Below are 72089 nucleotides of genomic sequence, written 5' to 3'. Positions count from 1 at the left end.
TACATGTAGCCATAATCCTGGCCAACAACTTAGCTTCAAAGTTCAGAAGGGATATGGGGCGATATGATTCCGGTTTTGAAAGATCCTTACCTGGCTTAGGTAACACAATTATGTGTGCTTGTGTCAGACTACTGGGAAGTGACTCTTTGTCTACAATGTTATTCAAAAATTTGGTAAGTGTTGGTATGATTGTCCCCCCAGAAGCTTATAAAACTCAGGCCGAAATCCATCAGGACCTGGGGTTTGAGTAATGAGCTACTTGCTATGGCTATTTCTACTTCTTCTTCTCGGATAGGAGAATTCAAGAGTTCTATCTTTTTGTTTAAGCGTAGGCAGAGAAACATTCTCCAGATACAACTGACTCGACAGCCCTTGACTGCTGGGAATATCATAGAGTTGTTTATAGTAATTATGAAAAATATCACATATTTCTTTATCTGATTTCACTGTCTTCCCCGTGTCATCTTTGACTGTGATTGTTTTCCTAGGCCCACCTTTTGGTCTAATCAGTCTCGCCAGTAAACGCCCCGCCTTTCTACCCTGTTTATATAACTGGTACTTATAATAGACTTGAGATTTCAGGGCCCTTCCATGTAGACATTCATTAAGTGCTGTCTGTAGGCCCAAGAGCTGTTATCTATGTCCCTCATCTTGAGTTCGTCCATACTGCTTCCGGGCCCTACACAATTGTGTGCTCAGACACAATCTCTCTCTTTCTCTTGCTTTCCTCACAAAATGTGAATAGCTGATGATTTCCCCTCTCAACACCGCTTTCGCAGTTTCCCAGAATAATAGCGGTTCCTCCTGATGACTTTCATTACAATGCACAAACTGCTCCCAACACTTTAAGAGTTTCTCATGGAAAGCCAGATTAGTTTGTAGTTGTAGGGGATATACCCAATGATACCTACCCCCCGCTGCCGGTCCCACCTTCCGCTCCATATACACCCAGGCATGGTCTGATATAGCGTAAGGGCCAATCTCCCCAAACTGTTGACGTGATAGTAATAGATAATCTATTTGGGCCTGCGTGGAGTGTGCCCTCGAGAGATGAGTGTAATCTATCCATCGGGTGCAGCATTCGCCAGACATCCACCAAGTCAAACAGATGGCCAATACGATGTAACCCTTTATTAGCATTATAGTGTGCTATTCACCCCATCTCCAATTTGTCCATATAAGGGTCCCACACTGTATTAAAATCTCCCCCTATTACCAAGGCTTTATGCTGGTAGGGCAGTAACTTCATAACCACCTCTTGGTAGAAAACCCTGTCATACTGGTTAGGTGCATATAAGTTACAAAAAAATAATTTCTGTTGATTAACCATCACTTCCACCAGCAGGCCTCTAACCACTCCATCCATATAGGTTTCACAGACTCTGCCACCCCTTTTCTAATTAACAAAGCAACTCCCCCTTTCTTCCCCAAAGCTGCAGCTGCCACACACTCTCCCACCCACTGTTGAGACCCGATCTTCCAGGGCGCTTGTGTGCGATTGAAAGGCCACGCATTCTCTATCCAATTCTTCCAATTGAGTATGCATCCTCTCCAACTTAGTGTCAATTGGAGTCAGGCGTCTTTCTAATAAGTCCTCTAGCACTGTAATCATTTCCAATGTTATTTCAGCAATCCAGGTGGAAAACACCGAGGGGCCCACCAGGCTCACGGAGCCACCATGTTGTCCTCCATTTGCCTTCCCCTGCTCTTCTCTTTACTCATATATCTCGCTGTCATTCTGTCCTCCAATACCTCAACTCGGGTGCAACTATGTCCCACTGAGTTTGTGATCAAAACTTAGTGCGATTGGGGGAGCCGATCCGCTGTACAGACTCGGAGGATTCAGGGGTCAGAGCTCTCTCCAATGTTTGTAAATCAAAGCTATCACCTTAAATATTCCTACCAATTAAGGAAACACTGCCACAATCTTTTGAATAGATCTCTCATTACAATATTGTAAGGCTTCGCGTTGAGCATATTTTGCTCTAAGGTACGCTTTTTAATGACTGTCTTAGGATAAGTTCTCTAAAAAAAAAAAAAACTCACAAAGATCTTGTGCATAATATTCAAATTGTTCAATAGTTGAGCAAATGCAACACATGTGCAAAAACTGGCTTATAGGTAGGCTAATTCGTAATTGGTAAGGATGATAATTCTGAAAATGGAGGAAGGGGTTTCTCTCCCAACTTTTTCTTATACAGTGTGGTCTGAAGAACTCCATCTTTATGTACTTTCACATCTAAAAAATCCAATTGTTGTGTGCTACTTGTTATAGTAAATTGGAGATTGACAATCAATGAATTTAAGCAAAGTAAGAATTGCTTCAAACTGTCTTGATCACCTTCCCACAGGAAGAAAATATTATCAAGGATTCTTTTTCACAGCTTTACATACTGGAACCATTGCAATCCATACAGATATTTTTCTTCAAAGTCCCCTACCACCAATGGGGCAACTGTAGGTGCCTATGATGCCCCATGGCTATTCCTACTACTAGTAATCACTTCTATAGTGCCACAAGGCATACACAGCGCTGTACATTAAACACGAAAAGACAGTCCCTGCTCAATACTACTACTACTACTACTACTACAACTACTTGACATTTCTAAAGCGCTACTAGGGTTACGCAGCGCTGTACAATTTAACATAGATTGTACATTTGTCCTTTAGATTGTACAGCGCTGCGTACAGTCAGTCAAATAGGGGCAGTCTAGATTTCCTGAAAGGTATAAATGAGCTCACAATCTAAATAAGACAGGTTATTCCCTCAATTTTCTGGTAAAAATCTACTTGGAACCAAAAATAATTTCTCTCTGGTACCAGAGTAGACAAATCCATCAAAAGAGGGGTTGAAACACACTGTTCTGCCATTTGCTTAGACAAAATTTGTTGCATCGTAGACAAAGCTTCCTTTTGTGAAATATGAGTATTTATATATTTAGATTTTGCTCACACCTTTTTCAGTAATAGCTCAAGGTGAGTCACACTCAGGTACACTGAGTATTTCCCTGTCCCTGGAGGGCTCACAATTTAATTTTGTACCTGAGGCAATGGAGGGTTAAGTGACTTGCCCAAGATCACAAGGAGTAGCAGTGGGATATAAACATGCTATCATCCAATGGTACTAATATAGTATCTGTAGTTACCTTTTTTTTAAAAATAATTTTCACCACATATTAATCAAGAATACTCTTGATAAAGAAAAGATACAGAAAAGAAAAATAAGCATATTGTCATCATATTACTCAATTATACAGAAAATAAGTAATCTTTCCGATCTCTAGTCCACTAATAGGAGAGAGCACAAGGCACAATTTCATGAAATCAGTTTTACTTAAATAAGTAAAGGAAATAGAAGAGAAACTAGACCAGTCATACTATACTACAGAGTAGATGACGATATTGTTACTGGTTGCGCGGGTGGAGACACCACAGTCCTTGAATCTAAAAAGACGGTTAAATGTGTTGGATTAAAAAATACATATTTAACCAAATTAACTTTCAGTACACATTTACAAGGAAAATTCAACCAAAAGAGACCACCCATTTGTAAAACCATAGGGCGAAGCTTGAGAAAGAGTTGACGCTACTTTTGGGTTATTCTAGCAACATCTGGGAACATTCTAATCTTATAGTTCCGAAATAGGGAAGAACTTTTTATGAAGAATTGCTTTAATACCCAATCTCGGTCAGGTTGTAGAACAAATGTTACTATTAAAGTTGCTGGTTTAATACCCAATTCATCCTTTCAATCACTTGTATGAGATTTAAAATATCAAAGGAAACATCAGCTCCATCCACAATGGGTTGATTTGTATCTTTCTTTTTATATGGTAACAAGTAATATATCTTGGAGACTGGCGGATATGCTTGTTCAGGAATCTTCAATATCGCCTGTAAATATTTTTTTAAGGTAATGAGAGGAGCTATTGATGGTATTTTGGGAAAGTTTATCAAATGTAGAGTGTTAGTTCTCTATTTGTTTTCCAAATTTTCAATTTTGTATTGCAACAGTTTATTTTCTTTTATAAGACTCATATGAGCTTGTTGAAGATTCTCTATTTTACCCATATTAGATTCAATATTTTTTTCCACAGTTATAACTTTTGTTTCCAACTCAGTTATTTTTTCTAAAGGAGCCTTAGAACATTGGAGCTCTGAAATAAGTTTTTGTGAGAAAGAAGTTTCCAGTCCCAAAAGCGCTTCCCATATAGTTTCAAGAGTGATCTTTTCAGGTTTTTCAGGCAAATAGGACTTACTGAGAGCTGCAATTTCGGTCTCCTTCCCTTCCAAGGGCTGTCCCTCTTCTGCTGCTTTGGAGTCCAACAAAACGCTGGCTCCTACGGTACCTCCGCCTCCTGGCTGGAAGAAGCTGGCGCTTCTACACCGCGACCTGCCCTTACAGAAGGAGGCCCTCCTTGAGTGTCATCACACGGGGTCCAACACACGTCGCGGGTCCAACACCGGCATAGGTGGTGGACTTTGAAGATCGGGGCTTAACGAGGTGTCAATCTCAGGCTGGAGTAGCAGGTCACCTCCCACCGCTGCCTCCAGCAGCGAGGAATCCTGCTCCTGAGAGCGTCCAGCGGCAGCAAAGTGGTCCATCGGTCCGACCCTCGGTACAGCAGGTGTTGTGGGGGCAACACGCTGCTTACCCCTCCTTTTGGACATTGAAATAAGAAAACGCTTTCAGAAACAATGGAGGTAGGAGAGAGACGCTTCCTGCTTCTCTTCAAGACGCCATCTTGTTTCCTACCATCTGTAGTTACCTTAATGTCCTCTAAACCCGAAGGAAATGAGTGGTGTCTTGCAAATAGGACTTTACCAATTTAACTTTATTTTGTTTGAAAATGATCAATAAATGTTCCCAATGGTTCTAAAATAGAGTTCCTCATGGTGGTTGCTGTATACTTTTGTGCACTTTCAGGACAAAATAAATTATAGGGAGTTTTAGGAACTTGCCTCACACAAAAAAGCCATTTCCTTAGATGCTAATATATTTCTCAAAAAGGTATCACCTACTCGGTCTTTAATGATATCTTGTAATCCTTTAGTCAGATCCTCATCCAATTGTTTATATGCTCGTTGATCAGCCAATTGTCTTATTCCTTCAGCAAAATAAGTTTGTGTGGGTTGGACAATGGTAGCTCCTCCCTTATCAGCTCTCTACACCATTAAGTTCATGTTTTCTTTCAGCAATTTCAATACTCGCCACTCCTCTGATATCATATTATGCCATATCTTACTCCCCTTAATTGATTTTCCCACATTTTTCATATTTCTTAATACTAATTGTTGAAAGACTTGAATAGCAGGATCCAATGGCTCTGGGGAATCCCATGATGATTTCTTCTTAACTATCGAGCTATCATTATCCAGCGCAAAGTTCTCAAAATGTCTTTTTAACTGAAGCTTGCGAAACAAACGATACAAGGCTATTCTTGTTTTTTAAGGGTCATAATACTGAGTAGGTACAAAAGAGAGCCCAAAATTTAATCACTGCTGTTCTGATAACTTGACAACAGCTATAGCTATAAAACTGTAGACATAATTGCTGTTGACTCGTCCGGGCACATGTTCTTGGGCCTACATCTCTTTGCTGTCCTTGAAATGCTACTTGTTTGTCACCTCGTCCTCGATTGCTACCTTTTCTTCTGGATTAAAAAAACAACAACTTGTCTATCAGTGGAACGCCCTGGATTTTCATCATTACCATCAGAATCAACTGAAGAATTATTAAACACAGAATGCCTATCTTCTCTTCTTTTCTCTTTGTTCATCCAAAAATACACTGCATTTGTTTAATAATCCCTTTTATCCTGCTTGAAGTTTTTAATCTTTGCCGATGAATAGTATCTTTAAATGTCTGCATTCTTGCCAACAGGTCTTTTTGTTATCAAAATTCTCTAGATCTGTTGTTTGTTTCAACGATTCAGACACCCTTGTAATTTCTGCCCTCAATTCCTCTTCCACCATAGCTGTTGCCTCAGTTATTAACAACATTAGATCCTTACTACATTTATTCAATATAGCATTTCATTTGCTCAAAAAGGATGTATCATAAAGTTTTGGTTCTATGTTAATTCTTAATCTCTGAGGGATCATCTGATTGTGTATATATTGCGCTCAAGTGTTACCATGTAACTCTGCTCAAATTACCCTTTTGCTTAACTCTTTAAGCTCATACCATGATATTTTGCTGGACACCGTGGCTCCATCAACCATAAGAGAAGCTCATTGTAAAAGGTGAAATTAGGCCTTACCTGCTAATTTTCTTTCCTCTAGACCCTCCAGACCGGTCAAGACGCTTGGGTTATGCTCGCCTACCAGCAGAGGGAGACTGAGAACACTAACTTCAAACTATGTACATATAACCTGTGCCTAGCATTCTGTCCTCAGTATACACTTAGCAAAGCAGAAACCAAAAACCTGAAAACAATAAACAACAACCCCTGTACCTGGAAAACCCCTAGTCAAACACCAACAGTGTGCCTCCACAGACGGAACATCAAAACGTCCCGCTCTGCAGAGTCATATAGTCAAAGAAATTCTCTCCGACCACCTTAAACTTGAAAGAATAGTCATAGCAGAACATGGCTCAAAATCACTTCTGATAACCCACAGACTTCTGATAATCCACAGGGCGGGCTCTTGACCGGTCTGGAGGGTCTAGAGGAAAGAAAATTAGCAGGTAAGGCCTAATTTCACCTTCCTCCTCAACCCTCCAGACCGGTCAAGACGCTTGGGAAGTACCAAAGCAGTAGAAACTTAAGGGTGGGATCCTTGAAAAGCAGAAGACAAAACCGCCGCTCCAAACCGAGCATCCTCCTTTGCCTGAATATCAAGTCTGTAATGCTTCACAAAGGAATGGATGGAAGACCACGCCGCTGCCTTGCAAATATCCTGCGGAGGAACAAAACTACTTTCCGCCCAAGACGTAGCTACCCCTCTAGTAGAATGAGCCTTAAGCACCGAGGGCACGGCCCGGCGTTTCAACAAGTACGCCGACGCAATAGTCTCCTTCAACCACCTAGCCAGAGTAGCCTTGGAAGCTGCTGCCCCTTTTTTGGGACCTCCAAACAACACAAACAACCTATCCGATGCTCGAAAATCCTGCGTTCTGCGCAAATAAGACTGTAACACGCGCCGTACATCCAACTTAGCCAGCCGACGTTGCGTAAGATCCCCAGCACGATCCCCCAACACAGGCAAAGAAATCACCTGGTTGACATGAAAAACAGACACCACCTTAGGCACAAAGGAAGGAACCGTCCGTAAAGTCACTTTCTCTTTAGCAAAAGACAGAAAAGGCTCCCTGCAAGACAGAGCCTGAAGCTCGGAAATCCTACGCGCCGAAGAAATGGCCACCAGAAACACCGCCTTCAAAGTCAGATCCTTACATGTAATGGATGCCAAGGGTTCAAACGGAGGAGCCACCAACGCCTCCAGGACCAAATTTAAATCCCAAGGCGGGACCACCGGACGACGAGGCGGCCGAATCAGCTTCACCGCCTTCAGGAACCGCCCCACATCAGGAGACGCCGCCAAGGAAACTCCCCGAATTTTACCTCGAAAACAAGACAAGGCCGAAACCTGCACTTTCAGGGAAGAGAGCGACAGCCCCCTCTCCAAACCATCCTGCAGAAAATCCAAAACTTCCACCACCGAAGCACGCAAAGGAACATAATCCCGCTCTTGACACCAATTCTCGAAGATGCGCCACACCCGCACATACGCCAAAGAAGTGGATCTCTTGCGAGACCTCAACATCGTATCAACCACCCTGGTCGAAAAACCTTTCTGTCTCAACCGGTGCCTCTCAAGAGCCAAGCCGTAAGCAAGAACGGAGAGGGATCTGCCATCTCTATCGGCCCCTGAACCAGTCGCACCCGAGGCCCCAAGGGAATCGGATCCTGCACCAGCAACCGCATCAGATCTCCGTACCTCGGACGCCGGGGCCAATTGGGCGCTATCAGAACCACTAACCCCGAGTGACGACCGATCCGCTGCACCACGCGACCCACCAGCGGCCACGGCGGAAACACGTAGAGCAACTGCTGAGTTGGCCACGGAAGCACCAACGCGTCGATGCCCTCGGCTCGAGCGTCCCTTCGACGACTGAAAAACCGAGAGACCTGCGCATTGTCGGCCGACGCCATAAGATCCAACACTGGCCGACCCCACTGCAACACTATCCGCTCGAACACGGAGGGATGGAGAGCCCACTCTCCGGGATCCAACGTGTGCCTGCTCAGAAAATCCGCACTCACGTTGTCCACCCCTGCCACGTGTCCCGCCGATAGACTCTGCAGATGAACTTCTGCCCAGGACAGCAACTCCGCCGCCTCCACGGCTAACCCGGGACTCTTTGTTCCCCCCTGTCGATTTACATAGGCGACGGCCGTGGCATTGTCTGACAGAACCCTGACTGCCTTGCCGTCCAGAAGACTCTGAAAGGCCCGAAGAGCCAACCGAATAGCTCGCGTTTCCAGGCGATTGATGGACCAACTCGCCTCCTCCAACGTCCAACGCCCTTGAGCCACCTGCCCCAGACAATGAGCCCCCCATCCTGACAGACTCGCATCCGTGGTCAGCACCACCCAATCTGGAGTGTCCAACGGCATGCCCTTCACTAGATTCGGAGAGTGGAGCCACCAGCAAAGACTGCACCGAGCCACCTCCGGCAGTGAGAGCCTCTCCTCCAAACTCTGAAACTGAGGAGACCAGCGAGACAACAACGCTACCTGCAATGGTCTCATGTGGGCCCTGGCCCAGGGCACCACCTCTATTGATGCCGCCATCAGACCCAGCACCTGAAGATACTCCCGCGCCACTGGCGCCCTCTGAGCTCGGAGGTGCCGAATCTGAGACTGCAGCTTGGAAATGCGGGGAGCTGTCAAAAACACTCGGCCTTTCTTGGTGTCGAAGCGTACCCCCAAATATTCTAGAGACTGCGACGGAACGAGGTGACTCTTGGCCAGGTTGACAACCCATCCGAGCGACTGCAGAAAAGACACCACCCGGCCGGTGACATCCTCGCTCTCTGACTTTGATTTGGCTCGGATCAACCAGTCGTCGAGATATGGATGGACCAAAATGCCCTGCAAACGCAGCGCAGCCGCCACCACTACCATGACCTTGGAAAAAGTGCGGGGCGCCGTTGCCAGGCCGAACGGAAGCGCACAAAACTGAAAATGCCTCCCCAACACCACAAAACGAAGAAACCGCTGGTGTGCCTCTAATATGGGAATGTGCAAATACGCCTCCGTCAGGTCTAAAGACGTTAGAAACTCTCCTTCCTGAACCGCTACAATGACCGAGCGTAACGTCTCCATTCGAAAGGAAGGAACCTTCAGAGCTGCATTGACTCTCTTGAGGTCTAAAATGGGCCGAAAGGCATCCTCCTTTTTGGGGACCACAAAATAAATGGAATAGCAACCCGTTCCTCGCTCTTTCGACGGAACCGGAACCACTGCTCCTAACTCGACCAGACGCGCCAGAGTCTCCCGCACTGCCCTCGCCTTGCACCTGGAATGACAAGGAGACACGAGAAAGAAATCGGGCAGGGGACCGTCGAACTCTAACGCGTAGCCGTCTCGCACAATCTGCAGCACCCACTGATCTGAGGTGATCTGGACCCACCTCTGGTAAAACAGGCGCAAACGCGCCCCCACGCGAACCAGAGGATGGGTCCCCAAACCATCATTGCGAAGTACGGGACACTCCGGTCGCTCCCGACGCGGACCCGCGCCCTCCACGGCAACCACCTCGAAAGGACTGAGTTCTTTGGAAAAACCGCCCCCTAGTCCCCCCAGAGGACCTGCCAGGCCGATAACGACGAGCTTCCTGAAACCTACCGCGCACCGCGGACCCCCTAGCAGCCTTAGGGCGAAGCTCCGGAAGACGAGGAACCTTAGCATCACCAAGACCCCTCACCAACTTATCCAACTCTTCCCCAAAAAGCAAAGAACCTTTAAACGGCAGCGAACACAGCTTTGCCTTAGAAGCAGCATCAGCCATCCAGCCCCGCAACCACAGGGCCCGACGAGCTGCCACTGCCAGGGTCATGTTCTTAGCCGAAGCCCGCAACAAATCGTAAAGCGCATCAGCCATGAAGGACGACCCCATCTCCAACTTTGCCAAATCTTGAACTAAAGAAGCCCTATCTGCCGAAGGGCTATCCAGCAGCCGCTCCGCCCAGCGAAAACACGCCCGGGCCACCAGGCCTCCACAAACCGACGCCTGCAGCGCCAAGGCGGACAAATCAAAACTCCGCTTGAGAAACGTCTCCAATTTCCTGTCCTGCGGGCCCCGCAACGCGGCCCCCCCATCCACAGGAATAGCCGTAGCCTTAGTCACTGCCGTCACCACGGCATCCACGGTCGGAGGCCGGAGGGATTCTCTATCCTCCTGCGGGAGCGGGTACAACTTAGCCATGGCTCGAGCCACCTTACACTGATCATCTGGCGAACGCCACTCCTGGGTAATCATTTCCCTCAGATCCGCGTTCATAGGAAAAGTACGTGAAACCTGCCGGATCCCCTTAACCAATGGATCCTGCGTCCCGGCTGTCACTGGAGCTGACACCTCAAACTTGAGAGTCGACGACCCCTGTTCAATCAATTCTGTCAACTCATCCCTGTGAAAAATGCGGACTACCGAAGGGTCCTCCCCAGGCACAGCCATCTCCTTCTCACAACCAGCCAACGGTCCCTCATCCTCCTCCAGGGGACTAAAATCGCCCTCTGACTCCGGAGGGGAAAAACTGTCCAAGTCCTCCGACCACTCTACACGTGGTCTCTTCACACTAGCCCCCCCTGTTCCCAGACTAGGGGGCTCCGCTCGCGTCGGCCCTGCCTGCCAGGCCTGGAATAAACTTCAGATGAAATCCGGCGGGAAACCCATCCGCCCAGGAACGTCCCCCCCAGAAAAACCTGACAATTGACTGCCCAAAGGTCCTCCGACCAACTCCGGGCCTTGCGATGCCGATTCCAAAATGGCGGCGGTTCCCGCCAAAATCGGGACCGCCGCCGCACTGCCACACTGAGACGCTGCCGGTTCTGGAGGGCCCGACGCGGGTACCTCCGCCGCTAGCACCGGCGGAGCGGAGGAAGAAGACTTCGGTTCGCCGCAAAAACGGCAGGAACCGCCAACCACGTCAACCCCCCGGCGCGCACAAGACCTGCATCGGAGCGGCTTCCTCGACATCGCGCGCCAAACAAACTGCTGACAGCCCGAAAACTCAATCACCCGGAGCCTTCAGTAGCAGCGCCCCAAAACAGCTGAACAACTCCGGAACCCCGGAGTGCAGCTCACTCAGCTCTCAACACCGTCTGGGCCTTTGCTCTGACAGAGCTTTTTTTTTTTTTTTTTAACTTTATTGCAGAAATTGAGCCCTGCTGCTGCTAAACTATAAGGCACTCAAGGCTGCAGCACAGAACTGCAGCCGAGGCACACGCTGCCCAAACGGGAGAGCCAGTTAGGGGGAGGGACCCGGCCACCCGGGTGTGACACCCCAAAGGGGACAATGGCAGGCCTCACCGGACCCACCAACCCCCAGCACACTAAGTCTTCCAGGCACAGGGATGAAATCTAAAAACAGATCCAAGAAACTTCTAAAACAATCTCTGAATCCTACCAGACCGGACAAGCTGCACAGGTTGCCTGTCTACCCTCTGCTGAGACTGAGAAAATACTGAGGACAGAATGCTAGGCACAGGTTATATGTACATAGTTTGAAGTTAGTGTTCTCAGTCTCCCTCTGCTGGTAGGCGAGCATAACCCAAGCGTCTTGACCGGTCTGGAGGGTTGAGGAGGAATTTCATTTTCACAATCTAAAGAGTACCTAAATTCAGTCAGCTCTGGTTCAGCCATCTTGTTACCCCAAACACATGATAAATTAGCTTGCCCCTTTATATTTATTTATTGCACTTGTATCCCACATTTCCCCACCTATTTGCAGGCTCAATGTGGTTTACAAAGACCTGTTATGGCATCGCCATCTCAGGGTAGAGAATACAATTGGTGTTACAAAGAAATCAACGAAACAGAAGGATTTGGTTAGATAGTTATAGAAAGATACATTCTGAGTGAGTAGATGTTGACATAACAGTTGGTTATGGGTTTTCGTGGTAGGCTCTGTTAAAGAGATGAGTTTTCAGAGATTTGCGGAAATGACTTAATTCGGTGATCGTTCTCAAGTGGGTTGGAAGTGTATTCCACAGCTGCGTACTTATGTAAGAAAAACTGGTCGCATGTGTTAATTTGTATTTTAATCCCTTACTCCCCTCCCAATCTATTTTTCAGGTTTAGTATAGATTGTCAACGCTTCCTTTAGAGGTCTAAGTATAGTCTAATATTTTACTATAGTAAGGTCAATATAGGTGTTTAGTCTTCTTTTAGTTTGGGAATTTTAATTATACTGCAGTCCATAAATAATGTTTTTCCAGAACTGATTTTCTACAAATCAATCAGATCTCCAGCATGACATCCTACTTTCAGCAAGTACGTTTATAAAGCTGTACAAATGAAACATCCAGTAAACAATACTTTTATTCTATGTCACTCTGTTAATACAATAAATATACAAAATCTTTAACTACTCAGACATGCAACAGAGAAAGAATGAATACGTTTGTACAGACAATGATATTCACCAAGTTGACAGAGCATTATTAGTCATTTACAAAATATACAGACATTCTTAAAATAAATAAATCCGAGCCCTAAATTACAGGTAGGTTTTCATCAGTTGACATTCCAGTGTTTAAACCGTATATTCAAAACTAACATAGCTATAATAAAACAAAATGGTTCCCGTTAGTACTGTGAAACTGCAGTGACTCAGCAATAACCAAAATCATTTAAATATAAAATATTTTAACAAACATCAGCCTTCAAAAAACTAAATATATGTAACATTTTTGTTTTGCCTATATCAATCCTGCATTGTAAGACAAGTGACCACTGAATTGCTTTAGGGACTGGTCCTGGGAACACTGTCAGTATTTTCAAGAGCAATACTGTGGAGGAGTTAGTGAGAAATAGTGTATTTTTTGTACATGAAGATCTGCAACAGAGGTGGACTGTCCTGCCAGTGAAGACAGAATGAAGAGAATTAAATTGTATGCTTATCACAAGTGTTGAAGTACATAGAATTAACATTACAATCCTTGTCAGATAACTGAACACTTCTGTTAAGGACCCTGCAATTACACTAAGACCCCCATCTCATTACACATAGCCCTTATTAATCTTAGCAGGAGTTTGAACCAATGAGTTAGAGGTGAAAGGCTCTGTAATGCTGTAACATGGGCCACCTAGTGCACAGAGTTCAGAATGATCTAAGAAAGATCAAGGAGCAGTTAGGAACTGGGATTAAGAGCATGAACCTCCAAGGACTACTCTGTGCAGTTTGGCGACTGCTCTTCCCTGATCTGAATTCTGTCCCTTCCCTGAGACCTTAGTATCACCTGCAAAAAGGCAAACTCTACATTCTAATCCTTCACCAACATCAATCATGTTGTCATGTCAGGTTACATGAAAACTGCTTATGAAATAAAATATGTATGATTTTTTTTCTGCTTTCAGGTCCCCTCTCCTTTTTTGTGTGTGAGCATTCTTTTCTGATTTGTTTGTTGTTTAAACTGGACATAGGACCAGGGGAAAACAGGTAAGCAGGGATGGAAGGAAGAGCTCAACTGAATTCCAGAAGATTGTGCTCTTTGAGAGGCTAGCTAAACTAAAAGCAAAGTGATAAATATATCCAAGGGTATTAAGGGAACTTAAGACGTTTTGGATGCTCCATTGACATTTTCTAGGTTTCCTTAGAGTAAGATAGCTCTGGAGGACTAAAGATAGGCAGATATGCCACCACTCCACACAAGTAGTTAATAGCTGCCTCCTTACTTCCACAAGTTGGTTAGTCTGACCTCAGTGACGAGTAAAATAATGGACTTGCTGCTAAAATAGAGGATAGTACAGTTTCTGGAAGGAGCTGTCTGATTGTGGAGGATCCTTGAGAGAAGTTCCCGTTACCAATATGTGGTGATTTCGGTTCTTGGAGGAATGCTGACATCATCAAGGTGTGCCCTCCAAGGCTGATACAAGCTTAGGTGGTACCAGCATGCAGTCACATGCACCTTGTAAGCCAATTTAGAATCTGTGAAGTCCAGTGGAGTTTGGTGGCACTGAGACTGCGTTTTGCAAAGAATATTTGAATTTGTGGAGTTGTAGAATGCTTGAAAGATTAAAGATTAATGGCCAGCACCCAAGCTAATGCAAACTTGGTTCTCACAAGTTCAGGCTTAATTGATGAATCCAAGTTTTTGGTCTCACCTAGTATTATCTCCACTCAGCACCTTCATTACCTGCAGTAAACCCTCTGGTACTTTTTCCAAAGTGGTTTTGGATATTGGGGGAGAGAAACGAGACTCCAGAATATAAGATGTTATCAAGTGAAGAAATCAAGATTGTTTTGGGTGCAATGTCTATACCATCTGTTAATGTTCATGTGACTTCTAGTCCAATTGATTCCAAAGCCATTTTGGTGCCTACTTCCTCTAATTCAGAGTTAGACAGCTCAGGTGTTGATAATAAAACCTGTGAATTTTTCTAGCTATAAAGATAAAGGTGGTTTTCGATCTACACCACCTAGAGGTTTCCAACCTTGAACTGAGGAGAACGACGGCAAGATTAGAATGCACCTTGGAATGTTCTCTCTCAGATATGCAATTTCTCTGGTAAGGCAGCAGTTTGTATCACAAGAGGAGTTAAGACAAAGGCTAAAGATATAGATGGGCAGAAAAGGAGGACTGAAAAGTTGGAAAAATCAAACTTGCCTTTGATTAAAGATACCACATTTTAAAATCAAAACTAGATAATCTGGAAAACAATTTTCATTATTTCTGCATTAGAAATGCTTAAAGTTTATTTTATTAAAATTTTGCAATTATTTTCTACATACAAACATTTTTGTGCATGTGACATATTTATTAAAAGTTGCCCAATTAACATATATTCCCCTCTCTACAAATGTAGAATCATGGCAACATTGTGCCCAAGGTGCATCCAACAACAAAATTTCCCGTACCATATGTGTGCCTAAGTTATCCAGAGGGTAAAGTGCACCTATGATATTCTCCCTTGTTGTGTCCTGGGAGAAAATATGCGACCTCTCCAATGCTTTATTCTTTCCCCCACCCATGGCTTCACATTCTGAGAGATGCCTGGAGATGTGTGTTGCAATGCACTAACTACTGGAGTCTCTCCTTAATAGGCTTATGTACGTTGACCCACCCCAGAACTCCTCAAGGAAGTTGGGGAAGACCTGGTATTGCTGAATAGGCTGAGCTGACCCATACTCAGAGGTGGGGTAAGGTGGACTTAAGATGGATGGGAATAGTGGCTGCACTAAGGTATATGATGGAGTGCTAGGTATTGATGGGAGCACCACCCAGCTGGTGAAGCAGAATGGTTAAGAGTCCAGTTCAGGTTCTGGAGCTCTGTAACGAGGACTTGAATTGAAGTTACTCATGCCCTCCCCCACAGTCACTCTCAGACCCTGAACATCACTGTATAGTCCACAGGCCTCTGCCATGACGTAGACATGTTGCTGCTCAATGTTGGGTGCTAGCAATGTTACTATGTCCTCTTCTTGCTCAGTGACAGTGAGATGTTGTTTTCATGTCCTCTGCCTTATTATTTTCTAGATGTTGAATCTCCACCACTGGCTCCCTGGCATAGTGCCCTGTTATATTACATGAGGAAACCAATGATCAGATGTGGAGGAACATGTGAAATCATGGCGAGAAGGGATGGGTGGTACTCAAAGGAAGACAAAGGGTGAGCACAACCATGTCGCACATATGCATCTTAGAATTTCCAAAGGCACAATTGTACCTGCTCTCCTGTACAGAGGCTGACCAAATTTCAGTTTCAGCACCAAAACCCGTCCAAAATCTTTATTTGGCATCATTTCAGTTTTGGCCAAAAATGGTGAAGCATTTTCAGCTGAAACAAACTTTGGGCTGTGTCTCTCCCTCTCTCCCTGGAAAAGCTGTGTCCATCCCCTCTCTGTCTTTCTCCCCCCACAACTGTGAATCACTCCTGCCTATAGTATCTCCAACCTCTAAGTGGCTGCCACAACCTTCAGCAGAAGTCTCAAAGGGAATCACTCCTGCCCTGATTAGGCCACTAGACCACCAGAAATTAAGGTACATAAGAACATAGCATAAGAGTAGCCATAATGGGTCAGACCAATGGTCCACCTAGCCCAGTATCTTCTTTTCCAAACAGTGGCCAAGCCAGGTCACAAGTTTGTCTCTTTGTGGACGATACCAAACTCTGTAATAGGGTGGACACCCCAGAGAGTATGGATAGCAAGAGGAAGGATCTAATGAAGTTTAAACAATGGTTCAGTAACTGGCAACTAAGGTTTAATGTTACAAAATGCAGGTTCATGCACTTGCCTTACAAAAATCCAAAGGCATGGTACAGTATAGGGGGGTAAAGTACTTCTGTGTATGAAAGAAGAGTGGGACTTGGGGGTGATTGCATCTGATGAGTTTAAGGTAGAAAAGGCGACAGTCAAAGCCAGAAGGATGCTCGGGTGCATAGCAAGATGAATGACCAGCAGGAAAAAAAAAAAAGTGATAGCACCCTTGTATAAGTGTCTGGTGAGGCCCCATTTAGAATACTGTGTGCAATTCTGGAGACCACACCTACAAAAAAGTATAAACAGGATGAAGTCTGTCCAGAGGGCGGCTGCAAACTGGTCAGTGGTCTCTGTGATAAAGCATATAGGGCCAGGCTTATAGACCTCAAAATGTGTACTCTGGAAGGAAGGCAAGAGAGAGGGGATATGACAGACATGTTTAAATACCTCAGTCAAATTTTAAGGATGCCTACAATGAATATGCATAGGACACATTTGCAAAAATTACCTCTTTCTATACAAATCTCTATCATGCATATTCATTGTGGATATCTTAAAAACCTGACTGGGATGGGCTGAGGACCCCTGATCATGCCAGGTATTTGTATCTTTTGAAACATCAATGTAATGGTTTCCCATTTGTTTGGCAAATAAATACTTCCTTTTATAAACTGGATGGTGTCCACTTTGTCCATTGGTCAGTATGTTTGGGGGAGAAGAGAAATGGAGCCTACTGTAGGACCCAATTCACATGGCCTATATATAGGCAAGAGGGAATCTGCAGCTGCAGTTAGTACTGGGTACATAACAGAATATTTAGGCCTTACAAAGGCTACGTAGATTAGCCTCTCAGTAAATATACTCATGTCATATTGTCTGGATATTGACTGAACAAATTACAGCTCTATACTGCACCTTGGGCAAATCTGCAGTATGCCATCAGTGCAGGTTGGGTACTACAAGAAACATCAGAGTCTGAATCTAAATAATGGATATTAGCTGTGCACTTCAGACCTCATAGACAAAGCTGCCAGGTTACCCAGGTGACGTAGGGAGAAGTTTAGGCCAATTCTGATTTAGGACTTAGACTGTATAGTACCTCGGTCTACCTAATCAATCACATGCAGCATATTTCATAATCTCATGATAGGCTTGTCAGAAAGGCAGTACTGGTCCTAACGATCCCTTCTAGAAATGAGTAATTTGGCATCTCAACATAGATGGAACAGAAGTTGGCTTCCTAATAACTCTAAGCACAAGGCGAAGTGAAAGTGGGCATGGTGAGGCTACATAAAAGTGTGGCTGCTAGGGTCTGGGAGACCACCTTGGAGAAAGTAGGCCTATAGCTGAATTGGTTAGGCCATTAGTCTATCATTTCATACACTGATTAGGGGCTGTATACCAGTGAAAGAGCACAGGAACATAGCCTAGGAAATAAAAACCCATGTGCATTCCTAAAAGAACACAATAGCTCAGGTAATTGGTTAACATTTTTGAAACTATTTATCAATACATATATAGTTGTAACTTCAAAAGCTAATTGTTAATCTTTCATCAGTGCTAGATAATTTTGTTGTTTTGGGAAAGGATGGGTCATGACGGAAGAAGGGATGCCATCCCATGGACAGCAGGAGCACAAGTGATCACAGAGGGCTTCCAGAGGATGCCAGCAATGCTCTAAGGCAAATGTTAGGTTCATCATGGAACCCAACATTTGCACTAGAGCAATGGTCTTTACTAACTTTTAAGTCAGGGCCAGTTTGTATCTAAATGAGCTGAAGGAGAGATGCCAAATATCTTACTATGTGAGGCCGTGACACTGCCGACCAGTATGTGTCAATGACATCTACTCCACCAGCCCGCCTTCAAACTTTTTATTGAGGGTATCCAAGGAAGTAGGTATTTCCAAATGCATTCTCTTCATCTACTGATAAAATTCCTCTCATCCACTTTCCCTTTTGTCATAAGCTTGGTTACAAAGGCAAAGAAAAGCAGGAAAAAATAACAGAATGATGAGGGCTGCCAAAAAGATCTCTAGGGGCCTGCCATTGGCCCGAGCCTTGCATTGCAATCCATCCTCTCCATACATTCCTCAATGACCCTTAGCTTGTTTCACATCCTCCTGCAGCAGGCCAGTCTCCTCCACCAGTACACTGAGTGATCATATCATCTGACCAAGGTGGAGCTGCACTTGCAGATGCCATTGGAGATGTTGCATTGTAAGTATGTGTTGGAGGAAATGGGGGCTGCTGTGAGGGACCACGTTCCTCCACTGAATCTTTAATGACCACCACCCTCTTGATCATGGTCCAATTTCTCCAGGGGTGGCACAGTTGGTAAGCCAAGGACAGGTGGAGTGGGATGGAGGAACAGAGGGTGAGGTGTAGAGTGCAGTGAAGTACTATGGATAGTATAGTGGTGGGAGCACTGAAGAGGCCTCTGCTTCCTCAGCCTCCTCTCAACTCTCCCGCCTCTATGTTTTCTGGTATAATTTCTATTTATTATGTTTAATGTGTTATATGTTACTTTTGATTTGAGTCTTACTGTTACAGTAGTATACTTCAATTGGCTATTGTTATTTTACTGTTTTGCATTATTGGACCATACCCGTAGCACTTTGGTGGAAGATATGGTCAAGGCAACCAACAAAGAGAGAGTCAAACAAGAACTGGACAAGTTCCTAGAAGAAAAGTCTATAAAAATTATTAGGCAGGTAGGTTGGTGAGGACCCTTGTTCACCCCTGGAAATAGTGGAGGAGTGGCCTAGTGGTTAGGGTGGTGGACTTGGGAACTGAGGAACGGAGTTCGATTCCCACTTCAGGCACAGGCAGCTCCTTGTGACTCTGGGCAAGTCACTTAACCCTCCATTGCCCAATGTAAGCCGCATTGAGCCTGCCATGAGTGGGAAAGCGCAGGGTACAAATGTAACAAAAAAAAATAATTATGAGAAACAGAAGTTTTTTGTGGGATCTGTCAGGGATTTGTGGCCTGGACTGGCGACTGTTGGAGAAAATATACTGGGCTCAATGGACCTCAGTTTGACTCACGGCTGTTGATTGGTTTACTGCCTTGCTAGGGCCAAACAGACCCCAGCCATTGCCAGAAGAATCCTTAGTCAGTGTCCCCAATAATGTCTGTATGCTGGCACCATACTTTTCTTGTATAGTAATGCTCACAAAACACTGAAGAAAACGGTTCCTAAGTAAGAGTGTGTGTAAACGTCTTGGCCACTGCATAATTCTCAATAAAACCATGTTAATCCTCCATCTGTTTGACAGGAAGTCATTTGGTCATTCTCTACTTCTTTCTTGTGTGATTTGGCTTACCGTAGGGGTTTCTTCATGTTTTTTTTCCAGAACTCTGCCAAAATATTGAGAAAAAAAGTTTTTTTTCCCTTCTATCTTGCATCCCCCCATGTAGGTACCCATACCTTCATCACATGCCTTGGGATAAACCCATCCACTGACCAGCTCTCAGTCCAACCAACCATAAAGTTTTTCCTCACTGGTGATCTATACCCACTGTGATCACTTGGCCTGCAAAATCAACATGCTTATGCACCTACTTTGTGGGCAGCACCACAGTCACAACAGTGTGGCCCACAGTAGTATACAATAAGCCAGCGCCAATGGGGTATTGTTCTCTACCTACCAAGTTCCATATTTTACATTTATTTTTAACTTTCATTTTTTTTTAAAGACTAGCCAGCTAATGCTACAGGAAGGAGTGGGAGAATTGTGAAACAGCAATGTGGTGGAATAACACAGAAAATGAAGGGAGCAATTCTAGCCCTCTTTTTTTAAATCAATCCTTGCTGCCCACCCTCAATTGGAGCAAGTAGACCCACCTTCTGGTGGACAATTGTTAGGGTTGCTGTGGGATTTGGCAGCTTCCCTCTCTCCTCAGACCCCAGAAGCAGCATTCCCTGTCATGTAGCAATCTGTGAGACTGTGTAGCCCAGCAGCACTTGAAAGCTGCACTGTGGTCACATAGCCATTGGTTTTGTACCTTGTCCCAAGACTCTGCAAGTGCTGGACAGGTCACTGAGCAGATATCCTGGTTTTTACATCAGTCATGCACATAACGGGCACTACCACAGTAACTGCAAGAGGTATTTAAACTCAAGTTCCAGGGCAAAGCAAAATTAGAAATTGAGGTTTAATGTTTTAATGCACAGCACAGTGAACATGAATACTATATCATGCTTGCAATTTCATTCCAGTTATTTCTGAAAATCATGATGTGAAGCCCCATTTTGCATATGGGATTTATATGGGAAATAGGATGTCTACATAAGGACATTCATATTTCGTTCAATATTTTACAAAAGGCTCTCAAATATGTGTACAGATGTACAGTAGTGCACGTGTATTTGCTAGCACATGTGGCTGGAGCATTCCTTCTAGAAACTTACATGGGCTGATAAAGAGCGGCATACTCAAGGCTTTACACACAGAGCTGATTCTGCAAATTGCATGTGTCTGTGCTGCATTTTAAAGGCCTGCAAGTGCAATGAACCAATTAGGGAACACAGAAAAGATTTTTAATGAATCCCTGTGATGTAATTAGGCACCATAGAAGTTAACAAAACTGCCCCCCTGAATCGCTGGTGGACGCCGTAGGTCCAACGAGGAGGTAGCTCGCATTTGTGTGTACCTTAGAGCAGTTGAAAAACCACTATAGAAATGTATTAGACTGTGTATACAGTCCTACTATAAAATGGGAGCTACATATACTCTTTCGGCCTGCTCAAATTACATCCTCTTGAAATATCTGTATCCAGGTCATCTACACGTGTAAGTAATGACCGACATCATCATTTACACATGTAGCTGCTTCTAATATGGCCTCTTAACTGTTAAATTAAAATCAATCACCCCCTAGTAATGATACTTGAAGGCTGAAGCATGTTAAAAAAAAAATCATGTATAAAATGCCACAGTGAGGCTTAAAGATTCTGTAAAAATTAGAAATTAACACTACTTTTAAAGTGATACACAAAGTTATAAAGCTAAAGCATTAATACAACTGTTAAATACAACACACACTTTTCAGGGCGGTGGGGGGGGGGGGGGACTTAGCAAACAAAGCATAGCAATAAAATTCCACTGCACAGGTTACAGGAGTGCTTTCACATTACTAAACACGCTGTGATTGAAATTATGGAAGATTAAATGTAGCATTTGGGACTTGCTGTGGGTCTCAGTAGCCAAGGACTCTGCTCCTCAGGCCAGCTGAGGAGGTTGCAGAAGCAATGTTCGCAGCCTCTAGGTGCAAGAGAAGATCTCATCTGTCGTTCAATGGTGAAACCTACTGGCCAAACTCAGATTATATTAACATGTTCCAGTGAGAACTATAGTCTGTGGCCCTAATCAAAGAATGTTGCTGGTATGGTAAGGCTATATGCGAGGATACTATAAAACAAAGGAAATCATGCCTGGGAAGTTACAAATGAAGGCTCATGGCACCATTTATTCAAAAGAAAGCAGGTTCCAAATGAAGCCCACAGGAGCAGTAGAAAACTGCTGGAAAAAAAAGGGGCTTGCAGTCTGATAGTTTCTTAACCAGGGCCTGTTCCTGCCTTACTCTCCACCACAAAACTAGTGAGGCTCCCATGCCATTTTTTGATGAGCTAATGGTGTGACTTGATAAAAGACTTGTAAAAAAAAATCCTTACTTAGATTCTGTCAGATGAGAGACACAATGACCAAACAGGCTTCAAAAGATACCCGAGATTCCCTTGCCAAGGGGCTGAGTATTGCTTCTGCAGTGTTATCTATCCCACTAGATCCAAAGAATTATTCAAGCTATGAATCAAAATGGGGATTACTTGCACAGGTTGGCACAGCCCTACCAGTGAAAGATCGCTCTTTTAATTTCAGTTTCATTTTTAGTGCTCAATTTTATTTCTATAGGTGCTTTTTTAAAAATTGCAGTTGAAATATTTCATAACAGCACCAATACCAAATTTCCACTATTAAGATCAAACAAACAAAAAAAAAAGTGAAAATCCAAGCACACTTTTGTATTTCCAAAGGATATTTTGCTAGTCACAACATAGGAGAAAAAAAAAAAAAAAAGACACACCTTACTGAATACGGGGCACATGAGAAGATTGATTTTTTAAAAGAACCAGTATAAATGTCACAAATGCTCTTAAATACTAGGAACAGCATTTTCAAAGTAGATATTTTTGCTCTAGGTGTCTTATTTTTTGTTTGGCGATCAATGACTAAAATCAAATTATTTTTGCCTTCTCAAATAAAATAGCTGTTTTACTCCAATTAAAAAAAATGTTTTAATAACCAAATTTCAACTTAGGTCTTATGAGTAGTAAGTTCATGAATTTTCTCTCAAAGACAAATACTGAGAATAAACTTTCAAGTGTCAAATATTGCATCACACATTCTATCAGTGAGAATGTTTATGTACCAAAGTAATTTCGGAATCATGAAACAAGACTTATGCTATTAACATAACAAAACAGAACTAAGGGGCCCTTTTACTAGAGCTAAGTGAACGCTAATGGAATTAGCATGCACTAAAATGCTGCACATCCTACCTTATACTTAAGAGCCACTGGCAACAAGTGCACGCTAAGCTTTAGTAAAAGGGTCTCTAAATTAGAAAACAAGCAGTGCAGAAAAATTCTGTACTAAAACAATGATTGCTTAAATAATTCATTCGATTTTATACTGACTTGTAGCTTTATACCAAAAAGACCTAATTAAAAAAGGAAAGGTATAACAAATAACGTGAATCTACATAATTGTCTGGTATCCTTATCTTATATTTGCATGGGGTCATTCACAAGCTGTGTAAGCAGCACAAACAGCAGCTATCATTATTAACTTTCATAAACCATCAACCTACTTAACCAACAAACAGGAAAGCAGCTTATAAGTAAGCAGGAAGTGATGACTTGTTCTTAAAAATATTCTAACATCCAAAACGAAGGTTTCCAGAACAACCTTGTATTACAAACTGACCTAATTATTCAACTCAACAAATCAGATGATATGAAGTTCAGTTTTGCTGATAAAATAACTCCACTGAAACGAAGTGATTCTCTGAAAATTATGGAGAATTTTATGTACCGCAGGTATTTAATATTTTTGTCCCGGAAAAAAGTGCATCAAAACCTTTCTAGGTAAAAGAAATAAAGAAAATGCAAAGGAACAAATAGTCTGCATTAGCCCATGCACAGGTAATTAAAAGGGCAAACATACATGCTGTGTGTATTCTGAAGAGAAGTCTGTAGAGTGTACTGCATAATTGGAGAAATAAAGTACAATTATAGGGATGTAACAATGATGGAAGAAGTGCCTGAAGTCGATCATTCCTTTATATTTGGTTGCCTTTGAAAGCATTTTGGGCTGCACTGGTTGCTGCTGTTGAAGCTGCATTTGCTGCTGCAGTCTGTACAGTTTTATTAGACATCACACCCGTTGCAAACTCTTGCTGGGCTTTCTCAAAACTAGCACCAGTAGTGCGGTACAACCCATGTACCTGCAAAAGAACAAATGAAAGAAAAAAAAAAAAGTGGGGGGGGGGGGGATTCGTTAAAGCCATCAATTCTACACCAAAAAACCACATATGAAACATTCTATAATCAAGATATACTACCAATTTTGCATTCTCTCATATAATCCTTTGCACATTAAAACTGTTGATTCCAAAATCAAAAACTGCACTTCAGCACCTCATCATTTTCTGTGTGTGCTGGTAAGACTGATTACAAGACATATGATGGCACAAGGTGATCTGACCCAAAAAAAAAAAAAATCAAACATGCCATGACCAGAAGACACTGAGTTGTCCCCAAATCATACTTATTGGGCTGCACCACATTTAAAACATTAGAATATTTAGTTTCTTGATTTAAAATACCACTTTACAAATATTATATCCAAATTTACAAATAAAAATACAAAGCAAAAGTGTGAGATAATTAGCACATTAATAAATTCCTCTATTCAAACTCCAGTGACATTAAAATAGTCTTCTGAAAATTTTAAGGAAGTATATAACATACAAATACAAATCATTTAATTGCCCAATTCATCACAGCCATAATCAAAATATCCTGGACTTCCACAATTGAATAAAAGCGCTGCAGTGTGAGCCACATGATTATCACTCAGTCTACAGCATGGAAAGACACTACTCTAAAACAAAGATCCTGCTATTTGAAGTCAGATGACTTGAGTTAATTTATTTCAACTATGCCTACATCAGTTTTACACCAGTGAATGAACACTATTAAAAAAAAGAAAGCATTTAATGCAGTGTTTAAAATGTGAAATGGCATGCTTGGTCTTTTTTTTTTTTTTAATTTACCAGTGAACAGTTGCATCACTTGTATCACAAAGAAAACACCAGTGGAGCAATGAAATGAGTCCAGTCTTTATATAAGAGTAAAATGAAGACACTGTTAATTTTTTAAGATTCCATAAACTTGTAACAAAAGGCAGTTTTTCTGAATCTAACAATATTTCTCTTCAACAAAGATAACAGCTTACCTTTTTAAACATTACTAGTGAAATGACAGCAGATGCAGTGAAAAGGGCTGCTATGACTATCAACATAATTCCAACAGGGATACTTTTGTTAAGAGCAGTAAGAGAAGAAATCCATCCACTAAAAATAAATACAAAGAAATATTGAGGATAACTTTGAAACAGGATCCAAAACATATGCAAACATATGCAGATTGACTCACAGAAGCCATATGAAAACAAACACTCAGCAAGCAACTGGCTCCATTACTTACATTTCAGTGTACAAGAGTTTATTTTTAAAGAGAGTGTTTTACTATATTACTTACATATTAAAACACATTAAAACATATATGTCAACTCTAGCTTGAGGGATAGAGAGGGGTGTTGAACTGAAGTCACACTGAATAGTCCCTTTTATTTATCATGATTCCACTATTAACTGAATGTACAGTCAAAACTTTATTTCCACAAGACTGTATTTAAGATTTCAGTGTCCACAAGGAAGACCAGAAAGCAAATCTCACAGACTGGAGTGAACATGTCACAAATGCCTAAGATTAGATAGTCAAAAGAGGAGCAAAGAAAGGCCACATTGCCAATCTTCTGAAGTAACACATACACATATCATAAAGTACTCAGTGGTAGGCTCCTCTCTGGTCTGGTATTTGGTGCCTTCAAAATCTGGTACATATTACATATTAAAACACATTAAAACATATATGTCAACTCTAGCTTGAGGGATAGAGAGGGGTGTTGAACTGAAGTCACACTGAATAGTCCCTTTTATTTATCATGATTCCACTATTAACTGAATGTACAGTCAAAACTTTATTTCCACAAGACTGTATTTAAGATTTCAGTGTCCACAAGGAAGACCAGAAAGCAAATCTCACAGACTGGAGTGAACATGTCACAAATGCCTAAGATTAGATAGTCAAAAGAGGAGCAAAGAAAGGCCACATTGCCAATCTTCTGAAGTAACACATACACATATCATAAAGTACTCAGTGGTAGGCTCCTCTCTGGTCTGGTATTTGGTGCCTTCAAAATCTGGTACTCTAGACAACTGTGTCTATGTCTAAATCTGAATTCAGTCCATAACTCAAATTAAAAAGTCTTGGTTTAGAAAACTGCTGAGATTTCAGCTGAGTGTGAGCAACCACTTTATACTTTGAATTATGGACATTTTTTTTTTCTCCTGAGGCAGAGTACGTCCTGAAACTTGATTGTGTTGGAGCTGAACTGACATGTATCAGCCTTTCAGCTCTGCTGAGTAGTTTCTTCAGACTCCGCAGACTTCGTAATACTTCAGTGTACATTGGCTAAACTCAAATTAAGTTATAAGTATTAATATTTTATTAACATTTTGATGAACATATTCTAAGCTGATTGAACTGATGAATGATTTTTGAGAATAGCCAAGAGCAGATCTAGATACAGGCAAACTTCTCTGCTGATGGTCCTTATTTAAAATATTATTTATGCCAGACTATGTTATTCTATGGGTGCTTTTTGATTGGCCTTTATTAATAGGCATAAGATAACCAACCACCTATTCACTTTCACAGCCTAGGCCAGTGGTTCCCCAAACCTGATCCAGAGGCACTCCAGCCACTCAAGTTTTCAGGGTATCCATAACTAATATTCATGAGATAGATTTGCATGAGGTGGAGGCAGTGCATACAAATCTCTTCATGAATATTCATTGTGGATATCCTGAAAACCCGACTGGCTGGGATGCCTCCTGGACCAGGTTTAGGAACCACTGACCTAGGCATTCTGTGGCTAAAGCAGAAAGCCTAACTGCGCAGTTACCATGAGTTATACCTGCAAGTTACTGGCCGAGCAAGAGAGAGGGGGATTGAGTACAAATGTGCAGAAGACATGGCCACACACTGTATTTAAATGTATGGTAAAAGGCATTGAAGTATTTCACTATATGAAGAGATGGGAACAGTGGCTTTTGACATGAGCACGTGAGAAATTTTTTGTCAGGTCTGGGACAGTGTAGATGATTTAGCTGCCAGTTTGGTTTTCTTCTGCAAAGAACTGCCTGCAAAGTTATAAGACTAGTGGGAGGTACCAGATCACATGCACATGTCCGAACAAAAATTAAAATGTCAGCACCTGTTCTTCTAAGCATTAGCCTTGCAAACGTTTTATGTGCAAAATATTTTTGCACAGCTGGTTTTTCCACACAGAAAAATAGGTGCTGGTGTGTGCAGACACTCATTCTTGTTTGGGCATGCGCACAGGAAGATGCATTTAATCACGAATCCTTTGTATGCATATGTCCGATAGGCTACCACAGATTACAATCCAAGTTCTGCATGTATTAAATTAGCATACAATTAGAGATCCTCTTACTAAGATGAGCTAATAGATTTAGTACATGCTAATGTTCAGTGTGCGGTGGCGGCGGCAGCTAAGAAAGCAAATAGAATGTTAGGTATTATTAGGAAAGGAATGGAAAACAAAATTGAAGATGTTTCTCTCCACGGTGTGACCGCACCTCTAATATTGTGTTCAATTCTGGCCACCGCATCTCAAAAAAGATATAGTGGAATTAGAAAAGGTACACAGAACAGCGACGAAAATGATAAAGGGAATGGGACGACTTCATAGGCGGTCGGTGGCCCAACTGTTTGGGGAGGCTAAAGGGGGCGGGGTTAGGGGTGGAGCTTAAATCCATAATTGTCTGATAACACACAGAAAAAATAAATAAATAAAAATAAAAGTCACAATTAATACCTTTTATTAAATTTAGATATTAGATATGTATCATATGTCAAAGAATAAAGTGGTTGCTCAAAGCATATTCTAACCACAATCGCTCAACTGTAAAACACTATGCACAAATTTGTGCAAAAACATACTCAGAACCTTACTGTACCATAACCCTTATACACCAATATACCACCCATATGGAAAATGCAGACCGTCAACAATATGAAACAAGGGATCATAATATCACAATTCTCATGTAGAGCCACAAAACACCCTTTTAGGGTGGATAGTGTTCACAATGAGCTCCTTTTATTAACGACTATATGTAGATCCTTCAAGAGGTAGTGTGTCGTGATTTAGGCTCTAAAACCCTTTCTGATGTTTTGGTGCCACCTCAGTAAGGCCAATACACCATCTCTCCACTGCAAAACACAATACACAAACTTGTGCAAAAACACACTCATAACCTTAGCAAACCATAACAGCACTAATTCCAAGGACAGGACGAGCTACAACCTTATGTGTGGAAAGGCAGCACTGTAATTACACCGGGCTCTAAAACCTAGTGAAACAAAAAAAAAAAACCCAAAAAGGGCTGTAAATACTACACACTAGTAGAATACTGCACCTTGATTACACATGAAAAACACACGACAACAGATATGAAGGCAAAACTGGAAAGTTACCTCAAGAAATCAAACTCAGCATGCAGCAATACTAGTTAAAGCCCTCTTCAGTAGGACACATTCTGCATCCTTGGCTTTTGTCTGATATGTGGTGTGCCAACCTCAATTTCTTCTCTTAGCAATCAAACTGGTCTCCATCCTGGACTTCCTGCAGTCTTGCCTAGAACAGGAATTAAGTCTCTCAAGTTCTTTGAGCTTTGGGGGAAATAGAGGGCATGCCACATGAAAGTTCAAGCCATAGCTCTGATGTCTCACCTTGGTGTGATTTCTGGTAGTCTTGAAGCACATTTGGTACTCTGTCCTAGTGGGACCACCATTCAAGCCTTAGAAGCAAGCTCTGAAGGGTCAAAGTTGGTGTCCTTGGTTGTCATTTTTTCAGCATGGTGGGTTTGAGTTGCAGGTCTTCTGTAGGAAGCTGTACTTGTGCTTTGCAGATGACACGATCTCTCGTCATACAATCCTGTCATTGTCAAAAAGTGGTTCTCTCATTTTATGTGAATCTGGTGGGGTGTTTCCCAGCCTTTGATAGGGGATCACTATTCTCTTCCCAGAAGCTCCATAGATTGAATGTTTAAAGGGTGCTCTTCTGGAAATCTGATACTGTCTTTGAGTCCATGCAAAGGGAATTTGACTTCTGGCAGTGCTTTGGGGACTTATGCCCACCCATTCTTTGTGGGCACACTTGCTTCAGAAGATATCTGTAGGGCAGCAGCCTGGTGAAATCTTCATTCCTTTTGTAAAACATTGCGAGGTTGATCTGGCCATGGAGAAAGTATCCTTTAGTAGAGCTCTCATTCAGGAAGCCTTGTCTTCCCCTGGCCCATGACATACTGCTTTTGTACCTCCCATTCATCTGGCTTAGTCTAGCAGGAGAACAAGATGAAATGTATTCATACCTGTTACGTAAGTACATAAGTATTGCCATAGTGGGACAGACCCGATGGTCCATCAAGCCCAGCATCCTGTTTCCAACAGTGGCCAATCCAGGCTACAAGTACCTGGCAAGATCCCAAAAGGTACAGTATATTTTATTCTGCTTGTCCTAGAAATAAGTGGATTATCCCCAAGTCCATTTTAAGAATGGTCTATGGACTTTTCCTTTAGGAACCATCCAATTTTTTAATTTAAACCTCGCTAAGCTACCTGCTTTTACTACGTTTAATTATACGTTGAGTGAAGAAACATTTTCTCTGATTAGTTTTAAATTTACTACTTTGTAGCTTCATTGTGTGCCCCCTAGTCCTGATATTTTTGGAAAGAGTAAACCATCAATTCACATGTACCCGTTCCACTCCACTCATTTTATAGACCTCTATCATATCTCCCCCTCAGCCGTCTTTTCTCCAACCTAAAGAGCCCTAGCTGCTTATTTTCGCCACCCTTCTCTGTACCTTTTCTCTCTAATATAAGCCCATCTACATATAATCAGATAACATTCTCCCTCACCCCATTTTTTTTTCCAGAGGAACATATGTTAATTTGAGTTATAAACCGGTGGTTTATATTCCAGTACCTTCCTTTCCCTCCCTCTCCCCAGGGGCATCTGACATTCCTGCTGCAGCCAGCTGTGCCCCAGCCCCCTCAACTGGAAATGCTCAGTCTCTCCTTGTAATATCAGCCTTCCCGTGCCTGTCCTACAGCCATGGTGAACAGGGGCAGGAGCAATCCTCCTGTGCACTTGCAGTCTCTGTAGTTAAAATGGCTTTCATGAGCTTCAGTGGCAGTCTTGCTATTGGAACTTAACGGCTGCACAGGTATAAGCAAACTTACCAGTGGACCACCGTGACTGTAAGGTAGGCCCTGAGAGGGGGCCCAGGAGCTTAGCCGAGATTGGGTGGCAGAGCCGGGGGGGGCGGGGATAATGCTGGGCAGACTTATACGGTCTGTGCCAGAGCTGGTGGTGGGAGGCAGGACTGGTGGTTGGGAGGCGGGGGTAGTGCTGGGCAGACTTACACAGTCTGTGCCAGAGCCGGTGGTGGGAGACGGGGCTGGTACAAATCAAAGTAGGGTATACTCAAAAAGTAGCACATATGAGTTTCTTGTTGGGCAGACTGGATGGACCGTGCAGGTCTTTTTCTGCCGTCATCTACTATGTTACTAGAAAAATTGAAACTTACATGCAAAATATCACAGATGCACATTTCCAAAAGCTGACATATTCCAGTTAATAAATTCTGAATAAAATACTTTTTTTTTTACCTTTGTTGTCTGATCATTTAGTTTTTCTATTCACTTTGGTCCCAGTGTCTTCTTTCCATTTGATATTTTTTCTCTCAACATGTCCACCATCCTCCTGTATCCTTATGCGTCCTTGTGTGTCTTTATGCGTCCTGTCTACCATCTGTAGCCCTGTCCCTATCCTTTCTCCAGTTTCAGCATCTGCCCTCAAAGTGTTCCAATCCAGCCCTTAAATTCAGCAATTTTCCTTCCATCCATATCCAGCATTTCTCCTCTCTCCCTTCCACTCCATCCGCGTGCATCTCCTTCCTTTGTCTTTCCTTCCCTCCATCCTTGTCCTACATTTCTCCTCTCTTCCCTGCCCTCCACTCCATCCATGTCCAGATTTCTCCTCTCTTCTCTCCCCTCCATCCATGTCCAGCACCTTCCCTCTTTCTCTTTCCCTTCCATCCAGTGTCATCCCTCTTTCTCTCTCCATCCTTCTACCCATTACCCTCTCCCAATCCTTCCGTCTATTGTCTCCCTCCATCCATTGTCTCCCTCTATCTCCCCTTCCTTCTAAACAGTTCTTTCTCTTGACCCTTTTCCATTCAGCATGTCCTCTCTATCCCCATCCTTCCAGTGTCTTTCCTCTTTCCCTCCCTACCCTTACGTCCAGTGTCTTCCCTGTTTCTGCCCCCTCCTTCCAGCATTTTCCCTCTTTCTCCCTCCTTTCATTCAGCATTTCTCCGTCTGACAGCTAGGGTCTCCCCCAGTTTCTCCCCAGCAGCTTCTCTCTCCTGCCCATGTCCCCTCTTTCTCCCCCCATCTTTCCACTAATCTCTCTCTGTGTACCCCTCTTCCATCCAGCATCTTCTCTCTGGCTCTCCCCTGCTCTTTTCCATGGCCCCTCTTTCTCTCCCCATCTCTCTCTGGCTTTCCCCTGCTCTTTTCCATGTCCCTGGCTTTCCCCTGCTCTCTTCCATGTCCCCTCTTTCTCTCCCCATCTCTCTCTGGCTCTCCCCTGCTCTCTTCCATGTCCCCTCTTTCTCTCCCCATCTCTCTCTGGCTCTCCCCTGCACTTTTCCACTTTCTCTCTCTCTCCTCCAGCGTCCTCATGCATCCCACCTTTCTCTTCCCTCCCCTTCTTGCTTCCATCACTCTTACTCCTTTCTCCACCCCCTTTTCCCATTGCCATGCCCTGCCATTGCTTTCCTTCCTCCCTCTTCTCCTTAGATGTGGCATCTCACATCCTCCTCTCTCCACCCCCCTTTCCCTTTGGTCGGTCTGTCTGGCATCGCTTCCCCCCCCCCCCCCCCGGACTAGTGCGGTACCGTATTGCTCTCCCCCTCCGCTCCTGTCACGTCGTCTTTCAACGAGGCTTCCTGTTCCTGTAGCAGCAGCAGCAATGATGTAAGCGCCGTTGCTTTCAGCCTGCCCCGGAAGCACTCTCTGAACAGCTTCCCGCGTAGGAGGAACGCTGTCCAGAGAAGGCTTCCGGGGCAGGCTGAAAGCAACGGCGCTTACATCATTGCTGATGCTGCTGCTGCTACGGGAACAGGAAGCCTCGTTGAAAGACGACGTGACAGGAGCGGAGGGGGAGAGCGGCACCGTACTAGTCGTGGGGGACGGGGGTAAAGATCGGGACCGTCGCGCACCAGTCGGGGAGGGAGGGAGCCGGGAGGGAGATGTTCACGAGCTGCACCCGCCCCGCCCTTGCTGCACTTCTGGCTGGGAAGCCTCTTATACCGGGCGCCTATGGACGACTTCCTTATAAGGAAAGGCTAAAGCGGCTAGGGCTCTTCAACTTGGAGAAAAGACGGCTGAGGGAAGATATGATAGAGGTCTATAAAATAATGAGTGGAACGGGTAATAATAATAAAATTTTATTTATAACCTGCTATATCTTTTTAAAAGTCTAAGCAGGGAACAAATCACATACAAAATATAAAAACACCAAAGCAATAAAAATTATTTCTTTATACAAACTATACAAAAAAACTCTACAATTCAAACATACAGCAGATTAAAATGTACATGATGTCAATCAATTGTTTACTCTTTCCAAAAATACTAGGACTAGGGGGAATGCAATGAAGCTACAAAGTAGTAAATTTAAAACAAATTGGAGAAACTTTTTCTTCACACAATGTGTAATTAAACTCTGGAGGGGATCACATGATGCAGCTGAGCTAGGAGGTTGTGTTCCCTTCGAGCTCCTCAGTTCCCTCTTCTTTCGAGTGACTTTGTGGTATGAACTTTGCGTTTTTTTCCCTCTTTGTGCCAGAAGATTGAGTGCCCCAACACTTATGGACAAATATCTTCTCAGATCTGGGGCTGAAATGTCTTCTAAAAGTGCCAAAAAAGATAATGCTAAGGCGCGCTCGGGGATTGTAGGTGAAAACAAGATGGCGGACGAGCTGGGAGAAGGCCCCGCGATTGCTGAAGTACTCACTGAGAAACTTACTGCGGCAGTGGTGGCGGCGGCGGCGTTGGGTACGAGGCTGGATGGGATTAAGTCCAGTGTGCAGGAGCTATTGCAGGCAGTAACAAGATTTCAATGTCCGAGTGACCGAGCTGGAGTCGAGAGTAAGTGTCACGGAGGATGGCGTTAATGGAGTTTTGGAGGAACTTGCGAGACTAAAGCAGGAAGTGGCTGGTTATGCTAGCAAGCTGGATGATCTGGAAAACAGGTCCCGACGGAATAACATACGAGTGGTGGGTCTACTGGAGACGGTGAAGGACAAAGACATTAAACAGCTACTAGAGAAATGGTTCACGGAGTCGCTGCTGCTGATCCATCTTTAGGCCCTATTCAGATAGAGCGTGCACACTGAATAAATATCAGTGGAAGGCGCGACTAGGCCATGGGTTGTGGTGGCACGCATCTTGAGTTTTGCACACAAAGAACAGATTCTACAGAATTACAGAGCAGCGCAAGACCTGCAGTTTCAGAATACTAAAGTGATGTTGTTCCAAGATTATTCTACTACTGTGGCGCAGCTGCGTAAAGGGTTTTCAAAGATTTGCAAAATTCTGATAGAGAAACAAGTACGATTCACTCTGCAGTTTCCAGCTCGGCTTCGAGTCGTGAAAAGGGCAAAGTGCACATCTTTGAATCCAAGGAGGCGGCAAAGCTGCAGGTGCAACAGTGGTTCCCGAGCTGATTTGGACACGATATACATTTCGGGTCTATTTTTTTTTTTTTTGGACAATGGTGGGAAACTAAGATTCCCTTTCCCCTCTTGCTGCAATGTATTTTGTTTAGAGTTTGCTAATTAAGATGATGATGTGTGACTGTGGGGTGAGGGGAAGTTTGGAGCGAAGAGAAGTACAGGGGGAAGGTATTGTGGGGGGGGGGGACTGGGTGTATCAAAACGTTGATCTCTCAGTGTATGGGATACTTGGCTTGGGGAAGGGGTAGGGGGGAAGAGGTAGAACAGGGCGGGAGAGAGGAGGGGGTATATGGAATAGGGATTGGGTAGAACAGTTTTGTGTGAAAAGTTTGAGCACAACTAGTGAGAAAATGTGTTGGATGCTTGCTGGAGGGGAGACTGGGCAATCTGGCGGGGAAGTTCTGTAAAGGAATACCTTATCTTTGTCTTTAATGCTAAGCAAAAGTCTGGGATGGGACCTAAGGGTTTGAAAATATTCTCGTGGAACGTGTCAGGAGTGAATGCGCCAATAAAAAGATCTAAGATCCTGCAATATCTAGGTCGAAATGGGGTGGATATTGTGGGCTTGCAGGAAACAAAACTTGATCTTAAACATCAAAAACTGAGGAAATCTTGGGTAGCTCAGTGCTATTATGCATCAGCTACTAAAAATAAAGCGGGGGTAATGCTCTTGAGTCATAAATCGGTACCCTTCATTGAGCACAGGGTTACTAAAGATACAGAAGGGAGCTACATTATAGTAGAGGGGAAGATAAACAACAGAAGTATTACTTTAGCATCCGTTTATGCACCTAATGTGGGGGAAAAGGTCTTTTTTTAGAAACATTGTAGCTAAATTGGCTATTATTGATGGCCCTAAGATTATTATGGGAGATTTTAATGCTACCTTAGACTCCCAATTAGATACCAATGCTGGGTTGCAGAGGTCTAAGCCCAGATCTTCAGATGGTTTGGGGGTGTTCATAAATCGTTTAGACTTGGTGGATCCTTGGAGAACTCTACACCCCCAGGAGAGGGACTTTACACATGTCTCTAAAGCCCACGCAACACAGTCACGAATAGACTATATCTTTATCACTAAAGATCTGTTTCATGCAATAGCAAGGGCTGAAGTTGATCCCTTAGTGATCTCAGATGTTACGTCTGTGCTCACCTCGCCCTCTGGTGGCCAGAACCGGTGGCTGCTATGGACTATCACCCGTTCCAGACTTTACTCCAATCCAGTCCGGGGTTCCAGTCCTGTTCTGCCTAGTCTCCGATGTGGGGTGGTTTTGCCTGCCACTGCCGCTCCTCGGCAGTGGCCCAAGGGCTCACAAAACCTAGTTCCTGCTTTGGAAAACGTGACAGTATGCAAAGGCCATGAGCTCAGTAAAATCACCTTTCCAGCCTAGGACTTTTTCCCCTTATTGATCTGGGTCTTTGCCCGGGTGCATCTCCTAGTTCAGCGGTCCGTTTTGACCCAGTTGGGGATCTTAGCTGTTTAATGACGCTTCAGACCTATCGTGAGAAACTCAATTCTGATCCGGCCTTGAGGTATACCCCTGAAGTGGTTGCTGAGAGAGAGCGGGTCAGGGGGCTTGGGCTCTGGATAAATCCAGTGTCTGCTATTGACCCGTCCATCACGCTCTTGGCGTACCGCGGCAGACTTTACTGTGATCCTACCCTGTGGAGTACTCCTGAAGCCGAAGCTGAAAGATGGCGTCTGGCCCGCCTGCCACCTTGGAAGCCCCGGCCAAGTTCCAGCTCCAGCCAAGCTGCTGAGTCCACGCTGAGCACCAGTTCCAGCCAAGCTGCTGAGTCCACGCTGAGCACCAGTTCCAGCCAAGCTGCTGAGTCCACGCTGAGTTCCAGCTAGGCTGCTGAGTACACGCTGAGCACCAGTTCCAGCCAAGTTGCTGAGTACACGCTGAGTTCCAGTTCCAGCCAAGCTGCTGAGCCCACGCTGAGTTCCAGTTCCAGCCAAGATGTTGAGTCCAAGCTGAGTTCCAGTTCCGGCCAAGATGTTGAGTCCAGTCCTGATGCCAGTCCGGGTTCCAGTCTTCAGCCGTGTTCAAGCTCCAGCCAAGCTACCCCTGGTCATGTTTTGAGGCTCCTCCGTAGATTTCACCATTGTTACCCGTGGAGACCTGAATTCCCCGTGGAGGTCGGGGGGGGGGCCTTGAGAGGGAGATACTGTTACGTCTGTGCTCACCTCGCCCTCTGGTGGCCAGAACTGGTGGCTGCTATGGATTATCACCCGTTCCAGACTTTACCCCAATCCAGTCCGGATCTTCCAGGCTGCCGGATTTGTCTGTCTTGTTTGACCCTGCACAGCTTCCCTTAAACCTTTATATTGACTGAAAATTTAAAGAAATCCTAAATCGACAAGTGGAAGGCATATATAGATTGTAATGAACAGCATACCCAATCACTAATCCTGTACTGGGAAGTCACAAAGGTGGTATTACACAGGGGGATAATAGCAAATTCCAGTCACAGAAAGAAGACTAGGGATAGTGAAATTCTAAAACTGAAAAAGCAATGTAGGAAGCAAAGGAAGCTTTACAGCAGATATCCAACCTCACAAAATCAGGAACAACTTATCTACACAGCGAGCCTTAAATTCTCTATTCATCAGAGAACACTTAAGTCTATAAATACCTGCTGCATAAATATTTTAATAAAGAGTGGCAAGCTCTTGGCTAAGCTCTCTAAGCAACGGGCAGGGATTCAAAAGATAACAGGTCTGAAGGACAGGAGGGGTAGAATGGTTCACCGTAGCAAGGATATAGCTGCAATACTGAAAACTTATTTTCCACAGAGCTCTATACTCAGGTTGGATGGTGCAACATATCTTAGCATTCAGCATTTCCCTTTATGCCTGAGATATCCTTGGAAGGTCAAGATAATTCTAGAGGAGATTTCTTGGATGATCCAGCAATGCCCTTTATATAAAGCCACGGGCCCAGATGGGCTTAGATGAGAATTTTTCAAGGTTTTGAAAGATTCTCTAATGCCCCCTTGTGGCTTCAGTGCAATCCTCGTTCAGTGACTACAACTAAAACAGCTGCTGGTCATGATGGTTAGAGGTTGGTTTCCCCTGCATTGGGACCCATGTTGGCCTCAAATGCTACAGCCGTTAAATTACCGGCATTGCAAAGTAGGATCTCGTTGCTTAATTATGAAGCCAAACTATTTGCAAATGTTTTGGCAAACCATCTATCTTGTATACTTCCTGATATGATTGAGGATGCTCAAGTGGATTTTGTACAAGGCTGCAACATTACCAAGAACGTGAGGAAGATTCTTGCAACTCTAGAGTTGGCAGCTGGTCAAGACGTTTCCTCAGTGCTGATCAGTTTTGATGCTGAAAAGGCTTTTGACAGGGTGGGGTGGGACTTATTTGGGGTGTTGGATGCTTATAGAATATGTGGGGGGTTTTCAGGAAGCGATTTGGGCTTTGTATTTTCTTCCTCAAGCTCAAGTGTGGGTGAATGGACTGCTTTCTCCCTCCTTTTCAATATATCATGGTACCAGACAGGATTGTCCACTCTCATCACTTTTGTTTGCTCTTACCCTGGATTTCCTCCTTTGTGACATTCAGAGGCTTTCAATTTGGCACAGATACATTTAAAATAGCAGCATCTGCTGATGATTTGTTGGTTCACGTGATTAAGAAGGACCACATAAAATGTAGTTTTAACTATGTCTGCTTAGTTATTTGGATACTGCCACTGAATTTTGGCGCACCTAGGTGACTTCAAGGAGCTGCCCATACCTGGATAAGGGCCCCAACAAGACTTCCCTATCCCCTGCCCGTTCCCCCAACCCCTTCCAACAGCCATAACAGTCTGATCACTAAAAACCAACCTGTTCAAAAAGGCATACCACAATGATCTATCCTAAATTCCAGATAACGAAACTTATACCAGAACTGGACAAAACTGAACCCTCGATACTTGATTGCTTAATTTACTCTGTCACCATTGAACTTTAACGCAATATCACTTTATTTCTCAGTCCGGAAATGAACTCTCTATATCTGACTGCTTAAAGTACTCTGTCACTTATGAACTTTAATGCAATACCACTCTGTAATTCTCATTCCGATAATGGCGATCGTCACTAAGGCATAATGTAAGCCACATTGAGACTGCAAATAGGTGGGAAAATGTGGGATACAAATGCAACAAATAAATAATCCTCAAGTATCCATGGGGCTTTGTTAGAATGTATGACTGAATTTGGGGATTCCTCACACTAATTTAAATCTTGACAAATCAGAGGCATTAGAAAGGGAAGGGGACCAAGGAGTGGCTTGGTGGGGACACTATCCATGGCAGTGGGCCCGTGAATCCTCTAGTTACTTGGGGGTGTTGCTAGCTATGGAGACTTTGAGATTATATTGATTGAATATTGACAGCTTGTTAAAAGACATCAAGAGGCATATTTTCAAAGCACTTAGCCTTCCAAAGTTCCATAGAAACCTATGGAACTTTGGAAGGCTAAGTGCTTTGAAAATATGCCTCCAAGCATCATTTCGAGAAACGGAGTCATTTACCAATATCTTTAATAGGCAGGATAAATCTCTTTAAAATGATTATTTTTCCTTACTGGCTTTATGTTTTAAAAGTTTTATCATTGCGCCTTGTGCAAAAAGATCTACAGCTGTTAAACAGATCGTGTAGGACATTTTTCTGGTGAGGAAGGAAGTCGAAAAGTCGTCTAGAATATCTTTATAATTCCTGTCCACAGGGCGGTTTAGGTCTCCCTTGCCTTAGGCGCTATAATCAGGCTTGTCTTCTGCGGCACCTTAGGGGTTGATTGTTTGGTACTGAGCAGTTTTACTCCTACGCGATGGGAAAGGGAATTGTTTACCTTAGCATTTCGATTTTCTTTTGCATCCCCAGACAAAAACCTTTCCTAGCTCTTGTCGTAGGAATGTATTACTGCAGCCACTGAGAGGCATTTGCGGGCTCTTTTGAACTGTTGGAATCAGAATCCGAATGTTAGTAATTTATTGCCATGTAGGGGTAATGCTGATTTTCCACCAGGGCTGGAGTCCGGATTTTTTAAGAGATGGTCAGACATGGGCTTTGTTTTGATCAAGCATCTTCTCAATGAGGAAGGTGTTTTCTATTCTTTTCAGGATTTACAGCAGAGGCTTTCCTTAACTCACATTTATTATTTTGCTTAGCGGCAGCTGCACCACTATTATTCTAGCTTAGATTATGAGGCTGTGCATATGAGGCTAGGTCAGAAACTTCGAGATTTTTTACAAGGAGATGCTTTTGGTTAGGTTTCAGTATCAAGTTTACATAGAGCTTTGGTTTCTCTTCTCCCTCCCTGGGAGTATGCTCCTCTAAAGGAGGCTTGGTGTAGAGACCTTGGGTATGAACTGAAAGGGGTAGACTTTTTAAAATTGATTTAAACTATTCCAAAGCAGGTTGGAAATGCTGAGCTTCACGAGAGTCAATACCAAGTACTCCAGAGGGTATATATATCACGATATCAAGCTGCTAGAGCAGGTTGGGTGCCTGTTGGTCAATGTCCCAAATGTCAGCGGGGAGACAATACCTTTTTTCATGCTTTTTGGCGATGTAGTGGCATTCAAACGTTTTGGGGGTCGATTCATCAATACTTTGGGATTCTTTTTGGTCACTGTGTAGTTTTTTTCTTGGAAAGGAGTTTTACTAAATAAATGAGAGGCATATGGGATTTCGAACAAGAATTTGCACTTACTACTTAGTAAAGCGTATGCATTGGGGAAGAAATGTATACTTAAGCATTGGATGCAAGAGGAACCTCCCTTTTTTGGTACTGGAGAAACAGATTGCATGCATTCATGTTATGGGAGGCAAGGGCTACTAGGAATTCCCCAAAGGGAAAAAGGGATTTCATGTCTATCTGGAACTGCTATTTGCAAACTATCTTCCATAAAGCAAGAAGCGCTGTAATGAATAGGTTTCAGAGTGTTTCCTAAGTTGGTGCTGTTCTATAAGGGGTTGTTTTGGGGTTCTCTGCTTAGATAATGGAGAGTGAAATGGGAATAATGGATGTTATCCTTTCAATGATGACCTGGGTTCATAACAGTCCAGGCACCGGGTCATCTCAGTTGTCTGTTTAAGCTATGGGTAAAGGTAAGGTTGGGGGGAGGGGGCAATCCTGCATACAACTGTTAAACTTGAACGGAAAATAGGGTTGCAGGGTAGGAAGGTAGCGGGATGTTTCTCATAAAAATAAAAGGGATCACATGATACCCAGTTTTTTGGCTGTAAGATGTTTTTGCTTGTTATTGTTATGCTTGCTCATTGTCATGTAACCGCTCGAGGGCTGTGTCGTTGTTCGATGTTGGGTGTTTTGATCCTGAATAAAAACCGTTGAACCTTAAAATGTTCTCCATGTCTCATTCATAACTCACATACATCATTTTGGTGATATTATAAAGAAATAAGAGGTTTTAGCAGTCTATTGAATATGTGCAGAGAAGGAGAGAAAGCAGTCAAAGATGACCCCAAGATGAGACGGGGAGGATGAAAGTGTTATCAACAGAGACAGAGAATGGGGGATGAGGAGAGGTTGGGTTAGGGGGTAAGATAAGAAGCTCAGTCTTGGTCATGTTTAGTTTTAGACGGCTGTGAGACATCCAGGCAGCAATGTCAGAAAGGCAGGCTGATACTTTGGACTGGATTCCTGCTGAAATTTCTGGTGTGGAGAAGTAGATCTGGGATTAGCCCGATTGAGAATGACTCAAAATATTATACATGTCAAAATAATAGTTAAGTTGTTGTGTAACAACTGCTTCCAGGATCTTAGCGAAGAAAGGGATAGATGGCACTAATCTAATGTTGGAAACCAATGACACTGAGCCAGCCTGATTCTTTGGAATAGGGGTTAGAATGATATTTCCCAAATAATCTGGATAATACCCTTTCATTAAACATCCATTAAGTCAGCCAAATCTGGAAGACAGCAGAGGCAGATTTAAAAAGATGTGTTGGACAGATGTCATTAGAAGCAGAATATTTCCCAATTAATTTTTTGGTATCAACCAAATTAATTGGACTAAAGGCAGTCCAGGATCCTATCACCAGAGATCCCAATTTTACTACAATCCAGAATTCCATAGTCAGTTATTATATCTACCTGAGTGACTGGCAAACTTGATCATATCCTTTCAAATTTACATCTAAAAAAAGTCTGCCAATTCTTGTGCAGTAGGTAAACAATCAACTCCCTGTTGGGTGACCTTTCTGGTATCAGATAACCGATTTAAACATTTTAACATCTAATCTTTTATATCATTTTAGAATAATATTGTTTCTTTGCAGTTTTTATACAACTCATATATTAATCCGAATTCTCCAATTCTGCTTATCCTCAAACTTCTCCACTTTTTTGCCATATGCTCAATTTGCTTGTCTCTTATTGAGAATATGGTAACTATTTCTGCGTTTCTTATTCTGAGTGAAATATGTAACCTTTTCAAACAAATAAAAAAAATAAAATAGATTTGAAATAAATACAGTATCCATAAAGAAATAGATCATGTTACCAGGAGTACAATTAGATTATTGTTGATGCTAGAAAGAAAAACTTACCCCCCCCCCCCCAGTTTACTAAGCCGCACAGCAATGCTGACACAGCCCATTCAAAGTAAATGGGCTGTGTAGGCATTAGAGCACAGCAGCTGCTAACGCAGCATAGTAAACGGGGGGTTAGACTGCTTGAAGAAATACTGAGAACAAGAAAGGCATCTCATTGTAGTTTCTCTTGTGGTAATTGGTATGAAAGCACATAATTTATTTTACTTGTTTGAAAAACAATTTTATATGAAACAGATGGGGACACAAATGGGCAGAATATTCTGTTATGAATGAATTTCTACTTTTCCTTTATATTGCACTTCCAATATTGTTTCTGAGTTGAAGGGAACCTATTTTTTTTTTCTTTCCCAGACGTTAATATCTGTGCCATTAATTCTATACAGAAAAAGTAGTCACTCACCAATTGCCCCATCCTTGGAATCCTGCAGCTTGAAGTACATGCACAGCAAACTGACAGATATACACAAAGAAGAAAACAAAGAATCGGAAAGAACTATCACTCCTGGAAAGAGAAGAGAGGAAAAAAAGTATTTATAGAAAGAAGAATCCATTTTAAACAAATTCACACAAATAATATTTCAATATTGTTGGGCTGTAAGACACTAAAAAGTTTTATTTCATTCTTGTTGCAGACAGGTGCAAGCAGCTAAGCCTGTTTTTCAATTGAATGCTCCATGGGAGTTAGTATGTTAATTGTAACAGAACTTCCATATTTATGGAGTGAGTGGGGGCTCAGTGAGGAACACAAATAGCTCCAAGACATTCACGATGAGTACTCAAGTGTACAAGCAGCGGAAATGTGACGGGCCGTGGCCTTAACAATATTTTGCCCACCACAGCATTAGCAATTAGAGAATTTTGGCAGTGGGGATGAGGGTGGGGCCAGAGATTTTTTTTTTTGGCTCCTCCAATTAACAGGGTTTTCCTGCTATCCTGTTGAGATGTATATGGATAATAATGTTCTAAGAACAAAGTTAATCTATATAGCTGTGTTATCCCAAAAATAGAACTGTTAGCAGACACAATATAGGATGCAACATACACCACTCTGAGGAAGCAAGATATGCTTTATATCATCACACAAAAGACTGCTGTACCTCAACACAAATGAAAATAAAAGGTGAAATTTGTTCTTATCTGCCAATTTCCTTTCCATGAATCTTGCTAAATCACTCCAGACTGATGGGTTATGTCACGCTACAAGCAAATGGTTCTGTTTTTCATTTTTCCTTGTATATGTTTTGTCATTGGTACACTGGCAAGTGCCAAGCTGTACCACTTCTTTATACCGGTGATGTCACCGGAGAGCTCTCCGGTGACATCACCGGTATAAAGAAGTGGTACAGCTTGGCACTTGCCAGTGTACCAATGACAAAACATATACAAGGAAAAATGAAAAACAAACAGAACCACTCCCAAAAAGAAACCTGTTAGGTTAACTAGAAATTTGAGATGTGAGAGGCTGAATACAAGTTCAAAACAAAGAGAAGCTCCCCGAGAGCTGCTGACTTCCTGGGTGTGACCTAGACAGGCCTAACAGAACTCAAGGAAAATAAGTTAACAGGTAAGAATAAATTTCACCTTACTCTTCACCCTGCTAGAGCAGTCCAGACCAACCAGATGTACCATAGCTTCACCTCTGCAGATGGGCAGAAGACAAGGCTGCCTTTAAAAATGCCCTGCTAAAAGGCACCATCATTTTTGACACAGACATCAACAATGGCGTGCAATGAAGACCAAGTTGCCAGTCCTGGGCCTAGAGTCTGGGGCTTTACCAGAGTAGTTGCCTGAAGTTCATAAAATGTGCCTCAAGACCCTCTGGAGCCACTCTCTAATTCAAAAATATGCTGACTCAATCGCCTCTTTAATCTATATCATGGTGACTTTGAAGCCACCTTCTCCTTGTGTAGACTGCTAAACACCACAAATAGTTGATCAGACTTCTAGAAAGGATATGTGACCTCCATGAAGCAAACCAATGCCATGCAGACACCCAGACATCTCATTCTTGCCTCCTCCTGGCACGTTGGCAGGCAGAATGACTAGCTGAGATATAATGGCCAAACCATCTTTAGGCAAGAATGATGGGACCATGCAGAGAGATACAGAGGAGTCTGCTGCAAAAAAAATATGGATCCCTGTAAGAGAGGGCCTACAACTCAGAAATTCACCAGGCTGAACAGCCAGCCACTAGGAATATGTTTTTCAAAGTTAGGTCTTTCCCAATATATAAATATGGCACTCAAAATACATTCAGATAAAGGATACACCGATAGGAGGCACAAAACTAAGTGGAGAAAATATCTCAGTATACTTTGAAGGTAAAGCCTGAACCACTGTCCACAAGCAGCAAAAAGGCTACTTATGGGAAGCATCAACGGTCAGAAAAACTCCACAGGTCATGTATCAAATATTGTGCGAAGGAACCTTACTTCTTCTTGAAAACCACATTCATAATTCTTTCACAGTGTAAATATTCAAAAAGGTAAAAGATTTCATTTACAGTGCTTAGTTTTTTCAGTGGAAATGGTTAACAAGGCAAAATACACTGATGAAAGTTCTATCACCCTCCATGTTATCCAAAATTAGAAAAACGCTGGCAAAGCGATAGCAGGGCCAGTCCCTCTGGCATGTCACAGCACTGTCTCAAAGGAACACTCTTTAGATTCTCGTCAGTGGCCCTATTTTGCTTCTGCAGCTTCAGAAGCATCAATTGCATCAACCAAATGCTGAAATGTGTAAGCCAGGCAGCACATTATTGAGTGAAATTCCTTGAAACTGAGCACTGATCTGGCTTGGTTTTTGTGGGTGATACACAACAAAGATACGTAAGTACCAAAATTATTCTTTTAATGGTGGAGCTGGCTTTGTATGGCCATTATTCAAAATGTTTTCCATGAATGTTATAAAGTGCTGTTTTGACTCTGGTTGCCTCTTAGAGCCTTCTGCAGGAAGTTGAGAGACGGCTTGCCCTCTGTTATTAGGAAGTTGTGATCTGAGCATTCAAAATGGTAGAGGAGCTACCCAACTGCTTGACTCACCTTTGTAGAAATCTCTATCCATCATTATCAAGAACTCTGTCTTCTACTGAAAGAGTTGGATTGTCATCATCCTTGCTGAGTTAGAACACTAAGAGGGGCATAATCGAAAGGGACGCACAAGTTTTGTTGAGGACGTCCTTGTAAAACGTCCCGATGGAGGGGCGGGGAAACCCATATTATCGAAACAAGATGGACGTCCATCTTTCGTTTCGATAATACGGTCGGGGATGTCCAAATCTTAAAATTTAGGTTGTCCTTTGAGATGGTCGTCCCTTGACTTGGTCGTTTCTGATTTTCGGCAATAATGGAAACCAAGGACGCCCACCTCAGAAACTACCAAATGCAAGCCCTTTGGTCGTGGGAGGAGCCAGCATTTGTAGTGCACTGGTCCCCCTGACATGCCAGGACACCAACCGGGCACCCTAGGGGGCACTGCAGTGGAATTCAAATAAATGCTCCCTTATCTTGTCTCCCGAGTTCCCCAAAACCCACTACCCTCAACTGTACACCACTACAATATCCCTTATGGGTGAAGGGGGCACTTATATGTGGGTATAGTGGGTTTCTGGTGAGTTTTGGAGGGGTTACAGTTTCCACCAGAAGTGTAATAAGTAGGTGGAGGTATGAGCCTTGGCCCACCTATCTATAGTGCACTGCACCCACCACTAAACTACTCCAGGGACCTGCATCCTGCTCTAATGGACCCGAGTATAACATCTGAGGCTGGCATAGAGGCTGTTAAATAATGTTTTTAAATCAGATTTGGGGGGGGGGGGGGTGGAAGGGGGTTAGTGATCACTTGGAGAGTAAGGGGAAGTCATCCCTGATTCCCCCTAGGGTGTCCCACTGCTCTCCTGGAATGTCTCTGTGGCCAGTCTACAAAGAATGCTGGCTCCTCCTACATCCCAATGGTTTGATTTTGTGTGTTTTTCACTTGGATTTTTTTTTTTCCAAAAATGGATCAAAAAGATAAACACAGAGCATAATAATATCTAGCAAATAGCCAATTTTGGAAAAAAAAAAAAAAAAGACTGTTTTGAAAATGGCTATATTTCCCACTTGAATTTTGGACATCTTTAGCAAAACGTCCAAAGTTGGACGTCAATGTCAAATGGAAAATGCCCCTCTAAATTCCCCAGATAGTATCCTAAACTGGTGGAGGGGAGTCCTCTGACTGATGGTGAGTCAGGAACGGGTTCTTCCTAGCTGAAAACCTCCTTTCAATGCAGATGGTTATGACAAGGCTTGAACAAGGTTGAGCACCCAAATCTCCAAGACACACGTTTTGTATACATCTATACTTGGAGGCATATTTTCAAAGCACTTAGCCTTCCAAAGTTCCATAGGTTTCTGTGGAACTTTGGAAGGCTAAGTGCTTTGAAAATATGCCTCTTGGTCTCCTCAATCTGTTAAGGCTGACGCCATCATCACTCACCCCAGAGCAAGTCAGTAGGCATATGGAGCATCAGACTGACCTACTGTACATGTAATTCACAAACTCTGATCAATGTCGGTACATCTCGGTTTTTGGGTCCAAAGGCTGTGGACACTCCACTACAGGTTGCAAATGAGGGTGGTGTCGTGTAACCTCTGGTGTGGGAATTCCCTCTCCATTATCACATATCTGATTAGTTTCAAATCAGTCTGTTGCTGCTTTCCATTACTTTTATCATATTATCCACTTGCTCTTCTCCCCATCCTCTTTGTCATCCCTGTACAGGTCTTGAGGTTGTAGGGATAGCGATCTCCCTGGATCAGTGGCGTACCAAGGGGGGGGGGGGCAGTCTGCCTCGGGTGCACGCCGCTGGGGGGGGGTGCTGCTTGCCGGTCAGCGTCGTTCGTTTCCATGCTTCCTCTGCCCTGGAACAGGAAGTAACCTGTTCCGGGGCAGAGGGAGCATGGAAACGAACGACGCTGACCGGCACGTGGCAACCACCCCCCCCCCCCCCCCCCCCCAGCGGCATGCACCCGGGGGGGTGGTTCTTTCGCCGGGGCGGGGGGGGGGGGGGGGGAGGGCGCTGCACCTGGGGGGGGGGGGGCGCATCGGCGATCCACCCCGGGTGTCAGCGCCCCTAGAAACGCCACTGCCCTGGATATCAGATAAGTCAAAGAATTTTGTATTTGCCAAGGACTGGTTACTCTGCCCATCTATGATGACATACATCTGTACTGCCTTTTCTCGTTGCTCTTTTGGATATACTTTAGCTGCACAACTTGGCGTATGATCTTCCACTGAAAGTTGCCGCCCGTGCATTTATGCCGCATAAATATTTAAATGTCTCTATAATATCTACCCTCTCTCATCTTTCATCCAAAGTATACATATTGAAATCTTTAAGTCTGTCCCCATACTTATGACGAAGACCACGGACTATTTTAGTACCCGCCTCTGGAACAATTCTATCATGTATACATCTTTGAGGGTGTGGTCTCCAGAATTGTACACAATATTCTAAATGAGGTCTCACTAAAGTGTTATAGAGGGACATCACCACCTCCTTTTTCCTACTGCCCATTCCTCTCCCTATACACTCAAGCATCCTTCTAGCTTTCACTGTTACCTTTTCTATCTGTTTGGCCACCTTAAGGTCACCATATACAATCACACCCAAGTCCCGCTCCTCTTTCCTGCATAAAAGTTCTTCACCCCCTAGACCAGTGATGGCGAACCTTTCAGAGACCGAGTGCCCAAACAGCAACCCAAAATCTATTTATTTATTGCAGGAGCCGGTACTCATTATGGGCGGGGTCACCACATATGAGTCCACCCCTATGATAGCCACACCCCTTACACCAGCCATGGCGCATATAAACAGACATCATTGAAACTATTATACTAGTATAGGAGAAAAAAATAAAATGATTTTTTTTCATTATAAATCATTTCTGTAAACTGTTACAGCTCCAGTATACCCAGTGCAAAATAAGACAGCAGATGTAAATTCTCAAATTGGACATATTCCAAACACTAAAATGAAAATAAAATGATTTTTTCTACCTTTGTTGTCTGGTGATTTTGTTTTTCTATCCATATTGGTCCTAGTCTCTGATTCTGCTGCTCTCTATCTGTTCTCTTAACTCTGTTTCCAGGGCTTCCTTTCCATTTATTTCTTTACTTTCTTCCTTTCATCTTCATTTCTTGCCCTCCAGCCACCCATGTCCAGCCACCCTCCTCTCCCCCTGCCCTCCCCTCCAGCCACCCTCCTCTCCCCCCTGCCCTCCCCTCCAGCCACCCATGTCCAGCCACCCTCCTCTCTGCCCACCCGCCCGCACTCCCAGCACCAAGCAGGCCTCCCGTCCAGCGGCAGGCATCCCTCCTTCCCAACAAGCACCAGGTCTGTATCCCTCCCTCCCACCATGCACCAAGGTCTCCCACTCACCCAGCATCAGGTATCCCTCCCTCCCACCCAGCACCAGCCCTCCCACCAAGCCGCCCGCCCTCCCTCCCACCGAGCACCAGGGCCCCCCTCCCTCTGAAATTTAAAAGGCATACATGGTTGGGGTTAAGGTGGCGTCGGCAGCGAAAACTATGTTGTTTGCTCGGCGTGCCTTCGGCCTTCCCTTCTGTTTCTCAAGCTCTGGTCCCGCCCTTGCGGAAACAGGAAATGAGGGTGGGACCAGAGCTTGAGAGACAGAAGGGAAGGCCGAAGGCGCGCCGAGCAAACAACATAGTTTTCACTGCCGCTGCTGACGCCACTTTAACCCCGACCAGGTATGCCTTTTAAATTTCAGAGGAGGGGGGCCCTGGTGCTTGGTGGGGAGGGAGGGAGGGCGGCCGGCCTGGTGCTCAGAGGGAGGGCGGGCGGACCAGCAACCCAGCGACGGCACGCGTGCCATAAGTTCGCCATCACTGCCCTAGACTGTACCATTCCCAAATGCATGGCCTTGTTTTTTATCATTAGATCTAAGCTGCCAAATTCCAGACCATTCTGCTAGTTTTGCTAAGTCCTTCCTCATGTTATCCACACCATCATGGGTGCCACTCTACTGCAGATTTTGGTATCATCTGCAAAGTGGCAAACCTTACCAGACAGCCCTTCAATAATATTTCTTATGAACTTTTTATAAAGAACCAGCCCAAGAATCGAACTTTGCAGCACACCACTGGTAACGTCCTTTTTCTCAGAATGAGCTCCATTTACCAGTGCTATTCTTGGTCTTTTTCTTGCTCATCAAAACAATAAAATTTTTTTTATTAAGGCAAAGAAATGGACTGGAATAATGCAGGGAGCAGACAAAAAGAAAGCAATCTTGGAACTATATTCATTTTAATAACATTAGTTCTAATATTTAAAAAACTTCATCAGAAAGCTCCATTCGTGAAGATGTAATATAATTCTATCTGACATTGGAGAATAATGTACACATAAAGTAGCACATATGAGTTTAAATTGTTGGGCAGACTGGATGGACCGTGCAGGTCTTTTTCTGCTGTCATCTACTATGTTACCTTATATAGCAACGACACATGTGGAGAAGTATCACTCCTAAATATCATCCCCTGTGCCTGCCAAATAAATAAACTAGTGCTTCAGTTCAGTAATTATATCTGTTGAAATATTCACTGGCATTATACTCAATTTAGTCTCATTTAGTTTATACCCCCAAATTTATGAATCTCTGACAAGAATTCTCTGGATCTGTAGGCATTGAAAGGACATCATCTGCATAGAATGATAGCTTAAGGGAATTCTTTCCGAACACCTATCAGTCTAGGGTCCTGCTAGATTGTTTGGACAAAAAGGATCAAGCGTTATCCCAAATACAAGAAGGGAAAGCAGGCAACCCTGTTTCGTTCCTCAATGAAGACTACAACTCTCCATTAATCACCCATTAAATCTCACCAACTATTCTAATTCTGGTAGATAGTTTATAACACTTGAATAATCCTTTTAAAAAATCAGGATCACAATTTAGTTGTTCCAGGGCAGACAGCAGAAAATGTCACTCCACCCTGTCAAATGCCTTTTCAGCACAGAGTGCAAGAAAGATGGTCTGGCGGAGGAAGTGACGTCACTGACCGGGACGGCAACATAATTGCGGAGCTCCGTCGGGGCTGTTCTTTAATTGAATATATCCCACTGTTTTGCCAGGCTTCCCGAAGTCCCAGATAGTAGGGGAAGGCTCCTAGTGCTATGCCGCCGAAAAAGAGCTTGGAGAGGTTTAGATACACGCCGGTGAAGAACGAGCAAACAAAGGCAGGCATGGCGGGGCCTGAGCCTCAAGAGAGAAAGATGGCGCCGATTCCCTCGGAGGCGGAGGAAGAGTGCTCCATGGATGGTGTGACAGAGACCAGTGATATTACCAAATCGGACGTGGTGGGGTGGTTCCAGGACTTGAAGGCGGATTTGGTGGGGGTCCGAAAAGATGTGCAGAATGCCCTGAAGGATATTCGGGCTGAAATTCGGGACCTCGGTGCTCGCGTCAGTGAGGTGGAGGAGGGGCTGGTGTTGCTCAAGACAGACATGGGAAACCTTCATAAGAAGGTGGATATGGATACTACCGAAGTACAGCAACTTAAGGAACAGATAGAGGACCTGGAAAACAGGTCGCGGCGCAATAATTTGAAATTTAAAGGAATTCCGGACCTGGATATATTTAGTAATTGTGAAGCAGTGATATGGGAGCTGTGTGGACATATATTGTCTTCAGAGGATGGTAATCAATCTCTGGACATTCGCAAACAAAAAGCGCATCGAGTTGTGGGACTGCAACAAGATTCTAACCCGAGGGACACTGTTGTATGTTTTGCGGATTTTCCCACGAAACAGAAGATCTTGATTAAACCACGGCAGCAAAAAGAGATCCAGTGGAAAAACTATCAGGACTTGGCAGGATCTACTTTGCAAAAACGCAGACCTTTTCGTGAAGTTACGGAATTTATGAGATCAAAGGGGATCCGCTACAGGTGGCTCTTCCCATTTGCAGTGTGGTAGACGGTGGACGTGAAATCACACACAGTTAAGACTCCAGACGAAGCATGGTCAGCATTGCACGCTTTGGGATGTAGTGGAGTTCCAGCTCAGGCAAAGCAACCAGTTGCTGCAGTAGAACCTAGGGCGGATTCAGCTTGGCAACTGGTGGTGGAGCGTGGAAAGAAGTCCGACAAGCATGCTTCTTGAAGCGAAAAGATTTAAGAGGCCTGGTGGAAGATTCTTTAAATCATTGAGGATAGTATGCAGATAAGAGAAAATGCAGGGTGTGACCCATGGAGGGGGGCTTGATGGGGAGAGGGAAGGAGGGATACGGGTCTCTGGAGAGAATGGGGGTAGTGGGAGCATGTTGGATTGTGAAGGGGAAAGGAGGAGAGGATAAGATGGCTGGGATTATGGGCAACATGTCTGTAATTTGTGGGTCCCGGGGGGGGGGGGGGGCGGGGGAAGAGGAGTGGAAGGAAGCCTGCTAGGAATGAAGAGACGAATGAGTGCGGTGGTAAGTGTGAGAGAGGTGTTGGAGGGGGGTCAGGGGATAGATCTAGAAGTGCTTGTGCCTCCTGAGGAGTGTGGTTGTTCCTCGAGGGATGGCTGATCCAATGACACAGAGATCAGCAAAAGGGAGGGCAGGGGGAGGGGAGGGGAGAGACATTGTTAGTGGGTTCTTGGAATGTAAATTGGCTCAATAACCAAGGGAAGCGGAGTAGAATATTTAAAGAGTTGAATAGATTGAAGTGGGATGTGACTTATTACAAGAAACGCATTTGAGACCAAGAGATGTGCATATGTTGTGTCGTAAGCCCTTTCGGCAGATCATGGTTCACTAGGGAGGAGGACCTAAGAGGATGGGGGTGGCCATTTTGATAAGACAGAATTGTGGGTTTGTAATCCAACAAGAATTCCAGGATTCTAGTGGTCGCTGTGTGGCTGTTAGAGGGTTGATGCAGGGTAAGGAGCTTACATTGATCAATATTTATGCCCCGAATGTGGATCAGAGGGGATTTTTCCAAACATTAAAAGAGGAGATCCAGGGATTTGTTGGACGGCAAGTGGTGGTAGGAGGGGACTTTAATGTTGCTCCGGATGCACGACTAGACCATTCAACTGGAGGGGGGCAACAGAGTGGGCCCGGGCAAAAAGCATTGCTACAGTTTATGAAAGAGCTGGAAGTAGTAGATTGTTGGAGGTTGTTATGTGGTTTAGACGGGTTGTGGGTGCATCGAAATAGCTGGTATATGGTGGGGGAGGCTGAGATAGAGGCCACTCAAATTTCGGATCATGCACCAGTGTGGATTAGGCTTAAGGGGCTGGGTCAAGGGGAGTGGAGGAGCAGCTGGAAGTTGAATGATTCACTTTTGGGGGATGAGAAAGTGAGGGAAGAGATTAAGTTGACTATTCAGGAATATTTTTGCTTTAATGATAATGGTGAGGTCACAGAAGCGGTATTGTGGGATGCATTGAAGGTGGTGGTGCGGGGAACTCTGATCAAGTAGGGGGGCACGCAGGAAGAGGGAAAGGGGACAACGTTCCCTCGACCTTTGCTCGCGATTGGTGTATTTGGAAAAATTGCACAAACGAAAGCCCACATTGCAGGTCTGGCAGGAACTTAAAAAAGTTTGGGGAGAATTAGATCAGTTGCAGATGATGGAAGTAGACTTTATGAGAACTAAGCTTAAACAGCAATACTTTGAGTTTGCTAATAAATCCAGCAATGCTAGCCAGGTATTTAAGGGCTACAAGAGTTAAATCCCTTATTCAAAAGATGAGGGATGGTAGGGGAGGATGGCACTATGCTGATTCTGAGATAGCAAGCTGTTTTTTTGAAGTATTATCAAGAATTATATAAGGTCTCGGAGGAGGAACCGGAGGTAGAAATAGCTAGTTATTTAGATCAGGTGCAATTGCAACGATTGAATTAATCAGAAAGAGCACAGCTTGGGGAACCCATTAGGCTGGGGGAAGTGCAGGGGGTGATTAAGAGGCTTCCGAACAGGAAGGCTCCTGGGTTGGATGGGTATTCGCATGGTTTTACAAATGTTTCGTGGGTGAACTAGGGGATTTTTTGGTTCGGGTGGGTAACGGTTTTTGGAGGATAATGAGTTCCCAAACTCTATTAGAGGCTAGGGTGACTGTCTTGCCTAAACCAGGGAAGGACCCAGAGGTGTGTGGATCTTACAGACCTATTTCTTTGTTGAATGTGGATGCAAAGATCATGGCCAAGATTTTGGCTAATAGGTTGGGAAGGATTCTACCAAAGCTAATCCATAGGGACCAGTCGGGGTTTGTGCCAGGGAGGCAGGTAGGGGACAATATTAGGAATACCCTACACTTGATATGGGAAGCGCAAAGGAGTGTACCTGGTACGGCCTTGTTGGCCATAGATGCAGAAAAGGCCTTTGACTGGGTAACCTGGGGGTTTTTGAGGGAAGTCCTGAAATGGATGGGAGTGGGAGAGAATTTTAGTACTTGGTTGGCAGCCTTATATAAGGACCCGAGGGCTGCCTTGATATTAATGGTAGTTATACCTCCTTCTTCCCCCATTTGTAGAGGAACTAGGCAGGGGTGCCCTTTGTCACCTCTGCTCTTTGCGATATACATTGAGCCTCTAGCGGAATTGATGCGTCAACATCCAGATATTCGGGGTATAAAGGTGGGGGAGGGGGGACACCATATTGCTTTGTTTGCGGACGATGTATTGCTTTATGTGGTGGATCCAAGGAGGACGCTGACTATGATATTAAAGATCCTTCGGGAATTTTTATCTTTTATCTTGCTGCACCATATGCCTGGAATAGACTTCTTGAGCCGGTACGTCAAGCTCCATCTCTGACCGTCTTCAAATCTAAGCTAAAAGCCCACCTTTTTGATGCTGCTTTTAACTCCTAACCCTTGTTCAGAACCCTTATTTTATCATCCTCACTTTAATATTCCCTTATCTCTTGTTTGTCCTGTTTGTCTGTCCTAATTAGATTGTAAGCTCTGTCAAGCAGGGACTGTCTCTTCATGTTCAAGCGTACAGTGCTGCGTACGTCTAGTAGCGCTATAGAAATGATAAGTAGTAGTAGAATTTGAAAAACATGCAGGCTTGCGGGTTAATATGGAAAAAAAAAGCGAGCTGCTGGGGATCTCTTTGACTCATGGTGAGGAGCGAAGTTTGAGAGCAAAGTTTGCTTTTAAATGGGCCAAGCATAGCATCCAATACTTGGGGATTCAGATACCTAGGGATTTGAGTAGAGTGTATAGTTTGAACTATGGGAAAATAGTGGACCAAATTCGGGTGGAGTTATCTAGGTGGAAGGGCTTGTGGTTATGTTGGCGGAGACGCATGGCAGTAGTGAAAATGAATGTGTTACCTAGGCTGTTATTCTTATTTCAGTCATCGCCGGTGGCGGTCCCGAGGCAGATACTTAAACAACTTCAGGGCTACGTATTACAGTTTATTTGGGGTGGCAGACACCCTAGGTTGGCCAGACGGGTGTTATGGGGGGCCCCGGAGCGGGGGGGGGGGGGGGGGGGGCAGAGTGGTGCCTAATATTGAGTGGTACTATATGGCAGCTCAGCAGCGGTTGATATTGGACAGATCTTAGTATCATCCGCAAATAGGTAAACTTTACCTTCTAACCCTTCGGCAATGTCATTCACAAATATATTGAACAGAACTGGCCCCAGCACCGATCCTTGAGGCACTCCACTACTCACCTTTCCCTCCTCCGAGAGAATTCCATTCACCACCACCCTCTGGCGTCTGTCCGTCAACCAGTTCCTAATCCAGTTTACCACATCGGGTCCTATTTTCAGCCCATCAAGTTTAAGAGCCTCCTGTGGGGAACCGTGTCAAAAGTAGATTATGTCCATAGCATGTCTACGATTCAGTTCTCCAGTCACCCAGTCAAAGAATTCAATGAGATTCGTTTGGCACGATTTCCCTTTGGTAAAACCATGTTGTCTGGGATCTTGCAACTTATTGTCTTCCAGGAAATTTACTATCCTTTCCTTCAGCATCGCTTCCATTACTTTTCCAATAACCGAAGTGAGGTTTACCGGCCCGTAGTTTCCAGCTTCTTCCCTATCACCACTTTTGTGAAGAGGAACCACATCCGCCGTTTTCCACTGGGTGTGCAGTCCCTCGGTGTGCCTTTTGGGCCTGCATAATGAGAGGGACTCTTGGGAGCAGAGTAAATGGATGCATTGGGGGTTGGCAGCAGCTCAAAGTCTTATAGCGCAGAGCTGAAAATCAATAGATCCCCCAACATTGGGTGACTGGAAATGCAAAGTGGGACAATTAATAACCATGGAATGCCTTATGGCATATCGTTGGGATGGAAAACTACAACGTAAAGGGGGGTGGAATCGACTTCAACAATGTCTCGCATGACTTTAGGACGGTTGAGCTCTGGGAGAATGGGGGGCAGGGGTTCAGAGCGGAGGGGAGGTGGGAGGGGGATGGGGGAGAGGGAGTTGGTCTTAAAGGCTTGGGGACATTCCCAAGTATTCTTGTGGTTCATTAGGGTTGGAGAGTTGGGGAGGGGAGAGCTGGTTGGGGATATTGTACTGTTTTTTTGCAGAATGACAACTGAAGACAGAAATATTGCTGGTATGTTTTAGGTGGGGAACCACGTATACTAAACATGTATAGGTTCAGTGGGTGTGGAAACAAATATTGTTGATTAATGTATGTCAATTTCTGCGAGGCTTGCAGTGATTAAGTTGTTTCTAATAATGTGTAATTGGATGTGTTAAAATCACAATAAAATATTTAAAGTGGAAAAAAAAAGAAAGATGGCCTGGCTGTCCCAATCGGAAGTTAAATACTGTAAGATATTTAATACCCTGCAGATGTTATCTGAAGCAAATCTTCCTCCTATAAAACCTGTTGGAAATCTGTGAACAACATCTGGCAGTATAGGTAGTCAGTCTGTTGGCATAAATCTTTGCCAGTAACTTGACCCCAGAGGAGCGCAGCGACGTGAGAGGCGAGAGGAGGAGTGGCTGCAGAGCAGACAGCCAATGCCTGATGGCTGTCTACGGTGCCGCGTTTCAGGTTTAAAAACATTTATTGCTTTTTTTCTTTTTGTAGCGGCCGCTGCTGCTCAACAGGAGAAGCAGCAGCGGCCAGACAGCGTTACCAGTGGCAGCTGCAGGTGGCAAGGGAGTTTGATGTGGCAGGGGAGGGTCGCTGGACATGGATGGCTGGAGAAAGGGGCAGGGGAGAGGGAGGTGGTCCTGAGACCAGAGAGATGGGGGTGGGGAGGGGGACCCTGCGAGGGGGGGGGGGGCACATACTCACTCAATGTCTCTCAGACACACTCTCTGTCTATCACACTCGATCTCTCTGTCACACACACACACAGTCTCACACACACAGACACTCTAGAGGCATATTTTCAAAGCACTTAGCCTTCCAAAGTTCCATAGGTTTCTATGGAACTTTGGAAGGCTAAGTGCTTTGAAAATGAGCATGTCTGTCTCTCACACACTCTCTCTCACACAAACACACACACACTCTGTCTCTCACTCATTCTCTCTCTCAAACATACACACTCCGAGGAAAACCTTGCTAGCACCCGTTTCATTTGTGTCAGAAACGGGCCTTTTTTACTAGTTTTTAATATGTATCATTCATTTAATTGTTATGTAAGCCACATTGAACCAGAATTCCTGTCAGGCTAATGTGGGGTAAAAATGTCATAAATAAAATATACCATAACATGTACAACTGCAGCCAAGCCACAGCAGTCAGCCTTCAAACAAACTTATTAGCTTAATCCATCTTACCTGAAGGCTCCGTAGAGTGGTCTGTACCAGCAGACAAATGAGCACGGTGTGAAGAGTAAGAACCATAAAATAGCCAATCCAAAATCAACTCCTCGTTCAGGATCAACACAGAACCATGCCAAACAGCCAAAGATATTCAGAAACAAAGTTACTGTGTGAACTGTAAAAAAAGAAGATTATCTTATATTAAAACTCATGGTTCAGTTCCGCAAATAGCTCCAACAAAAGTTACAAAATTCTCGTATTATGCATTCAAGAAAGAATTGAAGGCAATCTTGTATGCAGAAGCATTTTCTGTTTAAACTGAACTTTTATTTATTTTGTTACATTTGTATCTCACATTTTCCCACCTATTTGCAGGCTCAATGTGGCTTACATAGTACCGTAAAGGCGTTCGCCAATTCCGGTATGAAAAAATACAGTAATGTTGTGGTACAATAAGCTTCGTGTGTACAGACACATTAGGGAATCGTAGAGAGAAAGAGAATCGCAGAGAGGAAGAGTTATTGTATGTCCATTATTTCACTGTGTTGCAGGGTAAAGGCATTTAAGTTGGGTCGGTAGGGTATGCCTTTTTGAACAGGTTAGTTTTTAGTGATTTCCGGAAGTTTAGGTGATCATAAGTTGTTTTCACGGCTTTTGGTAATGCATTCAATAGTTGTGTGCTTATGAGGAAAAGCTGGATGCATAGGTTGATTTGTATTTGAGTCCTTTGCAGCTTGGGTAGTGGAGATTTAGCTATGTTCGTGTTGATCCTGTTGTGTTTCTGGTTGGTAGGTCTATGAGGTCTGTCATGTATCCCGGGGCTTCGCCGTAGATAATTTTATGAACCAGGGTGCAGATTTTGAAAGCAATACGTTCTTTGATTGGGAGCCAGTGCAGTTTTTCTCGGAGGGGTTTGGCGCTTTCGAATCGCGTTTTTCCAAATATAAGACTGGCTGCCGTGTTTTGAGCGGTCTGAAGTTTTTTTTATAATTTGTTCTTTGCATCCCGCATAAATTCCGCTGCAGCAGTCTAGATGGCTTAGTACATTGATTGTATCAAGTTGCGAAATGTTTCCCTCGGGAAGAATGGTTTCACACGTTTGAGTGTCCACATTGAGTGGAACATTTTCTTTGTTGTAGATTTCACTTGGTTCTCTAGTGTGAGGTTACGGTCGATTGTAACGCCGAGAATTTTCAGGCTGTCTGAGATAGGGAGGGTATAATTTGGGGTGTTTATGTTTGTGGGTTTGTTCGTATTGTATTGGGATGAGAGGATGAGACAGTGTGTTTTTTCTGTGTTGAGGTTTAATTGAAATGCGTTTGCCCATGAGTCCATGATATTCAAGCTGAGCTTGATTTCGTTGGTGATTTCTGTCAGGTCACGTTTGTAAGGAATGCATATTGTGATATCATGTGCATAGATGAAAGGGTTAAGGCCTTGGTTGGATAAGGATTTGGCTAGTGGGGTCATCATTAGGTTGAAAAGGATCGGTGAAAGTGGTGATCCTTGAGGTACTCCGCATTCTGCTTTCCACAGTGGTGTTATGTATGAGCTTGATTTCACTTGATATGTTCTAGTGGTTAGGAAACCCTTGATCCAACTAAGTATGTGTCCTCCAATCCCAAAGTAATCTAGGAGTCTTAGTAGTATTTTATGGTTTACCATGTCGAACGCACTGGACATGTCAAATTGGAGGAGAAGTATGCTTTTGCCTGTTGCTATTTCCTGCTTGAATTTGGCTAGGAGAGTAATTAGTACTGTTTCAGTGCTATGGAGGGGGCAAAATCCTGACTGTGATTCGTGTAATGTTGTGAATTTGTTTATATAATCAATAAGTTGTTTGGTTACCATGCTTTCCATCAGTTTGACCACCAGTGGGATTAATGCTACTGGGCAGTTGTTAGTGATTTTGTTTGATTTTTTCTTGGGATCTTTTGGTATTGGGGTGAGTAGGATGTTGCCATTTCCCTTAGGGAAGAGACCTTGTTGAAGCATGTACTTTATGTTTAGATCATTTTTATTGATGAAGCAATATGAAGAACAGACATAGAAACTCGTATATTAATACAATTTGCGACATCCTCAAATTTTGCAAACATTCGCCCTCTAACCCACCCCCACTACAGCCCCATCCATCTATACCGTATCAAACTATCTGTTCCCTGTCCAGAAACCTCTGACCGTTCCGTTACAAATATTTATGCATCATAAATCATTCCTAACATTCAATTTTCAGGTACAGGTGAACTTATCCTACCTAGCCCACCCCTCTCATCTCCTCCCTTCCCTCCCTCTTGCATTCCCCTGGCACACTCTAGCAATCATGGGTTCCGTGCTGAGAATGTCATTTGTGTGGTTTCTACCACTGTGCCTACACCTTCCTCCTCCTCCTTTTCTTTGCAAGCAGCTTCAATTGTCTATGGATTGTGTTGTCCCTTCTGCAATAGGGAGTTCCTCAGCTTTGGTTGTAGCGTGTCCTCAAATCTATTCCATGTTTCCTGCCATCACTTACCTCCCGGGGACGTTAGGTCTCGTACCCCGCATCTCTCCAGTTTTAACAGCTCAAGCATAAATGTTCGCCACTGACACATGAAGTATGTACTTTAAGTGGGAAGTAAGGTCTGCTATGAAGCGGTGGGGAGCGGATTTTATTAAGTAGCTGGGGCAGGTAACCATTTGATGGTAACCATCAGATATTGCTGAATTAAATTATGGAATCATTGGTGCAAATGTTTTATTTTGTTATTTTCTTTTGATTTACTAGGTATCTCTTTCATAGTGTATGTTTTACTGTATCATGATATAGCCAGAAGCAATGATCCTATCATAGTAATTGTAACTAACTTTCAGACATCATGCTGTGGATTTCTTACCGATGTTTAAGCCATGTTAAAACTTACCGAATTTTGGTTTCAGCGCTGAAACTGGACCAAAATCCAGGTTCGATCATGCTTCATTATAGGCCAAAAATGCCCATGCATTTTTGGCTGGAACTAAAACTCCCTCCACCCCTCACAACCCATAGACCCTACCATAAGAAGCTCTGGTGTTCTAGTGACCTACTCGGAGCAGAACAGATCCCGACTCACTCCTGCTCATGCCAGCTGTGCAGTCTCATAAGACTGAAACAGGAGATCATGGCAGCCATTTTGTGATTGGAACTGGCATAGGCAGCAGCGAGTGGGGATGGTGCCTGCCCCAAAGAGGCCACTAGATCACCAAAGCTTCTTAAGGTGGACTAAGGGAGGGCGAGAAGCTTGCCCACAGAGGCCTGGTCTCTTAACGGGGAGATGGTTTCAGTTTTGGCCAAAACTGAGCGGAGAAGTTTGGCCATACATGGTCTCAGCTGAAACCAAAATATGACTGATCTAGGTCACCCTGTAAACGTGGCACAACCCAGACAGACATCATGAAAATGATAAAGGGGATGGGACGACTTCCATATGAGGAAAGGCTGAAGCATCTAGGGCTCTTCACTTTGGAGAAAAGATGGCTGAAGGGAGATATGATAGAGATCTATAAAATAATGAGTGGAGTGGAACTGGTAGACATGAATCCTTTGTTTACTCTTTCCAAGGACTAGGGGGCACTCAATGAAGCTACAAAGTAGTAAATTTAATACGAATTGGAGAAAAAGTTTCTTCACTCAACACGTAATTAAATCTGTAACTTGTTGCCACAGAATGTAATAAAGGCGGTTAGCTTAGTGGGGTTTAAAAAAGGTCTGGACGGGTTCCTAAAGGAAAAGTCCATAGACCATTATTAAATTGACTTGGGGAAAATCCACTGCTTATTTCTGGGATAAGCTGCATACAATATATTGAACTTTTTTGGGATCTTGACAGGTATTTGTGACCAGGATTGGCCACTGTTGGAAACAGGATGCTGGGCTTGATGGATCTTTGGTCTGTCCTAGTGTGCCAATACTTATGCTTTCCAATTCAAATTCTATCTAGTCCTATTTCATATATTGCAGAATAATAAAAATATAATCCAAATATACTGACAGTGTACTCTAAATGGCCAGATTAAAAATTAAAAAAAAGTTTTATACAAGTGCACAAATCACTCAATTTTATAAAAACGTATTGACTATGTACACTAAGTACTTGGTAGAAACAAACTAGATTATCAGTAAATATGGTCACCTGATGCTCCATTATGTATTAATGTTATCAGGGGGAACCTAACACTTAGCTTCTGTTTTTTCAGATAAAAGCTTCCCCATATTATGCTAAAATATCTGAAAAACATGTAACTGAGGAGTCAACTCAGTGTTCCTGTTAGCAAGACTAGAAGTTCAGCTATTTATAAGGAGTTAAATGCACTCATAATGCTCCACATAAGCAAGCCATTTTAAAGCAAATAAGTTAAAATAATTAAATTTTTAAAAATACAAGAATATAGTAAATTATCTCTTAAGGGTTTACAAAATATTTTTATGTCAAAATACTTCACAACTTAATATGACACACCTAAGTACTTGATATGGGCATTTCTGGCAAATTATATTGTTTTAAATTTTAAAGGTACACACTGAGCTGTAAATTTGGGAAGCACAGAAAACTGTATTAGTGGCACTTATTATTACTTTTGATTTAATGTACGCTGCGAAGGAGAGAGGGGGGAAGAGAGCAGTGTGGCGCTGCAGCTGGGTGGGCGTGAGCCAAGACTGGGTAGGCCTGTGCCCACCCTTAGCTACACCACTGTATTTCATTCCACAGTCTAGCATCAAGGATAGGAGAAGTGGCTGCCAGACCTTTAAACAATTTATTTACACTGAGAAATACTAACACGCAGCACAGATGACCTGTCCATTCTCTTTAACTTGTGCTTCTGTGCAACCATCTAGCTACTGTTGGGAGTGCTGTGTCAATGTAAGTTAATAAAAAAAAAAAACATCTCAAACCAGCAAACACAGTGCTATCATGATATGGGTGCTCGTCATCGTGCCCGGGCACACTCTATCCAGATTATGAAAGTTGAGCAGATAGCAGCTAGCAAGTGCCGTAGACCTGCAGTCAAACAGTTTCATGACTCCAAAATTAAGTTCCCTCTGCCACACAGAGTTTTGCGCCGTCAGCATAAACCACGTTTCACCACCAAGAGACCAAATACATTCTTCTAAAAGGAAAACTGTTCAGCCTTTTGGGCTAATTAAATACTTATCTAAATGTCATGTGTCTTGTGGGATCTAGAGCTAGTGGCGCTACGTTGTACTGATGTGTATCTTTTTCTATGGTTAAAGACAATGCTGGGGGGAGGGGGGTAAGTAATGTGCATAAGTGGCAAGTACAACCCTACCCATCTACATACTAAGATAGCAGATGAAAACCAAACTGAGCCATCGTTTAGGATATCACCCTTTGAATGTCAACAGTGGCCAATTGAGGTCACAAGTATCGGGTAAGATCCCAAAAGAGTAAAACAGATTTTGTACTGCTTATTCTAGAAATAAGCAGTGGATTTTCTCAAGTCCATCTTAATAATGATTTATGTTTAAATCTGTTTTATTGACTGTAAACCATTGCTAACAAACGACATACATAATTTGTCTAAATACACATGTAGCATATGTCCAACTTCTTCACATTCACCGATTTGTTTGTTTTAATTTGTCACCACCCTCCCTTCCCTTTATTATTTGTGTTCCAACAACAGAGAACGACATACAACAGTTTTGAATATTTGGATTAATCTGCCTTTTGTCCCTATGAAATCCCTACTTCCCCCCTCCCTCCCACTTCGAACCCCTCCCTCCCCGGTGCCCTCTGTCCCTTCTTGCAAATCAAAACAGTCAATAGTTCAAGTATATGGCTACGTGCCGAAGAGGTCATTGTGTCCCAAAACGGGCTCCATCTTTGTTGAAACTTCTCACCAACCTTTGACTCAAAGTCTTTTACAGACAGGCGCTCCATGCGCAACAGAAACACCATACGGGTATGCTTAATAATGATTTAAAGACCATTTCTTTTAGGAAATTAGCCAAACCTTTTTTAAACATTGCTTAGCTGTTCCCTAGCAACAAATTCCAGAGTTTAATTACACATTGAGTGAAGAAATATTTTCTCTGGTTTGTTTTAAATTTACTACTTAGCAGCTTTACTGCATGTTCCCTAGTCCTAATATTTTTGGAAAAAGTAAACAAGCAATTCACATCTACTGATTAAACTCCACTCCGGTATTTTATAGACCTCTATGGTATTTCCCCTCAGCTGACTATTCTCCAAGCTGAAGAACCCTATCCGCTTTAACCTATTGGGAAGCTTGCCAGGTGCCCTTGGCCTGGATTGGTTGCTGTTGTGGACAGGATGCTGGGCTCGATGGACCCTTGGTCTTTTCCCAGTGTGGCATTACTTATGTACTTAAATAGTATCTCATTAGAACTCCCCAGTTGTGACCAGTTATATCTAACGAACAGTACTCTTTTGCCAAAAGGCCCTTCTTCCTGCAGAAGCTGTGACACTTGAGCAAGGGCATTCCTTTGCAGTGCCACAAGGCGTGTGCATGCCTACGGGGACTCCATAAAAATAGCCTGGACAAAATAGCCCGTCACAAATTACCTTACCAATAGAAAAACATCAAGAATGAGACGTATATTAAAAACTAATAATGTAAACAAATACAGTCTTCAACAATCAGAACAGATTCATTTCATATGTTCAAAGTAGATAAATGGACAATGTAAACATGCTAAAAATATAATCCAAATATACTGACAGTGTCTAAATGGCCAGATTACGAGCCACGCTTCTAAGGAACATAATAATGTGCCTGTAAATCTTTGTCAAGATGTATATGTTTGGACTTAGACGACTCCAGCTGCCGGAAGCCAGCAGGATAATGACAACAGCAACAGACCACCAAATAGCTAGAGTAGCAGTAGAATAAAAGATTTATAGCACAAATAGAGATAAAAACTAGCCCAACGTGGACCATTCTAAGTTTGAGGCTGCATCACGGGGAAACTGTTAACCAGACATAAAACAGTAAATAAAATAAGTCAACAAAATTATATACAATAAATATAAATCATAAGAACATATAAATCATCCTAAATCATATTATAATGAGATCAAACAAACATGATGAATGCTCATAAACATAACAGCATAAGGATTGACATACTAGGACAGACCAAAGGTCTATCAAGCTCAGTATCTTGTTTTCAACAGTGGCCAATCCAGATCACAAGTAACTGGCAAGATCCAAAAACAGCAAAACAGATTTTGTGCTGCTTAACCTAGAAATACTGCCAAACCTCCTAGGTCAAACTCTGCTCTCTTCTCAAACAGTCAAAATAAATACAAAATAGCAGAGAGAATTAAACAGGATAGCTTAATCAATTAACTACGTGAGGTAGTCTCATATGGCTGACACGGCTATTTTCATTTCACTCCACGGTGAATCTCTGCTCGTGTATATGTTTCAATCATTGACTCTTCCCCCACCTACCTATATCTTTTTCAGGTTTCTCATGGATATGCATATAATTATCTATATATATAAAAGGCACCTCCAACGTTCCAATGAAGCCTCAAGCCGGAAACTTGAGGCGCCAGAGATATCCAGTTTATCTGAAGGGGGACGTGTGCTGCAGCCCCTCCCCTTCATTAATGCTGGCTGTTGTTAAAAACAGTGAAGGGGAACATGCAGGGACGCAGCTTCAGGCTACCTTGCAAACAGGAAATGAGGGCGGGAACAGCTGAAACAAAAGGAAAAACAAAGCTTAAAGAACCCTGAAAGTGCATCCGTCCGTCCCTACTCCCCTTCACTGTTTTTTACAACAGCCAGCACTAATGAAGGGGAGAGGCTGCAGCACACGTCCCCCTTCACATAGGAGCACAAAAGACAAACTTTTCTTTCTCCCAGTCTTTGCAGTTGGCAGCAGCTCACAGGTTCTAAATCTACCCACTTACGAGTCAACTGGGAAATATTACAGCTCAGCCTCTTCACGTACACAGCAGCAGCTTCAGCGCAACACTGAACCGGAGCACGGGCTGCAGCACACGTCCTGCTTGCACTGCGGGCCCACAGACACTGACAGTGGGTGCATGGCACCAGAGAAAGAGGGGGGAAGGGGGTCCAGGAATGAGAGGGGGGCCCTCACACCAGTGAGGTGGGGGGGATGGAAGGGGGGGTCCTGAGACCATAAAGGGGGGAGAAGGGCATACAGGACAAAGGGAGCGGCAGTGACCTCGGGGGGGGGGGGGGGGGGTGGAGGGGGGGGGTGGAGGGGGGAGCAGTGCCTATGACGACCTCGGGGGGGGGGGGGTTGAGGGGAGGAGCGCTGGCACCCGGGTAGGGGGTGGAGGGGTCAGCAGCGCCGCTTTGATGAAAACCTTGCTAGCGCCCGTTTCATTTGTGCCAGAAACAGGCCATTTTTACTAGTAGCTTCATAATTACTTTCTAATAACACAACACTTATCTGTTCATATTAGTGTGCTGTTAAACCTCGACAGGTGCCTGTTTCGCTAAGCTTTGTCAAGGGGAAGTATCACCAAATTGACTACAGTGTCTGTGAATGAGAACACACAGACACTGTAGTCAATTAGTGTTGTGGAACATTTCTTGAAACCACTGGGAGTTTTTTGTGACATGTCGAGAAAAATAGCCACAGTGAAATCAAAATGCTGTGGTGAAGAAAAATTAGAGCTTCTTCCTCCAGCCAGAGTGCACTATTTGATTCCATCAGAAAAACTTAACTTACCCGGCAATTGCACCTGTACTATGAAAACTGACAAAATGCTCATTTTTCTACTCTCAGAACCACCATTAATTAGCTATGAAATGCACACCTAAATTTACAATTTATAAACATCTACAAATAGAAATTTTATAACAAATATACATGGTAAATTTCAATAAGGTAATTTTATACTCACACATCCATAAGTAGTACATAATCTTTACAGTCTTCTGGAATTCTACAGGGATGTCTACGGAGAAATCCTGGTAGAAACAAGGCCCTACTGGAAAATTTTCTGGAACAGGTGGCCAATTATTTTTCCTACCTGCAAATCAGAAAATAAAGTCTTTTTTTTCCAACAGTTATTTTACTTTGTCTTCTCTGCATGCTGCCTAAAACTAACAAAAAAAAAATCTACTTTGTTTCTTGCAAATTAGTTTGCAAGGTCACAGATCATAACCACTCTTGCCAAATTCAATGAGAATTTTTGACATAATGCCATTTTCCAGTGAAGTGATTTTGTCCATAACCAGACTTGCTTCTAATACTCCAGTACTATTCTTCCTCTCTCTAACCCATGCTATTTACCTGGATAGGTCTGGCATGCTCCTATCCAGCAATACATACTGGGGCTGATGCAGGGCTTAATTTGTAAACAAAAAGGAAGTGGAACTGGGGATGGGGTCATGACTGGAAGTGAACTTACTCCTACATACACAATACTTCATGTGTGGATTAAAAGGAAGCTGGTATATACTTGGAAAATTCATATATTTCATTTTAAAAATATTAAGGAATATCACCCACAGTAGTACAACCTTAAAATCTTGCACTAATCAGTGTTTTTCTCAATATTTACACTTTTGATACCATAGTGTTCTCCTCAGAAATTTTTGGCAGCAGAGTGGCATGAAGCAGTAGTGCCCTACAATGGCAAAAGGAAGCAAGCATATTTTTACAGAAACACTTGCTTCCTTTTGCCATTGCAGGGCAGAGTAGCTGGGTTGGGGCAGAAGAATGCTTAAATTTCCAAAGACCTTTGGCCTTGATACAGTTTAACAATTCTTATGAGTTAAATGTAAAAATGCCCTGTATCCACAAAAATCCAACCTCTTCCCAACAAAAAGTAAGACATTTCTCCTTGGAAGGCACCAAATAAAAAATATTCTGATTCTCATGTCATCTGAGCATCAACATAAATCTCTCCACTACCAGGCACACTATGAAGTACAAAACCTGAAAGAAATTCCAACTTACCAAACATGCTGCAAACCTGACATACAACAGTAGCACTAATTCCTAAGATTCAAATAGCAACAGCTGTACCTATAAAAGTACATAAGTAATGCCACACTGGGAAAGACCAAGGGACCATCGAACCCAGCATCCTGTCCATGACAGCGGCCAATCCAGGCCAAGGGCACCTGGCAAGCTTCCCAAACGTACAAACATTCTATACATGTTATTCCTGGAATTATGGATTTTTCCCAAGTCCATTTAGTAGTGGTTTATAGACTTGTCCTTTAGGAAACCATCTAACCCCTTTTTAAACTATGTTAAGCTAACCGCCTTCACCACATTCTCTGGCAACAAATTCCAGAGTTTATTTATGCGTTGGGTGAAGAAATATTTTCTCCGATATGTTTTAAATTTACTACACTGTAGTTTCATCGCATGCCCCCTAGTCCTAGTATTTTTGGAAAGCGTGGATGCTTCACATCCACCTGTTCCATTCCACTCATTATTTTTTATACCTCTATCATGTCTTCCCTCAGCCGTCTCTTCTCCAAGCTGAAAAGCCCTAGCCTCCTTAGTCTTTCTTCATAAGGAAGTCGTCCCATCCCCGCTATCATTTTAGTCGCCCTGCGCTGCACCTTTTCCAATTCTACTATATCTTTCTTGAAATTCAGCGACCAGAATTGAACACAATATTCAAGGTGTGGTTGCACCATGGAGCGATACAATGGCATTATAACATCCTCGCACCAGTTTTCCATACCTTTCCTAATAATACCCAACATTTTATTCGCTTTCCTAGCCGCAACAGCACACTGAGCAGAAGGTTTCAGTGTATTATCGACGACGACACCCAGATCCCTTTCTTGGTCCGTAACTCCTAACGTGGAACCTTGCATGACGTAGCTATAATTCATGTTCTTTTTTCCCCACATGCATCACCTTGCACTTGCTCACATTAAACGTCATCTGCCATTTAGCCGCCCAGTTTCCCAGTCTCGTAAGGACCTCTTGTAATTTTTCACAATTCTGTCGTGAGTTAACGACTTTGAATAACTTTGTGTCATCAGCAAATTTAATTACCTCACTAGTTACTCCCATCTCTAAATCATTTATAAATATATTAAAAAGCAGCGGTCCTAGCACACACCCCTGAGGAACCCCACTAACTACCCTTCTCCATTGTGAATACTGCCCATTTAACCCCACTCTCTGTTTCCTATCCTTCAACCAGTTTTTAATCCACAATAGGACATTTCCTCCTATCCCATGACCCTCCAATTTCCTCTGTAGTCTTTCATGAGGTACCTTGTCAAACGCCTTTTGAAAATCCAGATAGACAATATCAACCGGCTTCCCCTTTGTCCACGTTTGTTTACTCCTTCAAAAAATTGAAGTAACTTGGTCAGGCAAGATTTCCCCACACAAAAGTTAAGATACCTACCTGTAAGCAGGTATTCTCCGAGGACAGTAGGCCTTATATTCTCACCAGTGGGTAATGTGGTCCTGTGCTGCCTGGTCCAAAGCTTGTAACAAGCTTAGCTTTGTGAAGTCCTGAAGTGTGAGAAACGCTCCACCCCACATGTGCAAGTGCCTTCCCGCAAGCCGCAAGAGTGCAGTTACCACAGTTAAACACTACAGCATAAAATAGGAGACAACTCCAAGGAGAGTTTATGGTCCAGTTTCAAAAGAACCAACTTTTTATAAGAAGGTACTGCAGGAATGCTGCCGTTTTCCGGGCTTGCCACTAATAATAGCGGGAGACATGAATATGGTCATAGATCCTTCTTTAGACCACTCAGCAGGCACATTTTCCGCTCTTTCTAATGGTGGAAATGAATTACAGGCCTTTTATAAGACACAATCTGTTGGACCCTTGGTGTCTTTTCCATCCCGAACACCGTGATTACACTCATATTTCCAGGGTTCACCACACGCTCTCTTGCCTAGATTATATTCTGGTGGACCATGCTTTATTTCCCTGTGTGTCATCAGCAATGATAAGTCCTGAGGTGTTATCAGACCATGTGCTCATTTGGGTAGATTATGAAACAGGTCCCTATTTTACCCCAAAGCTAGGCTGGTGAATCCTCTCTTATTCATATTCCTCACAAGAATTTTTTATATATTTACAGGAACAGTGGAAAGAGTTTGAGTGGTATAATGAGCAGCACATGAATGACCCCGCACTTTATTGGCCCACGGGGAAAGCAGTGAAGCAAGGGGCTATCATTGCCTTTGTAAGCGCACACAAGAAGTGCATGGCATATAGCAACACTAAAGCGTAAATTACGTGCAGCCAAGAAAACCTACACTGCAAGACTGACTCCCTCAGCTTATGATACCTTACAGGTCACATGAATAGCATTTAACTCCTACATACAAGAGTGCACAGCCCTCTCCACACTCTATAGAAAACACATTTTTTTCACTATGGTAACAAAGCGGTGAAACTGTTAGCCCAAGTGACCAAGATATAGGGCAGGCTGCAGTATATTCCCATGATCCACACTTCCAGGGAGACCATTACATCTAAAATGGACAAAATTGCAGACATTTACTGATCACTTCCGTGAATTATATGCATAAGAATCCTCTCCAGATTTCTCTGTAGCAACATAAAAGTATCTGACACGCCGCTCAGGCATGCCTCGTTTGGTTCCAGAACTTCAGCCCAACTAAATGGCCCATAACAGCTAAAGAACTACAGGAGGCTATTCAGAATCTTGTTGCACTCAGCCCCTGGACCAGATGGCTTTACAGGAGAATATTACAACATGCTCTCTTTACAGCTATTAGATTACTATGAAGCAGTTGTACCATCCAGGAAATTCCCATCGCATGCTAATATAGCATTGATTACCCTCATTCCCAAACCAGGTAGACCACAATGACAACTCAAGAACTACTCCCCTATATCTTTAATCAACACAAACATTAAAATCCTCTTTCTTGGCTTCTAGGTTGACAATAGTATTGCCAAAGATAATACACCATGACCAGACCAGCTTTGTAAAGGGACGTCAATCGGGTTTAAACGTTCGTAAAGTGCTACTGGCCATGACATACTGTAAGCAGAAGGATATCCCCTTATTGGTGGCAAGCCTGGATGCAGAGCGGGCTTTTGACCGTGTGAAGTGGCCGTTTCTCTAGGAAATTTTATCATATGTGGATGTTACAGGCTGGTTTCGTGGGGCGGTAGAGGCTCTTTACATAGATTCTCAGGCAACTCTACTAGTGAACGGAGTCCACACAGCCTCATTTCCTGTTTTATGCAGCACGTGACTCTTTCAACCCTACTTTTTCTTCTCACATTGGAACCACTGTTGTGCACAATTAGGAATAAACCTGAGGTTCATGGAGTGCCGATTAAGCATCAGGTCAGTAAAATCCTTGCTTTTGCCGTTGACTTGCTGCCGACACTGACCGAACCTCAGGGGTGAATTGCTCAGCTTCTGGTGCTCTTGTCTGATTATGGTAGCCTGTCAGAATTCCGCCTTAATATGGCAAAGTCTATGGCATTGCCCTCCCCCATTGTACTGATTTGAGGGGGGATTTTCCTTTCAGTTGAGCAGAGGGCCATCTCAAATATCTGGGGGTTACTATCCCTGCTACTTTGTCAGAAATGTATACAAAGAATGAATTACCCACTTCTGGCTCACACCAAACAGGTTCTTGGGCTTTGGCATGCTTATCCCATCTCCCTACATGGACAGATAGCATTATTTAACATAATTCTAGCACCCAAAAGATGTATACATTTCAAATGCTCCTTTTGTACTCAAGGGTGTGGGATATGCACGCCCTCCATGACCTGTTGCAGAACTACTTGTGGCAGGGTAAGGGTTCACTTGTCTATTTCTATAATTCAAAAGCCCCTTTCACATGAAGGGCTGAGCCTTTTAAACATGCGTTTTCTCACACTGGCAGGCACCATGAGATATATTAATAACTGGTACCAAAACAGAGATTTTCAGTGCCCTATTTAGAAACTACTTTGTTTACTGATGTTCATTTCAGATGGCAACTTCACACAATGCTGGGTAGATGTCCCCCGCAATTACATCTGAATCTGTTTCTACAAACAGCATGGGCTGTGTGGAGATGGCTCTATAGATGTTATTGTTTTTCAACAGCAGTAACCAGATTGCAACAATCCAGATTTCCCGGCTGGTACGTATTCTACAATTTTTGCTCATTGGAGATCCGTTGGTATTTATTACTTGTCACAATTAACCACAGAAGATGGACGCTTATAACCTTTTGAGGAACTTGGTGCTAAACATAACTTATCGCCTGGGGACAGGTTTGCCTACTTTCAATTAGCGTATTATGTATGACAATTGCCATGGGAAGATCTGTGTGAAGATTACTACTACTACTAATCATTTCTAAAGCACTACTAGACGTACGCAGCGCTGTGCACTTGAACATGAAGAGACAGTCCCTGCTCGACAGAGCTTACAATCTAATTAGGACAAAAAAGGGAATATTAAAGTGAGGATGATAAAATAAGGGTTCTGAACAAAGTGAATAAGGGTTAGCAGTTAAAAGCAGCATCAAAAAGGTGGGCTTTTAGCTTAGATTTGAAGATGGCCAGAGATGGATTTGTGAATGAAACTCTGAATGAAGCTCTTACACTAAATTCACACTCATCCGAAGTGCTGGACTAGGTACCTCTCGATGTTGCTCATATTCAGCGCACTTTTCATTCAACAAAAAGAGTTACACGCCAATGTGTTATTATGGGAATTACAATACAAATTTGTTACGCTTATTCATTTCACCCCACCGTGCTAGCAGGGTGAGAATTGCAGCTACAGGGTGTTGCCCTAAATGCAACTATAATCCGAAAACCCTGGGTCACATGTTCTGGTCATGTCCAAAGATCCAGGAGTTTTGGAACCAATTAGGATGGACGATAAAGTCACAATGGTCCTTCTCTGTTGAACTGGATCCTAAGCTGCTCTTTGATGATTATGGTTTGTGTTCTCCCACCACCCCAGAACTGTTGGGTTTTCTCAGACGCCTGATACTTTTGGCAAAAAAGATCATTTTATTGCACTGGCAAGACTCCAGGGCACTGACCCTGTCCACTTGGCAATTTCAAATACTTACTCACTCTAGAGAGGCGAGACATATAAGACATACCTTCAGCTAAAGGTAAACATTTTCAAAACAGATGGGAACCTTTTTGGTCCACGATATGCCCTGCAGCCTGTAGCTGACTCTTGAACTGAATAGACTCTAGCTGACCTGTACTTCTGCTATGCACAAAAATGATAGGGAGAGAGGGGAATAGGGTGGCGGGGTGGGGGGGAGGGGGGAGGGGGAAGGGATTATTGAGTTTCTGTTGCTGGTTCACCATATTGAGTAGTTGATTTGTACTACTGATCTGCTGGCAATTTGAATAAAAATGATTTACACACACAAAAAAAAAAAGCTAAGAGGCGAGAGGCCCTATTACCAAATTCAAAATTAGCCTGCCTCACTCACTGCAAGCTCTCTTTAACAGCAGCCAGCTGGAGCTCATTAAGCTCCATTCATAGACGATGAAGGTGCTCTTCCTGACAAGGGAAAATTAGGTTCTTACCGTGATAATTTTCTTTCCTTTAGTCATAGCAGATGCAGCCATTACAGATGGGTTGTGTCCATCAACCAGCAGAGGGAGATAGAGAGCACACTTTTTTCAGTGCCTCATACCAGCTTGCTCCACTGCCTCTCTTCAGTATTTGAAGCTTCCAAAGCAGTATGGCAAACCGCAATGGGAATAACATAAGCTTTCCTCACAGCAAACGATGTCCCTACAACAAAGGGCATTAACTCAGAATGGAGGGAATGAAACATCCTCCCGGAGGGCATAAACTCATCCTCCACTGAGACATAACTGGAGGGAATAAACTCATCCTCCCCGAGGGAATAAACTCATCCTCCAAAACATGAAACTGGAGGGAATTAAGTCATCCTCCTTTAATTGAACAAGAATCCTGAAGACTGTTTTCCGACTTTCTCCCAAGGACGGAACCTCCAGGAAACATGAACAGAACCTGAAATAGATTTACAGCAGATAGCATCAGACAAGGAGGGATCATGGCTGCATCTGCTATGACTAAAGGAAAGAAAATTATCACGGTAAGAACCTAATTTTCCCTTCCTTGT

At 43.4% G+C, this 72089-nt stretch overlaps 1 protein-coding gene across 1 annotated transcript; it reads right to left on the bottom strand.

Moving 5' to 3' along the window:
- Positions 1-21495: 21495 nt before the first annotated feature.
- Positions 21496-65019, bottom strand: LOC115459265 (secretory carrier-associated membrane protein 1; the record flags this gene model as incomplete). Its single annotated transcript, XM_030189119.1, has 5 exons — positions 21496-23947; positions 24961-25078; positions 41672-41773; positions 56021-56180; positions 64891-65019. Coding segments are annotated over 5 exons (674 nt in total), but the record flags the coding sequence as incomplete, so codon positions are not given.
- Positions 65020-72089: the final 7070 nt, after the last annotated feature.

Source organism: Microcaecilia unicolor, unplaced genomic scaffold (assembly GCF_901765095.1).
Source record: "Microcaecilia unicolor unplaced genomic scaffold, aMicUni1.1, whole genome shotgun sequence".
Classification (NCBI taxonomy): Eukaryota; Metazoa; Chordata; class Amphibia; order Gymnophiona; family Siphonopidae; genus Microcaecilia; species Microcaecilia unicolor.
This window is presented reverse-complemented; position numbering and strand designations above follow the sequence as displayed.